This window comes from Diplotaxodon limnothrissa, linkage group LG23 (assembly GCF_057381915.1).
Source record: "Diplotaxodon limnothrissa isolate DT_005_m linkage group LG23, D_limnothrissa_male_GT1.1, whole genome shotgun sequence".
NCBI classification, from domain to species: domain Eukaryota; kingdom Metazoa; phylum Chordata; class Actinopteri; order Cichliformes; family Cichlidae; genus Diplotaxodon; species Diplotaxodon limnothrissa.
This window is the reverse complement of record NC_140617.1, coordinates 50,539,153-50,591,652: the sequence shown is the minus strand read 5'-3', so window position 1 is coordinate 50,591,652 and position 52,500 is coordinate 50,539,153. Positions and strand designations below refer to the sequence as shown.

The window sequence follows — 52,500 nt, the reverse complement described above, 5'->3', positions numbered from 1 at the left end:
TTTTTTACATACACAGGTAGAGGACTGGATGGCGCGGAAAGCAGTAGCTGATGGTGTTGAGCTGAGTGGTAACTTGAAGATAACCAGCCAGGAAGAACAAGTAAGTCATTCATTCTCAGCAGCGACTCTCTTCTTGCTCTATAGGCACCTTGTGAATTGATTTTATGAGATATTTAACATTGATTCCTTTTTTTCTCTGCAGTTGTTGGACTGCTATTTTAGGAACATCCGTCCAGTGTCCTTGGAAAATCAAATTGCTGGCAGCGATGACAGGGGCAAGTTCTTCCTAGGAGAATGTGGGGTCCCACTGTCCAACCCATCATTAGATGTAAAACGCCTGAGAGCGAGGTGAGTGCTTGACCTAACTGGATCAATAGCATATTAAGAAAGATTTGTTTCTTTGATCTGACAGAGAAACCCTAACCCTGGACTCATAACAGTCAGCCACATATGTTGCTGTATGTCAGAGATGTTCGCCCCTTGTATTTTGGTTTTTTCATCTCTCTTGGCTCTAATTAATTTGCATGCATTAAAAACCACAGATACCTGAGCACTGAACCTGGGGATGCTATGGCTGAGTCAGCATCAAGCTCAGTAGGACTACCGACACCAGGACAGGCCAGGTACACTTTTTTTTTAAAAATATCACACACTACCACAAGTCAACCTGTGTTACACGTTTCCACATTTAAAAACTTTTGATGGATTTGATGCATCCCCTCCTCTACACCTTTCATGTAGCACATCATCTACGCACCTGCCACTCCAAGAATGGGATGCCTTCCTCCAGGCCTTCCCGGTCACCCTGAATGGAGAGCCACCATCCAAACGGCAGTGTGTACAGGCTGGCTTTCCACAGCACAGACACCACTACAAGAAATGGAGGGATATTCAGCTGAAGAAAAGAGTTGGGTACATTCTCGGTAAGGCCTGGGCATGTCATGTTAATGGAGCTGCTTCTGTTGCATTGCTTTGTTTGTTTTGTATGTATTTCAGAATGAAAATACTTTAATAATCTCTAAGAAAATTATGTGGGTTACACTTGTGTAGAGACAATAGCAGTAACAGTCTGAACTAATTAAATAATACAATACATGTAAGTATAACCCACTCAATGTTGTACACCCAAATATACACAGATAGCTCAATTATAAATATAAGGAATATTTTAAGGTACAAATACGTGATTGACTAAAATGCATATGGTTGATTTTTCATTTTTAAGCCGCAATAATCACTTGCATTATTTCTTGTACGTCGCTTTGTGACCACTTCATTTAGGTCAGTCAGTTGGCAGAAGAGGAAACCCACCTCAGCCTGCACGTGTGCAGATGGCTTTGGACAAGGAGAAATGGCACACCAACAAGCCCACTGTCAATGCCATCTTGCAGGCCTGGGTTGTTCCGCAGCCCAGTATACAAGACAACCAGTCCCTCATGTCTTCGATTGCAGAGCAGAAGTGGAAGGGCCTGGCTTTGCAAGACTTCGGGGAACGGAAGGGCAAAGGTAAAATGCACACAACATTTAGACAAATTGCAAGTGAACGTTTCTAAGAGCCCTGTCATGACCGATGGTATCTTTCAACTTACAGGTGTGATCGCACTTATGCCTTTCCACAAAGGGGATATAGTGTGCGATTACCACGGGACATATATCACTGAAGCAGAAGGGAAACGGAGGCCCCAGTCGGGGTATCTGTTCTTCTTCAGGGACGAGTGTGACCGAGGGATGTGCATCGATGCCACTGCATTCCCCTGTGCCTGTCATCCCGACATTGACACCTATGGGAGGCGAATGAACCATTCCCGAAAAAATCCAAACATCAAGCCCCAGAAGTTTACAATGAACTTCCCTGCAGGACCTCAGGAGACAATACTTTTCATTGCCCTGAAGGACATCGCAGTTGGTGAGGAGGTGTTATGGGACTACGGGGTAACTCGGAAATCTTATGGTGGTGAAGGGGAAGACTTGGAGTGGCTGGACAGCTGACTTTCATTTTATCTGTTCTTTTCCTATTCTCTTTGCATGGGCTTTTTTATGTAGTGATTTTATTCTTAAAAAACACAGCTGTTTTTACATTGTCTTGCATGTAATTTAAATGTGGTTTGAGGGTTTTTTGTTTTGTTTTGTTTTGTTTTAATTTACGTATTGAAATAAAGTGTGATGTTTCCAAATTTCACTCTGCTTCATATTGTATTATTTACGTTCACTGTTTCGTGTTTTATTGTGAAAGTCTTGTGTTTCCATGTTCAGGTGTCTGGTTTTGCTTCCACTGTGGCTCCATTTTAATTTCTCATTTGTGTTCCCCGCGTCTTGATGCCTCCTGAAGAGCATGATGATTAACATAGCCAAGGTGATTATGAAACACGTCAGGTTTACAGATGAATAATAACAATAATAATAATAAATGTGAGATACTAGCTCTACATGAGTGTCTCCTGCAGTTAATATGTAATACACAGATGAAAGATGAGGTGAGATATCTAGGCATTATCTCTTGTCATTTGAAAGATTAACTACTAACAGAAAATAAGAATATCTCAATAATAGACTTAGAATTTTCTATCCTAAGCCAATTTTAAACAGGTGCCTGCAGATTCTTTGGGAGAATTTGGACAGTCTGTCTGACATCTGCATTGACTCATATTTGTTTAACAGCCCGGGTCTGCGCTCAGGTGTCGCACTTTGGATAAATAAGATAAATAAGGAGACCAAGGCCCTGTACAGGCTCTTGGTAAATGCATTGAGGAAATTAATGACTGGTTGTGCCACAATTTTCTCCAGCTAAACAAAAACAAAACTGAGGTAATAGTCTTTGGCGCCAAAGAAAAACGATTACAGGTCACCAGAGAACTTCAATCTATACATCTAAAAACCACAAACCAGGCGAGAAATTTGGGTGTAGTGATGGATGCAGACCTAAACTTGAAAAAGAAAAGAAAAACACATTAAGACAATAACAAAGTCAGCTTACTATCACCTCAAGAATATTTCAAGGATAAAAGATCTGATGTCTCAACAGGACCTGGAAAAACTAGTCCATGCATTCATCTTTAGTAGGCTTGATTACTGTAACAGCATCTTTACAGGTCTACCTAAAAAATCAGTCAGACAACTACAGCTCATTCAGAACTCTGCTGCTCGAGTCCTCACTAAGACCAAAAAAGTGGACCACATCAGTCCAGCTCTGAGGTCTTTACACTGGCTGCCTGTCCGTCAGAGGATAGACTTTAAAGTTCTGATGCTGATCTGTTTTGATTTTATATACTGTTTTGTTTGTTTGTTTGTTAATTAGTTAGTTTGTTTCTTTGCTTGTTTTAATCTATTTTAAATCATGCTTTTTATTTGTTTTTGTTTCTAATGTCTCTGTAAAGCACTTTGAATCACCTTGTTGTTGAATTGTGCTATACAAATAAATTTGCCTTGCCTTGCCTTGAGGAACTGCCCCGGTCTTTATTTATAATTCAGTGAGCGTTTGTTCCTTAGATTGGAATGTGGAGGTGTGTGTGTGTGTGACAGACAGACAGAGAGAGAGAGAGAGAGAGAGAGAGAGTGTGTGACACTTGCTGTGTATTTAAAAAACAAACGCTCAAACAAACCAAAGAGAAAAAGCTTACATGTTTTCAGTTTTCAGTTTTATTTGTCATATGCAAGTTAGCACAGGGTCAACATTGCAATGAAATGTGTTTGACGAGCAGCAGTCACTCAGCAGCTTGATACAGTAGGAGAAAATATAGGAAAATAAAATAATAAGAAAATAGAAAAATAGTAAGGAGCAAAATATTAGAGAGACATGGTAAAAGAGAAAAGATGACTAAATATATATGTATCTATAAATATATGTACACTAGTGATTAAATAAGAAAATCTTGAAAAGAAATATGACGGGAGGGCAGATGGGATATTGCACAGGAATGAGCAGCAGAAAATTACAGTATTGCACTTTTAAATATAAATATCAATGACAATAAAGTGGAGTGACCAGTGCGGATTAAACATTACATGTATTATGAAACAGATGGTTTGGCGACAGTGGTCCAGGTAAATGCTACATGGACACCTGATCAGAGGACAAGGGCTTAAAAGGTGTCTGTGTGTCTGTATGTTTATATAATTGTACATATGGAGGAAAAATTTCCTAAAACCATACTTGAAATCATAACTAATGCACTTTATAAAATAAATACCTAAAGGTTTTTCAGAAATTATTACATAGAATAACATTTGGGACGTTCAGTGGATGTCGTTCACTGGCTCATTCAGTCAGTGTCGTTGAGTGGGTGTCGTTCACTGGCTCATTCAATGAGTCGTTCAATGGCTCATTCAGTGAGTGTCGTTCAGTGGGTGTCGTTCACTGGCTCATGCAGTCAGTGTCTGTTAAGAAATATAGTCTAAAACACTTCTTCAGTAAAGACTCAGAGAAGAGAAACTTCTTGCTAGCAAAAGTGCAGTCTCCAGAACTGAGAATAAGACAAGGTACGACCTCTCTCATGCTCCTAGGATGTGGGGGTGAACATCCTAAAATGTTACAGACCTCCTAGGATGAGACATTCTTTCAATATGCCACCAACTATATACTTGTATATTTATTATTTATATATTTACCATATACTTCTACACACAAATGATTACATGCAGCATTCTACCATATGCAAACTTATATCATTAGCACTTAGACCCCCGGAGAGCAGTCATTTTGGTTTTCTACCTTAGACCCCTGCGGAGTCATCATTTTGCGTTTCTACCTTTAAAAGCCGGAGAGCAGTCAGTCAAATGCTGGAGTCGTTCATATGTATATTAGGTCGTTACCTAGGAATTCTGGAGGGAGGGGAGTGGGGGTGAGTGATTGAGGGGGTGGGGGAGTGGAGTGTTGCATGATGTCTTGGAAGCGGTTTCGTGCCATAGTTCCAATTATCTGTGGGTTTCCCAGGTTTGCTGACCAGCAGTCATTTACCGATGGAACCCTGTAAACCCCCTGCAAGATGACAATTGCAATAAATGCCATTAGTTCAGGGAGGTCCATGAACCAATGAACATGCTCCATGCACCACTCAGCAGGCCATTTGTAAATATGTGTACAAATGGTTGGTTTTTTGTACTGTTTTCATCAATAAATGTCAGCAACAAAGGACATACACCCATGTGTGTTGATTTCTCCCTAAGATGGCAAACTGAAACACTGAAACACTCCACTCCCCCACCCCCTCAATCACTCAGTGAGTGATTGAGGGGGTGGGGGAGCTGCTAAAAGCGGTGAGCTTCCTTTTGTGTTTCATCTTGATGCATTCTCAATCATCCAGGGAAACAAATCTCCAAAAGTCACCAACTTGGAGTGTTTCAGTTTGCCATCTTAGGGAGAAATCAACACACATGGGTGTATGTCCTTTGTTGCTGACATTTATTGATGAAAACAGTACAAAAAACCAACCATTTGTACACATATTTACAAATGGCCTGCTGAGTGGTACATGGAGCAAGTTTTGGGTGGCTTGCGACCTAAAATCCAAGTACACAGATGCAAAAAAAATCAGGCCACTGTGCGATGTGTTCACTGCTACAGGTACACATGTGGGAAATGCAGACGACAGATACCGTGGCAGTGCCAGGATTGTGAGTGATTGCTGAAAATGTTGAAATGTACTCACTCACTTTTTATCATTATTTGTAAATATGTGTACAAATGGTTGGTTTTTTGTACTGTTTTCATCAATAAATGTCAGCAACAAAGGACATACAAAGGACGTGTTGATTTCTCCCTAAGATGGCAAACTGAAACACTCCACTCCCCCACCCCCTCAATCACTCACCCCCACTCCCCTCCCTCCAGAATTCCTAGGTAACGACCTAATATACATATGAACGACTCCAGCATTTGACTGACTGCTCTCCGGCTTTTAAAGGTAGAAACGCAAAATGATGACTCCGCGGTCAATTTAGCCAATTTAGCTTCCACTTCCACCATTTGACTGCTCTCGGGTTTTATAGGTAGAAAGGTAGAAGCCTGGGGATGCTAGTGTTAAAAGATTATACTGACTACTAAGCACAATTTTCCTAATAACAGTGTTGTTGAGTGGGTGTCGTTCACTGGCTCATTCAGTCAGTGTCGTTGAGTGGGTTATTCAGTGAGTGTCGTTCAGGGGTTGTCGTTCACTGGCTCATTCACTGAACGACATTCATTTCCTATGGCGGCAACTTTTGACTGGACCCTATATAAGGGGAGGAGTGCTCAGCTCAGTCATTCATGCCCTGAAACTCAGAGGAGCAGTGTCTCTGGATTTATGACCACAGCGTCTTGGTTAACTAAGACACACAACTTTTCTTTTTTTATCTGCTGTCTTGAAAGACTGTATTTACAATACAGGTAATATTTTTGGCATATTCTTAACTGTTGCAAATTGCTCTTTCCTGTTCTTTACTTACTTGATTTTAATGTGTTTTACTTACATGATTACACTTTTTTTGTCTTTCCTGGTTTAACAGTTTTTCAGTTACATTGTTTCACTTCTTTTTTACTTACCTGATTATACTTTCTGTTCTTTCCAGAACACAACAGCCATGGAGGACGTTGGTGTCGAAAACATGAAGGGTTTGGCGGATGCTTTCGCCAGATCTAAAAGCGTTGAGGATTTCCTCCTGGACCCCAACATTTTCATTCCATTGCAGGCAACGACAGTTGAGGATCCAACGAGACGTGTTTGGAGTAAATTTGATTACGACGGAGTGGTGGTTGAACTAAAAAACTTGGAAGGCCTGCATATACCCTTTTCTAGGTTGAACATGGCACCCTTCAAAATGCACCAGCTGAAAAACTCCTGGCACACCATAAAGAAACACTTTGACCTTAGTAAGTTGTCTGTGGAGGGCTTAAAAGTGCTGCGAAAGGTAAGAGGCTTTGATTTTGCCTACCTGGACGGGGGATTCAAGTTAGAAGCTATAGTAATTCCCAAGTCCCTTGTGGTGGTGGACAGAGTCTGTAAAATGGCTGACTATTTACCAAGACACACGGTGGACCTTGTTAATGGCATCTTAACAAAATTTGTTGAGTTGCTCAAAGACCTTCCACTGGAAGACCTGAGCAGACCCACGCTGCAGAAGACCATCATTCACAACAAGGGGAGCATGAACGTATTGCCACAGGATCAAACGTTCGTACTCTCCAAACTGGATGAAGCGAAGAGGATGTTGCCGGAGCATCCAACATTGGAAGTCCGGTTCTTTGTCTATAAATTTGGACAAAAGACAAGGGACCCCTTTCATTTGTGGGAAGTAGCTGACCCTGACGAGGTTGTGCGATGTTCTCTGCACGTGGCCTGCAACCTCATACCACTGGACCCTCACACCACACTTTTCTGGTCAAGAGCAGGACTGGAAAGGATGTTTGGACCCAGAGCTAGGCTCTTCACGTCCATGTCCATGCACGAGTGTGTTAACGTGCAGACAGAACTTGACCAGCACCCACCGGACATCTTGCCAGCTTTGGCAGAGATTGCCACTAGGCCTAACGTCACCTTCTGGCAAGTTTATGTGGACAGCCCACACACTCATTATATGTCCACATTCCGGCACCCCATTAGTGGATTGATCGTCACTGGTGGCCTCGGCCACCCGAATTACGTTCAGGCGGTGGCCACCAGAGCTGAGGACTACTACATCCACATGATGGACTTGGCCAGGAAGGCAGCAGGTAATTATAACCTGAGAATAGAGATCGTGGAGGGGATAGAAGGGAAGGAACTGGCAGACTTTACAGACATTGTTTATGCATGCTCATTCTTCGACTTGAGTGCATTACATAAGTGCCTGACGGACTTCCCCCTCGTTGTACCCTTTAAACGGGAACAGGAACAGCCAAGCGTGAATGAAATACTGTCTCGCTGTCTAAAGTATATGGCTGACCAGCTCCGGCAACTTGGGGAGAAGCACACAGGCAAAGGCGGCTTTCTCCCAGTGTGGAAGGCATTCCAGCTGGAGCTTGCGCTGGAGGAGGCATTATACGGGCACCCCTTGTCCAACATGGACAGACAGTACTCTGCAGCACTCGGGACCAGCTCGCTGCACGAATTCAGTGCAACCAACATGCGGGGCTTCATGGGCCTGGGTGCAGCAACTGGTGCAGCTGTTGACGACTGCCCACCTCCTCTGGCACACTGGACAAGGGACACACTCCAGATGAAAAGAATCGAGAGGCTATTTGCTCTCACATTGACTCTCGAGTGCGAGCCTTCCGTGCTGGGACCTGAGCTTGTGAAACTCCTGCTGAAAGACCTCTTCAGGAGGAACGACGGCATCTTCATCTCAGAGCTGCAAGGGGAAAAATGCCCAGAGAATCTAAAGGGACACATTAATCTGGCTGCACTGACGGAGAACCTGGCCACCAGAGACTCCTTCCCGACCCCATTCACCTTTGCCCGGGCGAGGAAGCTTGTTGAAGGGGAAGGGAAGAATGTACAAGAATGCCTGAGAGCAGGATTCCTTGAGCTGAAGGTCAGGTGGTTCCCAGACATTAAGTACCGCGACATAAAGGGAACAAGGAGGGCTTCTTGGAACTTGATTGATTATGTAGAGATACATAATGAAGACAGGGAGCCTTCCATCGAGTCCCAGGCCATGGCCATAGTGGGAGATGTGGCCATGGAGATGGAGCGCCGTGGACTGTGCTACGCCAGGACCCTTGAAAGGTACAGAGAGCATGGAATGCCATGGCTGGCGCAAGTGATGAAGAGGATTCCGGGGAAGACTGAAAAACACACACGGAACAAGGTCTTGGTGCTGGTCAGCTCAGTGGGACTTATCATGAATAAGGATTTTGTGTCATATGAGAAAGTGAAGGACCTACTCCTGGAGCTGAAGATGACACAGGCAGAGCTCCAAAAGTACAGGATCCTTTCAACGTCAGTCTGTGAAAAGGTTTTCGGCTTCACTCTCTATAAGCTCCACTATGACATTCTTTATCGAATGGGGAACCCAAAACCCCATGCGGAGAAAAAGTTGCCTCCAGATCTCCCCCTGGAGATGGAGGAAGAGGATGCACCTGTACTTGAAGAGGATGAGGAACCTGACCTATTGCAGACGAGAGCTGTGTACATGCCCGCTCAAACCAGCAGACACTGGACACAGCAGGAAGAGGGATTTATCAACCTTGATCCAACAATCTCCACTGGCGTGGCGTACAAGGAGTATGTCGGACAATGCAAAGCAGCAAGACTACCTGCAAGGTCGTACAAGGGCTTTGGGAGAAAGCGAAGAGACCTTCTCAGGGATGCATAGGCATACAAGCTGATTTCCTGTTCTAATCATGTCCTTTCTTTATTTTGACTTTATGCTTAGAACTAGCACAGTAGGACATATTTGTTTATCTTTTGAATCCACTTTAAGACAAGTGTGAATTTGATTTCTGTTGTAGTTGATCTTGAAGAAGTGTGATCTCAGTTCATTTTGTGGTGTTCACAAGTTCCACTGTAAATAGAGGTATTTAAAATAAAAAAAAACCAAAAAAAAAAACCACCCCTCACATGGACTCTGCCTTGACGTGGCGTGAGGGCTTACGTGTCCCTCTGGGACACAACCAAAGAGTCCAGCAGCTGATCAGCGACCAGCTGAACCTCCAGGCCATAACAGTGAAGGACAGAGCAGTATACTTCCTGTCCCTCACCCTCCTGTCACTGCCTGGAGGTTCAGCTGGTCGCTGATCAGGTGTTTCTCTCCCTATCACTATCTCTCTCTCCAGGGCGGAACTGATTACGGGTTTACGCCCTCGGGCCAGCTCTCGGAGGAAGAAACACCTGTGCCTCGTCAGTGTGGATTGCATTTAAGCCAGGAAACAACGGTTGTTTTTCGCTGGATTTGTAAGAATCGCGTAAGTGAAATTCTAGCAAGTGTTTTTCCGTGTCGTTGTGTGTTTGAAACTAACAAGCGTTTCCTTATGCGCAGACCCTCTGGACTGTTTTCCCTGGTGTTCCCTGAGTGGCGAGTGTTCGAGTGGATTCCTGTGATTGTTTGGAGAGAAACGAGAGTTTTCCCCTGGATTTCCCCCCGGAGCCATGCCCGTTTCACCTTTTGTATATACACTTGTTGGACACTGTACGTTAATAAATTCTCTTGTGTGCATCCATCCCCGGAGTGCAGCGCGTGACTCCAAGTTGCACACCGTGACGCCTTCCCCACAAAGTTACCTGAATACATACCTGTTCACCAAGCACACACCTACCTACATACTTACCTGGTCGTAGCGAATACTCACCTGAATACTGTGCAAATGTTGAATAATGAAAATTAAAACAATTTGATCAACGTTTGTTGTTACTATTTATTAAATTTTATTTTCAGTTGTTCATGACGGGACAAACAGTGTTGGGGGAAAGAGAAAGATGAGAGAGATGAGAGAGAAAGATGAAGGAACAGAAAAACTGGGCAACAGGGACAGTGAGAAAGGACACAAAAGAAAAAAAAATCTCCCGTTTTTGGTTCACATTAACTTAAATAGATATTTTTTTGAAGAACATTTGATTTTTTGAAAGACAATTTAAAAAAGAGGAAAAGAAAAAAAGACTGGACGCCATGGAAAACGGCTGGACTGTGGTGCACTATGGCCGCCGGCGCCAACGTGACCGCCAAGTGTTCTGGGACGGGTACGGGTACGCTCCTTTTCCTCTCGGAGAAGGGATTATCTTCCACAACCTAACCCTAACAGTGTACAGTGACTGATCAGGCAGTACAGTTTTAGGAACCTTTTTAACTGAGGCAGGATGGCATTTTGGTTTTTAATCAGAATCTACCCTTCAGCCAGAATTCATTTAAAGAGCTGTGGGAACAGCTACCTGTGACTGAATCTCTGTCCGTCAGTTTGGACACTACCTCAACCGTGAACAGCAATACAACGGGTCATGATGAAACCTGGAGGCCAGATGACACCATGGAGATGTTTCAGATCATCAATGAGCAGCAATTAGCTGAAAACTTTGGTGAAAATCTCTTTGAGCTGCCAAATGACATTTTGCAAAAAGACGGCATTACACCTGCAGCCTCCACTGTTCCGGTTACGACAGATTACCCTGGCGAATGTGGGTTTCAGCTGAGATTCCAAAAGTCTGGAACAGCAAAATCAGTGACTTCAACTTGGTGGGGAAAATGCAAAGCAAACGTGTGGTCGCAAATTTTGAAGCCACCCTGATAACCTTCTCCCACCAACGATGTGGAGATCCAAGCCTTTTAGATCCAGTTAAAATCAAGACACTTAAAACGATGATAAATGCAAAGACTGGTAACAGCGCAAAGAACCATAAAGCAAGAGAATTTTTAAAAAACTATGAGAAATAAACTAGGCTCTGCCCATGACTCAATCTTTGCCTCTCTTCCTACCTCATCTCCTCTAACTCCATCTGCTGTCCATCTGAGAAAAAGGCACAATTTGCTATTGCATTAGTCTATTATTTAAATTGTCCACATTTAACAATTCTTCACCTAATCCACAATAAAGTAATGATAAAAACTGTTATGGAACCTAGAAATTGTATTTGTTATTGTTTTTATACTTGGATCTGTTGTGCCAAAGTAGGTATCCCCGACAGAATTTGTTTCCCCTGTGCTGGGAGCACGCAGGAAGTACTGATGTTTTCATTTTGTGAAAAATTAGTATCGTTACATTACCATACAACAGAAAATTATATATATATATGGAAAAGCCGACGTAGGACAGTTTTCCAGTTTCATTGTACTACTGTACTATGTATGACTGTGCAATGACATTAAAGAGTTATCTCATCTCACGGGGTATCAGATGGGATTATTTTAATAAAACATTAACATTTTGGCTGATAACTATTTTTATTCTCCTGTAACTTTACTCTAAAAAGAGCTAAATCCTCTAAAGTTTCAGGAGTAATGCGTCATAATAAGAAGTGTTTGTGAATGAAAAATCAGCAATGTGGGATACTGTTTGTCCGTGATTTACACAGGGGGAACAAATTGTGGCAGGATCAGCCTGATATTATTTGTATCGCACTATAACTTCGTTGTATAAAGAGCTAACATCTCAAAAATGTCAGGAGTAGTTAGTCATTATGAGAAGTGTTTGTAAAATTTGCCACCGACATCCATGTGATCAACAACAGACACACGTCATTGCCCTTCGTGGTCTAAACCAATCAGAGATAGTCAGGGGCGGGACCTCTGGAAATGTCCTTGGTCCAGCTGAAAGTGCAGGTGGATAGAGAAAGGTGAGTAGCTTGAATGAAGCGATACCGATTCATTAAATCCTGAATTGAATGAATATAAATGTATTTTACCAGAAACGCCAGAGTCTCAGGCTAAAGCTCACAAAACTATTTCAACAACAACCAGCGAATGAGAGCAGGAAACGGTAAACACAGAGCGGACCGGCGCATCAGAATTAGCTTAGCCGCCGTCGGGGCTGAAAGCCAAAAGCTCACTAATTCTGATTCGTCGTGTCTGAATCGTCTTTACGTCTTTTTTGCGCAAGATTCTGGGCTGCAGGTTTTGTCTCTCTTCAACCAAAATTCACTAGGCCAGCAGCAAAAGAAGAACCAAACTATGCTTCACATTTGATAAATATCGTCGTTAATTCCCTATTACTTTTGCTGTTTTGCTTCCAACACGATAAAAACCACAGTTCATGCACAGCTCTCGCTCTGTACTTCAAGAAAAGTTTCCCATCTCAAACATGTGTTTTCTGCATTACTCATTCGCTTATTACCCATCAGTCTACCGTTGTTTACAGCGCTGGCGGCCGCTGTCTTTTCTTTTCTTTGTACTTAAATGACCTCGGACAAGAAAGAATAATTTCTGCTGTTTAATACTGAAGAAATGTAAACTTTTTCAAATTGGGTATAATTGCAGAATATTTTTAAGGTTATCTGCTATAAAATCCATGCCAGGAAAATCTCCTTTATGTTTTTTATTTTATTTTATTCTCAGTTACTTTGACACAACGGCATGTGCTGTGATGGTCACATCTCTGATAAAGTTTAGTGTCAGTACTGATAAATGATCAGAATTATAAGATCTCTCACTTTCTGAGTAAAAATTGCACCAAATCGAATCTGGACCTTGTGAAGCGGAATCAAGTGGATTATAGAAATCAGTGATGATACACAGGCCTTGTGAATATCCTAGGACCGACAGAAGTGGATATAACTGACCGTGGGCAATGAGAAAAGATGAAAAGAACGATTGATAACTTTTTTGTCAAGTTAAGGCCTGATCGATCTGAAATTCATAGCCAGTGCTCTGACAGGGAGCCATCAATCTTTGAACGCTGATTTGGGTGCGCCCAACTTTTTTTTTTTTTAATGGTGTGCATAAGAAAAAAAGTTTTGCGCACTCAGAGAGAGACAGTGACACTTGCTGTGGATTTGAAAAAAAAAAACACACAGAAAAACCAAAGAGAAGGACAAACCTCAACTCAAAAATCTTTAAAACGCCTTCATTCTTCTCATATGATTAATGAGAAGGAAAACGGGACACCACTGTCTTATAATTCCCCAGGAACAAACTCCTCTTTCTCTCATTTCAGACCTGTTTCAAATCATAAGCAGACACAACCAAAAACCGGCTCACCTAATCAAACCAAATCCCAACTTTAAGCCACTATCCAGTCCTGTCCCCCTTCTCTCCTCATACCAGTACCCACAGTTCAGACCCCACCTCAGGCCCCTTACTGCCTGAGGTGGGGTCTGAAGTATTTTCCAGCCTTATAAAGAAAGGGAAGACTGAAGTGGCAGACTGTCATGCAAAAAGCGAGCATCTCCTCCTTGCACTGCTTACAGTCAAATGACAAAATATGTGAACTCTTTTTAAACAGGAAAAAGGAAGAAATTGTACACCAGAGGGGGCAAGAAGGAGAAAACTTGAATATAAACTCAAAAGAAAAACCGCTGTTCCTTCCCTCCCCCAGAAGGCAGTAGAATATCATCATGTTAAATGCCACTTTTGGGGGGGGGGGTAAAATTACTTGACAAATATGTTTCTCTTTTTTGTTATTTCGTCCCTCTTTGTTACAGCTACAGGAGGACAATAAACAGAAGAAGGAGAGCGGCACCAAAGAGGCGAAAAAACGAAAGAGCGCACCACCTCCTGACACCACATCCACAAAGAAGTCCAAATGTACCTCCAGTGCTGAGGGGGACGACAAGGAGGTTTTTCTCCTCCCTGTTCGTGGGCGTGAGCGTTACGAGATGTTGAAGAAGATCAATGACGGTTTGGAGCTGCTTGACAAGGACAGCAAAAGCAAGTCAAAGGTCTCAGTGAAGCATGAGGTTCCCGTGCCCTCCAGTGGAAAGAGGCTGCTCCAGAGAGGAGAGAGGAGTGACAGCGACTAAGATGCCCATCACCTCAATTTCGAAAACAAATGTCACCTTTTTGTCTAAGCCTTTAGGATTATTTCAGGTTTTAAATGCCCATTTAAAAACCAAAATGCCATCCTGCCTCAGTTAAAACGGTTCCTGAAACTGTACTGCCTGATTAGTCACTGCACTGACATACTGTTGTGTTCAGTTATGTTTTTCTTTTCTTTTTAAAAAAAACAAAAAAAACAACAACCCTATGTTCCTAATTGGGTTAGAGCCGTTCAGCATGGTTTGAGTGAGATTAAGAATGATCCTTGTCATAACGAGTCACTGCCGTTTATTTAAATAAAGTTCAAAGCTAGGCTTGCAAAACTTGAATGGAATTTGCCTCTGATGTTGCTGTATTACTGTGCTACAGTCCTGTCGCACCATGTCATTTTTTAAAAAAAGAAATGTATATATTTTGCATGATTGTCTGGGAAATGCAACCACCTCTGCGCAACCTTGATTCATATGCAATATGTAATCATGTTTGTGTAACATGAAAGAAAAAAGAGAAAAAATGATGATAAATGCAAAGACTGGTAACAGCGCTAAGAACCATAAAGCAAGAGAATTTTTAAAAAACTGTGAGAAATAAACTACACTGTAAAAAAAATAACCCTATTCAAATTAAAAAAAATGATGTCCAATTGTCACATCCAAAATATTTGGCTTTATAGAATCCAAATTGAGTCACTTGATATGACCTGATACTTTTATGTTGATATAAACAATATTACTAGACTTGACTGAAACTTTAAATTTTGCATTGATCCAAATTGATTTTTTTTACATAGAACCATATTTTAATTATTGAACCAAGCTAATATATTGAAATTTAACCAACCTAATGTATTCACATCGAACCAAATTAACATGAACTAATATGTTTGTGTTGAAGCCAGGTAATTGATTTACATATATTCAAACTATATTTTTTACATTTCATTTCAGTTCAAAAATGCTCTGCATTTCCTATAAAAAACAAGACAGTTGGCCAACCAATTATTTCAAAATTATTTATTGTTCCAAACCATTTTAACTATAATCAATAGAGAGGATTAGTAATATACAGATTTAGTGCTACGGCAGAAATGATTAGAGAAATGTTTGTTTTATAAAACCTGCAATCTTTTGAAAACCAGTATAAAACCTGCAATCTTTTGAAAACCAGTATAAAACCTGCAACCTGTCTAAAACTGGCATAAAACCATTATAAAAACTATTTTTAAACCAATTTGCAAGTACTCAAAAATGTTTATATGTGCACTGTGCCTGTACAATGTAAAAAAAAAAAAAAAATCTACACATGTATCAATGAAATCAACTTAAATCTCCCTTTCAAATGGGTGTTCTTATAAATTTTGAATGTAGAATACCACTGCAGGCCAACCAAGCAAAATAACCAAGCACACATGCACATGCATGTGCACATACACATGCACACATGCATGCAAACACACTACTGTGCAGTGTTAAGTTCACAATTAAGTTTGCGAATCTTAGAGGTCATCTTGTTAAAGTCAAGCTCCATCATAATCTTTTGAAGAGCCTCAAAGGTGAACCTGAATCCTCGTGGATATTCCATATTAAGAGCATAACAGAGTCCAAAGACCATTGCCTCTCCAGCTGCCACAGAAGGCAACTCATTCAGGACTTCCACACCATCAATGATTATCCCGATGTCTCGAGGCTGATGTAGGAGGCTTGAGTTGTCCCTGAAGATGAAGAGTGCCATGGTTGTACTCTGCAGCTCTTCCTCAGCTTCATCTTTCTGGGATATCTTGAGGTAAAATATGGAACAAAATGTACAAGTGAAGAATTGAAGTCTGGCACACCTGATAAATCTTTGACCATAATAAACTACTATTTTGATAGTTGTTTGGTCACAGACTATTAGAACAATTATTTGACTAATCAGATTGTGAATTGCATAATCATTAAATTATATCAATGGTGGAACATTTTCATAAATGTTCCACAAAGCCCAAGAAAAAAAAAGAAAACAATACAGAACCCTAAGATATTAACTTGATGAGTTGATTAATCGTTGCTGTCCTACATTAATCACTGCATTTAATAGCAGAGTTGTCAAATTTACATCAAGAGACTGCATCTCATGTAGAGACAGAACAGATATGGACATACCATGTATTCTTTTATCAAGTCCTCAACACATCAGCAAGGTGAATGAGAGGATAATGAGGGAGAGTCTAGATTATTATGAAATGTTTAAAAAGGATGTGCAGTGTAAATGCAAAATGATACCTGTTCAGATTAAATGAAAATGTATGCTTCAGCCATGGAATGGATGGAGCGATCTGTGGTTCTGAAAGCATACAGAAAAAAAAGAATAATGTTACTTCTCTATAAAACACATTACATAGAAAAACCAAGAAATACGTAACATGACATACCAAACAGTCTACAGACCAGCCATTAGCGACTAAGTTTGGCATAGGGTCAATTTTTTGCTGTTAAAATTAAAATTTCTTCAGAAAATGCACATTTTTCCGAGCTGCGCCTGAAAGTCAATTGAAGGAATTAGTCTTATGTCATTGATCTTATATGCTGGCTTGTTATTTCTGTCTCTAAATCATGCACATTAATAATTATCTTTTGCCCTCGGTGTACACACACATAACACACAGATATTTATATGAAGAGAGACAAACGTGCGCGCACAAACACAAGCTTGTGTCTAGAAACCGCGAGCTCACCAGAAAAATTCAAACGAAGCGGAGCACGGAGTTATACTATGAATGTTATGAACTATGAACTTATGCTAGCTAGCTTTATCCACCACCGATGCATCGTGGTAACGCTAGCTAGTTAGGCAAAAAGCCGTTTTTTACCAGTATACTAACTTGTATTCCCGACTGTGATGGTCGGTTTCTGGTAACCAGTTCTAACGTTGCGCAGGATAGCTAGCTAGCTTATAGCTAGCAGCTACAATCATGCAAAAATTAGGGGTGGCTGTCGACCCAGCTTAAATGGGGTTATTTTCTGCGATTTTGGCAATACAAATTATAAAAGCTTTTGTAACACACTTGGCTTTACTTACGTTTATTTTCAGATGAAATTAATCAAAGATGTGACATGATGTTTCCAGCAGCCATGCAGAATAAAAATGGGTCCCGGTCTATTTCTGGTGGGCGTGTTCAAGTGCAAATCACTTTGACTCAAATTAAAGATATTATCTGTTCAACATGAAAAGAAATATATGTTTTGAGAGAAATCAAAAACTTTGCGTTGCGATGTTCACAATCCTGTACTGACACTATGGGCACATTTTTAGAAATCTATTTAATTCCACAGAAAGGTTAGCCACTTTAGTGTTTCACTTGTGACCTATTTATAGCTCACTGAAGATGCAACAATGTTCGGAGATAGAGAGAAAAAAAAAGAACTTTGGTGCAGGTGCAGGTGCAGTCTTTATGTAGCTTTCTGGTGACCTTAAAAGAACCTTTACGAAGCCCGTTGACAGGCCTTTAATCGAATGATCGGTTGGTTGATTGATAACAGAAAAAAAGGACACATAAGATGGACATAAAGGACTGAAAACACCAAGAGCAAAATATTGCATCGCACTCATTTATGTAGTTTATTTTTAGATTAGATAATTTTGCAAAATAACGCAGCAAAATAAATAATAAGAGCCGGGATGTGCAGACTATTTAGCACTGAAAAAACTCCGTCCATGTGAACAGAATCAGGTGTTACCTTACCTGTTGATTAAATATCAAGACTATTTAGCAATAAGCTTACTTTAAAGGCTCGTAATAGGTGAACTGTCTTGGTATAGTTGAGTCACGCAGAGTTCATGGTCCATGTTGTGTTACTTGTTGTTTGTGTGTGTGTGTGTGTGTCACCCGATGACCCCTGGCGCCGGAGCGTCTAGACTACATTAGAGATGTGTCACAGCAAAGAGCCGCACCTGCGCTCAAAGAGAGCACATACATAGAGGTGAGATGAGGATAAATGGATAGATGCGGTCCTTTTTCGAAGCTGAGCGCACAGTTGTATTTCCTGCACAATCACACACGAAGTGAGGCTGTGTTTATGCCGGTTATACCATGAATATACACCCTGCAGGCACCACTTGTTTGTCAAACTGTTTATGAAGCAAAAGTCACATTTCTGTTTATTCACAAAGCAAAAAGAAGGGGGGAAAAGAGGCGTAGGAGGGGGTGGAGCGTGCGCACTAGCATACCGGCGACGGCTGTTTCCTTTCACTAAAAGGAAAAAAATAATAAAATGTGTACTTCACGTTACGGTTAAAACTGGGGGTTTTTTTGTGTTTTTTTAATTTTTATTTTATAGAAACAATTTTTGCTCATAACCAATTGACAGGGGATTTCTTAAAATCACCCCGCAGTTCTTCAGCTGAGACACCTGAGTTAGAAAACACAAACACTGCAGCTGTCTTTGTACAAACTTGTACAAACTCTGTTTTGACCTTGTATACTGTATTTCCCCAGCCCCTCTATTTTGAAACTAAAACTATTGAACCTTAATTCAATTTCTCACTTCACATAATCGTTTCACTTTTGCCTTGAAGTGTTACTTTTAATTTAATTTAATTATTTTTTTATGACGCATGTTCTCTGGTGAGTTCAGGTACATCTGTAACTTCAAGTGGAAGAGTTGCATGTGAGTTAAAAATTTTCTATAATACCAAAAAAAAAAAAAAAAAAAAAAAAAAAAAGACAAAATACTGACGTTTTTGTCGAATAATCTGTCTGACATGAGGGATAATATAGCATTTGCATTTTAACTAAAAGACTCGCGCACTGACACTATGGGCACATTTTTAGAAATCTATTTAATTCCACAGAAAGGTTAGCCACTTTAGTGTTTCACTTGTGACCTATGAAGTACCCCCGAAATTGTATCATATTAAACAACAACAACAACAATAACAACAACAATAAACACTCGAGGACTTTAAAGAGTTTAATTTTTACCGAGGTTTGAGAGCTCTCACCCCGGCTCGGGGCTCCACAGATGTGCTGGATGAGAGCTCCTTGCTGCAGACTGCAGCGGAGTGTTTGACAGTCAAACTTGAAACAGTCTTTGGAACTGAAACGGTCTCTGCCAACACGAACACATACCCCAAACAGTTCGGTAAATATGTACAGTTTCTCGCAGCTTCAGTTTTCAGCAGCTACCAGAACTTGCCTACCGTCTGCATCCTCCCAGCAGCCTCGCACTTCATCTGCGGGCAGTACTTGCGTGTGTGAGCGCTGTCACCGGTGGCTTCGCAGATCGGGCAAGTGTAGTTCCGGAGGACGGGGCAGAAAACTATCCCGTCGTCTGATTTGAGCTTGTGAGATAGGTACACCCTCGGAGTCTCCCCGTTCTGCTTGCATAAGCGGCAGTAGTCCGAGGATGAGGCGCTGCTGCTGGTGTCCGACGCGCTGCTGGTCGGACTGGACTGTGATGAGTTTTTGGAGGATTTCTTCCCCCGAGTGGAAGTGTGGACCTTACTCCAAGGGGGCGCTTGTCCCTTCTTTGGACGCTCGGTGTCTCGGTTATCAACCTCACGGTTGCTGCACAGTTTCTCGAACACTTGGCTCAGATTCATGTAGTCGTGCCACATGTTAAAGCTGTCCCCACCAGTGAGGATCGAGTTCTGGACCTCCAGTTGTCTCGGCATTGTGGTCATTTTTTGGCAGAAGTAAAACTGAGAGTGTGTTTGGAGCGCCTCATATTTATAGCTCACTGAAGAAGGTTTTAAAATGCAACAATGTTCGGAGATAGAGAGAAAAAAAAAAAGAACTTTGGTGCAGGTGCAGGTGCAGTCTTTATGTAGCTTTCTGGTGACCTTAAAAGAACCTTTACGAAGCCCGTTGACAGGCCTTTAATCGAATGATCGGTTGGTTGATTGATAACAGAAAAAAAGGACACATAAGATGGACATAAAGGACTGAAAACACCAAGAGCAAAATATTGCATCGCACTCATTTATGTAGTTTATTTTTAGATTAGATAATTTTGCAAAATAACGCAGCAAAATAAATAATAAGAGCCGGGATGTGCAGACTATTTAGCACTGAAAAAACTCCGTCCATGTGAACAGAATCAGGTGTTACCTTACCTGTTGATTAAATATCAAGACTATTTAGCAATAAGCTTACTTTAAAGGCTCGTAATAGGTGAACTGTCTTGGTATAGTTGAGTCACGCAGAGTTCATGGTCCATGTTGTGTTACTTGTTGTTTGTGTGTGTGTGTGTGTGTCACCCGATGACCCCTGGCGCCGGAGCGTCTAGACTACATTAGAGATGTGTCACAGCAAAGAGCCGCACCTGCGCTCAAAGAGAGCACATACATAGAGGTGAGATGAGGATAAATGGATAGATGCGGTCCTTTTTCGAAGCTGAGCGCACAGTTGTATTTCCTGCACAATCACACACGAAGTGAGGCTGTGTTTATGCCGGTTATACCATGAATATACACCCTGCAGGCACCACTTGTTTGTCAAACTGTTTATGAAGCAAAAGTCACATTTCTGTTTATTCACAAAGCAAAAAGAAGGGGGGAAAAGAGGCGTAGGAGGGGGTGGAGCGTGCGCACTAGCATACCGGCGACGGCTGTTTCCTTTCACTAAAAGGAAAAAAATAATAAAATGTGTACTTCACGTTACGGTTAAAACTGGGGTTTTTTTTGTGTTTTTTTAATTTTCATTTTATAGAAAAAATTTTTGCTCATAACCAATTGACAGGGGATTTCTTAAAATCACCCCGCAGTTCTTCAGCTGAGACACCTGAGTTAGAAAACACAAACACTGCAGCTGTCTTTAACTCGCGAGGGCAGTCATGGACGCAAGACCTGCGTCTCATCACTGTGTGCGTGCTTTATTTATACTTCTCTGTGTGTCTGTGTGTGTGTGTGTGTGTGTGTGTGTGTACAAATACAACAGAGTTATTCTAAGAATTCAGAGCTGAGGTTCCCCTTTTTCTAAATCTGCATGTTCTTACAGTAAGAGGAAGCTGTAAGTTGTTTATCATACAAGAGTTTCATGTCAAAAGTCACGTAGACATTTGCTTAGTGATAAATATTGTGTAAAGTGATAAATATTTTTTTGAAAACAAATTCTTTGAAGAAGTGTCCCTCACATCTTCCCACCTGCTTTCACTGCATAACAGCCCACCCTAGTGAGACAAGACCGAGTAAAAGAGCCTGAAAGGAGTTCAGAAGTGCCCTCAAGCACCAATTTTGCCCGCAAGCACCGCAAGATCCTTTGTTTTTCACAAAGATAACTGCTAGACTCCACGTACAGTGGTGAAGATGAAAATTTGCCACAGACCACAGCCACAGTCACGGTGTGACAAATAAAGCCAATAATTATTTCCCAGTTTGTTTGTTTTGTCATCAAATTGAGAAAATGTGTGTTTAATGAACTATTTGTACAATATAACATATATCAATAGGAGTACAAAAGGTCACAAAGGTCAAATAGTATTCTCAAGTGTAAGCTCAGTAATGGTCAAAATATTGCGTTTTTGTGACTGAAACTCATTCATGCATTTGTGTCATCACGCTTAGATTACTGTAATTCCCTGTTTACTAGCTTGGATAAATCATCTCTCTCTCGCCTCCAGACAATACAAAACGCAGCAGCCAGACTACTAACTCGCTCTACCAAGCGTGTTCACATCACTCCCATCTTATATTCTTTACATTGGCTCCCAATAGAGTTTAGAATTCGCTTTAAAATTCTTGTTTAAACATACAGAGCACTAAACGGCTCCAGATTACTTATCCAAGCTTCTTTTAAAATACACTGCTGCTTGTCATCTCCGCTCACAGACTCAGAGTCTCTTAGTTGTTCCCCGTACACGACTGAAGACAAAAGGGGACAGAGCCTTTCAGTCTGTTGCACCAAGGCTGTGGAACAGTTTACCACTACCACTACGTTTGCTTGACTCTGTGGATTCTTTTAAAAAACAGTTAAAAACTCTTCTGTTCAAACAAGCCTTTTGTTGATCTACATTTTATATTTTTTACACTAATTACATTTGATCTTTTACATTGTATATAATGTCTATTGATTTTATTGTTTATTTTAATATTTGTGTACAGCGCTTTGTGAATGTCTGTCTGTGAAAAGCGCTTAATAAATTAAGTTTACTTACTTACTTACTTACTTACTTACTGAGCCTGCAGTTCAGAAATTTAACCATTAGATGGAGTCATTGCCAAAGCAATGTCACTTTGAATTGGAGCATCACTGGGCTGACACTCACATTACAGAGGCAGACCAAAACACACACGATTAAAATAATGTATATAAACGTGGAGAGAGATAGAGGAGAAAAAAGCAACAAACTCCACATACAACATCCAAGTTGGAAAAAGCTGGGGAGTAGTCAGTGGTATCACATGTCCCCCCAAAGTCTGTTTTCAAGCATATCTAAATAGGCTTGTGACAGGGCCATTCTGTGTCATTCTGATCAATCCTGCAGTGCTGACTCAGTTGGCAGATGTGTGGTTGTTCTCACTATGCTACTCCCACAGGCCTCCCCTCTCCTCTTCCTCGTTGCCATTCCCTGATGAGTTGCATCCACAGGAATCTTGATCAGAGCGCCAGGGATTGGTCTTTTGAAGCTCTCAGGGTCCCCCTGTGATTTTACTTAGTTCTTCTTTCCCTGCTCTTCCTTTGGTTAATATGTTGAGGTTTGACACATCTCCAGCCCTTCTTGTTTTTGTGGTTGAAGTAGTCCAGGGAGGCACAGAGTCCTCGTGGAAACTTTTGATGTCCATCTCAGAGTGATGACATTGTACAAAGCTTTCCTTTCGTCTTGTTTTCTATAGGGTCATGCTGCTTATGCACAATGCAACCACCAAAAGGCAGCACTTGGCTGGATCTATATAAATTGCTAGAAAAACAGCAATAGTGCTCACCTCTACATGCTTCATGTTGTAAGTTGACAGTCCATGTTGATGCTGAATAGTGGCCTTAATGTGTAGATTATATAATTACTTAACTGAAATGTCCACTACAGGTTTATGTAGTTAGAGTTGGCAATCTTTCTTACAGAACATTTACTATGACTGATGTTAGTAGTCCTGTGTTTGTCCGTTATATGTCGTATGTAGCACCAGGGTCTCAGAGGAACGCTGTCTCACTTCACTCTGTACTGTAACACTATACATGGTTGAAATTAAAATAAAAGCCACTTGAATTGCCTTGTTACCTGAGATTACAGTTTACAGTTAAGCAACATATTCATTTGTAATTTATGGACCTTTTTTTTTATACAGTAGTGATCATGTTTTGAATGTTGATTCCAAGACAGCTTTTGTCTGTTTGGCTTTTTGTAATTTTAATTGTCTTTCCAATTTGCCAGAACACTTCTCCACAATCACTGTCCACATATACATACATACGTTCATAAGAACACAACTCTGAAGCCAAGCTGAGGTACGGGAGTCACTGAATGGCTGGTTTATTTTATTGAACGTTGAAAACATTTTTGTAAAGTTGTCCTCAAATGACAAGTCATCTTCTCTGCTGGAATAGGAGACATCCTGGAAGAGGTGATACGCCAGTCTGACATCTTCCACCCAAATGTCATCTCCAAACTACTTGGACTTGTCTGTGAGTAGATACACCACAAACTATAATATGACATCCACAGCAGGCATTTAACTAAAATTTAACTTGATCTGTTCGCACAAGAGCACTAAGTAAATATCAGATAATGTTTCTTACCGTTCTGCAGCATTACTGTATTCTTCCTATCCTTGGACAGAGTGTGATCAGGTTTGTATCCACAGCCCTGCCTTGCCATCTTCTGGCAATTTTCATCAAACCTCTTTTTGTGGTGTGGGCGAACAAAGTGGTAGAGGCCTGTGACACAAGGCAGCAATAGCAATCAACTACAAACTGTTTTAGCAATATTCCACTAACACACTGTTATATTGGTGCGAAATTATGACTTTGACATTGTTATTAGTATTGTGTAAATGTCTGATAATGAATACAGATATATTCAGTTTTTTAAAAGTAACATTGGTTGAGGGGTTCCTAAGCTATTGTGAAAAACTGGGCAAACTACAAAGAACGCAATGATCCTATCCACAGTACATAGTTTCATTACGTATACATATTATGGTAGAGAAATCAATTTAAGAAAAGACTGGAAATTCATATTGACCAACTATGATCTGCACTGTATCCAAACATGCCAGTTCATCCAAGTTGAGGTGGGCAAGCCATGGTCAACATGTATGAAGGCTGAAATTAAATATGGTGATGTTGATGGGACAATTTAGGAAATCACTGACTGCAAGAGATTTTTACCCAGTTATTAAAAACAATCCATGTTAACAATTATCCTGGTTTGTAGTGCCGACGTGGGAAATTTTTCTATTTTGTTTTACTATTGTGATAGGTATGAATGTGCAATTACAATAAAGAGTTCTCTCTCTATCTTGAATTAAAGCTCATTTCATCTTTACCATTTGGACAAAACACAACTTTTACAATTTTGTACTGTGCATGACCAAGTTGAAAATCAAAATCCCTGCTTGTTTCAATAAGTCAATGCATTCTGCACATATTTCAACTATTTTGCTGGCGTGAGATTTTAAATAAACAAATTAATATTAAAAAAATAATAATTTAAAATATTTCATTCAATTCGAAAGAGTTGAAAAAAAGATAATGACTTTAATGGATTTGTAAATAAGTGAATTGGTTAGACACATTTTACCTAGAGAGTAATATGAACTACTCGTAAATCTAGAAAACGTGTTCCGAGTTCAGACCTGTGCAAAGCAGGTATACTTCATAGATGTAGGTGAGAGAGCGTACTCTCATGCCTCCAGTGAGTATATTGTCATTCTTAAAGTCTCAGTGTTAACCAAGTGAGGTATTTTTGCAGCTATTAATTTATGACAGCAGAAGATTTACCATGTAGGAGATTCTGAGTATTAGTGTCTTTGCCTAAAAATGCGGTTTCAGTCAGCAGGTGATTCAGGTCATCAGTCTTTTTGTAGGTGTGCAGCGCCCGTATGATGCGGTGACAGCAGACCTCACTCAGGGACTTCTTCATGTCCGCCAGGAATGTCTTAGCCCTGCTGGGTTTACGTTCTTGAGACAAATCCTCAGGGACACCCAGCTTCTTCAATGACATTAGAAGAAACAAAATCTGAGCAGCATAAACTTTTTTACCACTATTTTACAAGTACAGAAATCAATCAAAAACTAAGTATACTTCCAGCTCTCAAGACTGTCTTCCACGTGCTTACATCTCTCACTACAATTCACAATGTTGTCTGAGAACATCACAGTCCATGGAGACTACTGCCTGACCTCATCTGTCAACCATTAGTACTGCAAACAAAAGTGGCCCAGATCAGATCCCCATCTGTCATTCCTACTGCACACCTACTCATGTATCTGGCTCTTACTCTGACTTATTTCTGCAGTACCATATTTCCTTTCTTGGCATGCTACCATGTGAGGTCCAAAAAGACACAATGCGAATACTTCTGACCTTCTCTATATACCAGATTAGGCTTAACATTATGAACCCTAACAGCTGAAGTGAAGAAGATTGATTCTCTCTTCATCATGGTACCTGTCTTGGTTTATATTAATTTCCAGTTTGCAATGGTCAGTATCTATCAAAAGTGGTTCAAGAAAGAAAGTGTGTGAACCAGCGACAGGGTCATGGGTGGCCAAGGCTCACTAATGAGTAAAAACTGGCCTATGTGTACTAATCAAAAAAAGCGACTGTGGCTAAAACTGCTAAAAAAGTCTTGGTTGATTCTGATAGAAATCTGTCAGAATACAGAGTGGATCACATATAAGTATGGGGCTACATAGCTTCAGACCAGTCAGGGTGATCATGCTAAGCCCTGTCCACTGCCAATAATAGGTAATTAGAATTGAATTATTTTTTTGGGTCATATTAATGACCCTCTCAAATGCCTTTTTGTGTGGCATGGTGCAGCTAGAGAACCATAAACAGATGCAGCATGTGAGCACACTTTCAATGGAGCCACAGTAGAAGATGATCATTACTTGGATGTTACTTTGAGATGTAAATTTTGCATAAACATTGTTGCAGATCATGCACACCCTTTCATGGAAATAGTATTCCATGATGGCTAAGCAAGATAATGTAAAATACGTTCAAAAATGTTTTGAGGAACACAACTCTGGCTGCAAACATATTGGTGCCAGATAACCCAGACGACCTTCAGAGGTCTTTTGGACTGTTTCGGAAAGTAAGGACAACCAACACAATATTAGGAAAATGGTTATAACGTTATACCATACTGGCATACTTCTCTGTTAACACTCAATGCAAAAAACAAATCTAGTTTTCGTGCCTTAGCATACCTGAAACAGATTGGTATATATGCACCAAGAATATATATCTTCCTTAGCTGCTGGTATATCTCATCTACTTTATCCTGCTGTAGTTACTATAGTTCTGCACATCCTAAATAACTGTACCAATATCCTTCTTCTCTGAGCGATACTCTCACTTTCCAAGACTATGTTAAACAATCTGGTTAAATTTTCACTGCTCTCCCTCCTATACATCTCCATACCTCCACAGGTATGTCATTTGTACCAACTGCCTTTCCAATTTTCATCCTCTTCAAAATCTATAGTAATCCCCCCTCACACATACACACAGACACACACACACACAATTACTCACACACTTTGTCTGTTACTCATGATGTGAATTAGTACTTCTTACACTGTGACAATGTCAGAAAATGATCTACCTTTTGCTCTCGCATGTCCTCTTCAATGGTATTGCTGGCTTGCTCCAAAGCATCCAGCAAGTTGAGTGGTCTCCTGTTATTGTGCAGCACCTCATACTGATTAAGGAAATTGGCCATGTCATTGGCTCCATTCTTCTCATCTGATCACAAAAAAATAATCAAGGACTCACATTGGGGCAGCTGTACATTTTAAAACTAATATTTGCATTTCTGTAGGTTTCGGTTTAACTGGCTTTTAGTCACTTCAATTTATACCATTTATTATTGAACTCATTGTTTCTAATGTAGTTTTTCTCCATTTAAACTCAATGAATTGTAAAGACATTCTAGTGAAATATATCTGGTATAGCAAAAGCACACCTTGATCTTTAATATGCTAAAACGAAACATAGCAAAACATCAAACCACATCCATTGTACTAACTGAGTCTCCTCCTCTTCAAGCTGGGAAGGTATGTGTCCAACACCTTGGCCTTCTGGGTGTGAGAAGTTTGCAAGTAGCGGCGAGAAGTGGAACTGGAGGACTGAGTGTCTCGTGAACACTCAGTCTCGTGGTTGTGTGCTGGAGCCTTCTTCCCAACCACAGGCCTCTTAAATGTTTAATGCACACACTGTCAGGAGAAGCTGACCAACTGACCTGCAAACAACTTTCATAAAAGCGTCTACACATTTTACTGCACATGCAATGATATGATATGTTAGCCGATATTTATTATTAAAAGAATCCGACAACAAAGGTTGGCACGGTGTTACAAAAACCCATAACTCTAACTTTATTATAAAAAAACTGGCAGAAAAAACTAGAAATCAAAGTTCATTAAAAGTATATTTTGGCGAGATAAATAGTGCCATAGACATTAATGAAAATACTCAAGGTAAATATTCACATTTTTAACTACTCTGGATTTTTTTTGTTTTAAATCACAACTCAAGTTTCCTATCTTTTCAGAGCTTAAAAAACCTACCCACAAATCCGGATTACCAACAGTACTATTAGCTGGTTCCTTAACAAAACTGAATAATGAAAGAATTTGCAGCATTGTATGAACTGTGCAGGTGCGACTACCCACCATTTTTTGTGCAGTCCTGAAGAACTGAGAGACATCACGGACGACATTGCCAAAGGTGTCATAGAGGCGCACATAAGACCTCACCCATGATGGAAGCATGGCCCGGGTATCAGCATTTTTAAATCTGTTGGGAAACTTTTCATTTTAGTTTAAGAATACTTTTTTACATTTTCAATTAATAAGGTGAACTAAGCACTTAATTGAGAATTTTTTAAATGTGAAGCTTCGGAGACACTGTCTGGTATAGTGGAGAATGTTCCCTCTTGTATGATGTTACTTAATTAAGTAAACGTGGTCTATATCTGACCTCTGATCACACAAGAAGATCGCTCCATAGTCTTCCTTGTGACGAATCACTCTACCAATGGCCTGATTCACAGCTCTGAAAGCCTGCTGTCTGTACCAGTCTTGCCCTGATAAGTACTGTTCACACACATACACACACACACACACACACACACACACACACACACACAGAAATCCAACTACCGTTATACGACCAAGCAATCCTTTAGTGTACCTCAATAGTTAATTTTGTTGATTTTCTTTCACCTTTTGCCCTACAGAATTCTTTTGATTCATCTCATCCAAAAATTGCATTTTCAGGACAACGCGAGGGTCTTTTTTTGGAGGGAAAGGAAGGCCAGTAATGATGACACCCCGACCAAACATGTCTGCAAAATCCAGACCCTCGCTCGCCTAAGACAAGAAGATATAATTACATAGCAGCTTTGAGAGAAAGTTTTTGTGTAACCCTACATTAAAATGAAAGAGAATCCTAACTCCATATCTACGTTTTCTTAAATGTTTATCCAATTAGTCACAGCCATCATAGAAAAAGAGGTAGGTTGCAAAATGGAAAAACAGCATAAAACGGTTAACAAAGAGAGATATTCATGTCACAAAAATGAACAGTCATTCCCAAAACATTGTATGGTAATACACTTGTAAACAAAAGAAAAAAAATTGCCTGATGTTGACACAAGAGGACAAGGGTACCAAAGATATGACATGTCCTTTGAATATCATATACAATTGTGATCAGAAGTTTATGAACACTCATCATGGGTATGAATGTCATGATTATTTTGGGCTTCTAATGATTTCTTTCAACTGCTCTTTTTCCAGGTTGAAATGGTTTTACAGCATTCATCTATTATGACTTGAACATTATTGGATGCACTACTTTAAATTAATTGAGATTTTATATTAATCGCACAGGGTCAAAGGCATATAATAAACTCAAATATCAACAGACATCCACTTAAATCTTTCATAAGGTCTTTGTCTTTCAAATTGATGAGGTCAAGGCCATTAAACTCATCAGTGATTGTGATTTATTACAGCTGGAAGTTTCTCTTTGCAAGCATAAAAAGGACAAATATTCAGAACAACATGAAAGTCCAAGGAACTCAGTTTATGTAAATTGGGAAGGTCTCTTGGAACCATTCTGAACTGCAATTCCAAGATCATTAGTTCAAACAACTTCAATTAAATACAAGATATTCAAATGACTCACTACTTTACCATGCTCTGAAGGGGGGGACTCTAGGATATCAACAACTACAACATTTGCAGGTGTCCACATAGATAAGCCAAATGATTTCTGGAGAACAGTTTTTTGGACCGAGAAAAACAATGATCGAGTTGTTGTCCACAATTACAAGGTGTGTTTGGACGAGTAAAAGTGAGGGCTTAACACCTAACAACACTGCACCAACTATCAAGTATGGTACAGATGGATGATTTGTACGAACATTCATGATCATGATGATTGTATGTAAACTTCTGATCACAACTGTATACCCACACTATACAGCAAAAGTTGGAGCTGAAACATGACAACAGAAAACATTGTAGGACTTTTGCAGAGTCCATGGACAGCCTCCTCACCTTCCCTCGACACACACCAAAGAAGGCTCCTCCTTTGGATCGGGGATCATTGACTTTGGTGTAATAACCATCAATGACCTAGGAATAGACAGAAAGAAGCTCAATTTCTTTCAAATCTTTAGATTTTTATAACTATAAAAAGCTTAGGATATTTCTTCAGATGTGAAATGTTTAAAGAGGGGTTCACAGCCGAGTGATAAGACACCTAAAATATAAATAAATACTAACTTCATTAAAGGTGCCCTTCTCTGTAGGTTCAACAAACATGGGCTTTAACTTCTCAATGCGGTTTGCATGTCCAGTAGCCTGGTGATAACACATATACACACGCAGGAAATTACTTTATACAGTAACATCTTAGATTGTTATAAATGATTAAATTGACTGTGGAGTACCTCACTTAAAAAGAAAGAAAGAAAGAAATGAGTTCATACTGGTTAAAAGGCTTTTTACTTTTAATTATTACATTTATATTTTGATATCTTTACTATTTTTTAAAATATGCACACTGTACCCTTACGCACCCTGATGGCTCCCCGCCCCACCAGCTTATCGTTGTGGAGGGGTTTGTATGTCCCAGGTATCCCAGAGGCTAAATTGTGAGGGGGCTATTTGCCCCGTGGTAGGGTCACCCATGGCAAACTGGTCCTGGTTGAGGGGCCACACAAAGAGCGATTTAAAAGGCCCCTGGTAATAGAACGTCAAAGGAACAGTTCCTACTACCCGGGACAGGGTTACCAGGGAGAATGCTGGACAGACCACGTGAACGTAAGGGTATAGTTAGAAGTCCACAAAACTTTGAGAAGTTTTGTGGACTTTGAGAAGGGTGTCTGGCCCATTGCTCCGGGCCATTCGATCCGTATACGACTGTTGCAAAAGCTCGTCTGCATGGCCCATCATCCACTGGAAACAATAGCAGAGTTGTCTGTATATTAAATTTCCATTAAATGTATTTCTAATTTGCTAGACAATACAAAATATAATTCATGGAGAAAGAGAACACAAAACATAAAAGTGACTAGAAAAGCTAAAAAAAAAAAAAAAAAAAACCCAAACCCTTATGGTTTTCCACAGGTGATTCTGCTGAATTACACTTACCCTCCAGAATTCCAATGTTTTTTCCATTGAAGGAAAGGAAGGGAAAAATACTAAGAGTCCATGAGGAACCAGACGACTCAGGTTGGCTGAGAAAAGAACACAGGTTACAAAACTGTATCACAATCAAAACCAAGGTAACAATTAAGTTTAAAATCCAGGCATCTGTGAAAATAGAATTTATGAAATTTAACAGAGTTAAAAGTTAGCAGAGAGTTAGCTTGCTAGTTTCCACCTAAACATAGTACGCCATGTTCTGATCGAGAGATTTCTAAAAAAAAAACATTACAACATACAGCCGAAGGATGGACGCTAACTTTTTTTTTTTAAAATGGGCTTGTTCAGATTGAATAGAACAAGATAAAAGCCTTAAAATGTGTTAAAAACACAACAGCCTCAATAAATGCAGAGTAGTTTGGGCCCGGAAACTGGGTTCAGGTACGTCATCACTTAATGAAAAAGATAATAAGCAATATGAAATAACCATGAAGATCAGAGCATTAAGTTAACAGTGTTGCTGATGTCAGTAAGAAAAAAAAATCTCCTTAGAAACAGCAAAACCAAACAATTTCAATACTGTATATTGTGATCTTACCAACAGTGTTGCCTAAAGATGCCATGTTTTCAGGAACAAACCTGTGACAGAAATTTAAAGTTTGAGTTTAGCAATCAAGTAAAAACTTCACAGTCAGAACCAATGTAGGTATATATTAGTTCTGTCAGCGTTCACACGTTAATCTGGCGTTAACAGGCTTAAACGCGTTAAGGCAGTCCTCACAATTAACATGAAAAATATTTTAACGCACTCAATCCATCTGGAGTGCAGAATATAAAACAGTATGATTGGTGGGGTGTTCTTTCTAATACTTATCTTGCAATACAAAGTGCATAGAAAAGACTGTTTTCTTGAATTAGTATTATATAAAAATTAACTAAAGTCTTACATACACATAAAAGGATTTAACTTGACTTTATAATAAATCAAAACATGAGAAAAAAATATCGTTACACAACGATAATTGACTCCAGAAGTCAGAAAAACTAGCAAATAAATGAGCAAATTATAAGTTTTGCCATGCACCTTAATTTGTATTTAGGCATATGGCAAAACATATTTCATTTCAAACAACTGCAAATTTCCAAAGTGACCTGTTAGAAAGTAATCATATGCTAAAAAAAGAATACTGACCTTCGATCAAACGCTGAACTTAAGGGCACTCCATCTGGGCCTTGTGCAATGACGCCCACAAAGATCTGGTCGCGCTCAATCACATGGCTGTTCTCCAGACATACTGGGAATTCTCTGTAAGAGGAGGAGCAGAAACTCACTGTGATCAAGTTTTAGGTTTACCCCGCTGTCCATGCAGCAAACAAAAGTTTAGTAGTAATGCTACTTCATATGATACTTCATGATGAATTTCTATTCAGTGAAGGACAGAAAAATTGGAGGTTACAACATTTTCAAAAAGCATTACACTTACAGAAAACCATATATGTTAGATGTATTAGACAGAATTTTTTGAAAATGTAAAGATAAAATGCCGCAAATTCATCGGCATGTGTCATACTGACTAACTCCACTCTCAAGAATCCTGCCCATATTTACAAGCTGCTACACTCGTCACTTTAAATAACATCAAGGTCAATTGGCATTCTCTTTCGAGGATGCCAATGTTCACATTTTGGACAGAGAGGACAGATGGTTTGAAAGAGGAGTGAAAGAAGCCATCTATGTCCACTGTGAGCGACCATCTTTGAACAGAGGCGGGGTTTACGACACCAACTCTCTGCCATCTATAATCCAGTTTTGAGATCCTTCCCAGACGCCTTAACGCCCACTCACATCCTGGGCCATCTGACCTCAGGAATTCGCATGATAAGGTGGGGCCAGGTTTCACAATGAACACACCCGAAACTCTGGCTGATTGGGACCCACACCCAGTTTCCCACCTTGGCTCAGGCGACTAGAGGATCATCAGGGGGTCCTTTTGTCCCTCTGTGGGGGGAAACTCCCACTAGGTTTATATCTGGGACTCTCCACCATTTGACCTTAGAACTGAAGAAGCTTCTCGGATGAGAGGTGAAACGTCTTCAAGCAACTTAAAGAAGTCCAGACGCTTTCCTTTGCAAGCTCCTTTGACCATCAAGGTCAATTTAACTCTTTCAACTGTAACTTGTAAATTTAAATTGTTATTGATCCTTTTACTTTAGTCATAAAGTGTGTATTTGTTTCTTACTCTTCTTATATTTATTGTTAGTCATTTGCACTGCATGGAATTGGAGCCTCATCGTCTTGTCTCGCTATATACTACACTGTATATAGCAGAGATGACAATGCCTTTGGATGCTAACAAATTGTTAGAGGATTACATAGATCTGTGTATTGTCAGAATCATTCTGATTTATTCATAGACCATGTCAAACAAGTTCTCCTGGCTATAAAATGAATCATTAACTTTTATGTTGAGCATCGTTCAATTGCTAGAAAAATCAAATAATGAACAGAAGATTTAAATTATGAGATAGTGAACAGTTTCTACATCAAACAGCAGTTCACTGTAGAAAGGGTTTAATTCTTCTGTTCAATGTTCAGACTAAACAGGTATAAAGGTGATTGTTTTTTTTTATTTTTTTTTATTTTAAAGTAGTTGCTACTCAAGCTGGTGTGGGAAAAATGTAATTGTGCAGCAGGGCAGTCAGAGTGACAGCTAACTTACATTCTCATCTCAGATGTGAAAGAAGACAGGGGCGATAGGGTACCACTTGTCAGAATGATGCAGCGAATGCCTTGATTCACCAGATCTTGCATACTGAAGGCCGGAGAGAAGCACCAGTAACTCAGAATATTTCCTGCAATTTCCAGAGAAACACATCACATTTACCTGTAGTACGAATCTTTCATACACTAATAACGATTGAAACTATAACTTTTAACAGGGTTCACACTCTAGCGGAAATATATAAATGGTATTAATAAAATTCATTCTGTCAATGTGGATCCATGTAACACAACAATGCATCAGGTTGTGCACCGTTACCTTGCTTTTTTGATGAACCTGAAGCCCACATATCAACACTATGTTTTTTTGAGTGAATGCTGGTGTCCCGATGGATATGAACCTGAGCCGAACAAATGACAGAAGCTCATAATTAGTTATTTAATTTCCAAGATTTCTTTTTAAATTTAATATACCGGAACAATGGTGATAGTTGTGGCAAAGATATGCTACTTTTAGCTGGTTCCAATATGAACACGAATTGTATCCCCCCCCCCCCCAAAAAAAAAAAAAAAAAAAAAAAATTCCATTGACTTAATGAACACACCTTGAAATGAGCCGTGTTGGTTTCCATCTGGTGTAGTTTCTCCTTTTCTGACGGTTCACCACAAAATACCAGCTAAAATAACAAAACAAAGGGGAACCTTCAAACATGCCACAAGGTGATTAAATAACTACTCTTTATACAACGAAGAGTAATGAATTCTATAATTTTATTGACTGTCCTCAATCAAATCTGTTAGGCCACACAAATAATATGGGACCAATGCATATTAATTTTCACTCAAAAAGACAAAAATCCCCCCCCCCAAAAAAAGTTTAATATTGACCAAATTCTTTAATAGCCATACAAAGTGTACCTGTATGATATCAGAAAGCTTCTGGAGTCCACTAGTATTGAGAAATATTCCTGGCTCTGAGGAGAAACATGCATCAAACAGGTCATTTGTTAATTAGTTGCACTGATCGGTATAATAAAACTAGCCAATGTTACAAATGATAAATGATGTGATAATGTGTCTAAGCCAAAATATGATGCCTTACGTTGTGCCAGGTATCCAATGATGTGCTCCAGAGCTTCATAGACTGCTGTCTTGCTGCTGAAGGTCAGATTAGCTTTTTCGAACACCTCATAGATGAAGCTAAGACACAACATAGAGACATGCAGTGCTTATTAGGTTTATTATAACAGTTAAGATTCAGAATCATTCTCTCAGCAGCTTTAAGTGAGAACCCGCACTACGGTTAAGGTACTAACTACAGAGACATTCTATGACCACACTTTATTTGTTCTACCATGCTGTCACCTACATTCCAGGTTTGGTAATGCCTTGATCACTTGGATCATAGGCATCAATGGCAGCTTCCAGATCCAGTAGTATCTCTGTTAAAGCAGAAAATAAGTTTTGAAAATTAACTCTTGTCACAAACCAACAGGACGACTGACTCCGCAATACTTTAATAAATACTTACGTTTGATTTTTGCAATGGTGGACAAACCTAATTTGAAACCTAAAACAAAAAAAGAAAATATTAAAAGACGTGCAGCTGACAATCCTTTACTTGCTTTACAAAACAACAAAAAATTATTACTATTAATAATTTAATAAGGCCAAGGCTAAACTAAGGCTAATAAAGTTAGTGAAGACTTAAAAGGTAGAAGTAAATCCAAACTTATACAAGTATACAAGTAGCCCAAAATGCCATGAAATTTATACATAACTATACTATATTCCATGGAAAACTCTTTTAGAAACATGTATATAACCTGAGAAATTGAGACAAGTAGGTTTTCTTACCAGAAGCGGAGGTTTCTCCATGAAAGTCTACATTCACAGAGTCTCTGTGGCTGATTTCTTTAGACTGCTCCACAAGCAGCCTGTCCACAGCATTAATGGCTGAGGCTACATCGTAGGGAGTGAGATCAAATGATGTTGATTCTTCACATGTCTTTTCCTGCAAATAAAAGAAGTAAAATTTCCCGGAGGGATTAATAAAGTTTTATCTAATCTAATATAATATAAACATTGCTACCCCAAATTGAAAGGTCTGCAAACGTTCTCTTCATGTTTGAAAATGGAATATGTATCAGCCTATAAATAATAGTGATCGCACCACATTGTGTTTTATTTATTACAAATTGTTTGTAAAGCTTAAGTAACTGGAAATTTTAATACATTTCACTTCAACTATTATGGCATGATGATGACATTAGTACTTTAGTATGCCCAAGAGTACATTTCATACAGGAGTTTGAATTTATGTTTTTTAGGTTCTTTAATTAATAAAAGAAAATATTTGTTCATGTTTAAATACTGTACACTGAGCATTTTGTGAAATTGTAGATCTACTGTAATCAATCACTTGTAATGCACAGTAATGACATGGGATTTATTAAAAAATGCATTTTTTTGTGAAGCTATGCTGTTCAATATCTGGCTTGCAAAAGGATAGTTCATTAATGTGAATTTGTGCATGTACTTGTATTTCTCTACACTAAAACAAAAGGAAAATCTGGAAGCATTTGTTTTAATATGTGCTTAGGGTTTGAGCAGCCCAGCGGTCTTTATTTAGGCTCTATGTGGCATACAAGTTAAAATGAATTTGAAAGCCTTAGTAGTGGGTCACTTCTGGTCTTCGAAGCTTTAATTTAGTTTACTTAGTGAATACATTTAACAAAGGAAAGATATAACCATACCACATTGTGAGCCTCGTCAAAGATAACCACAGCTCCATTCAGGTCGATACTGAGTGCCTTACGGCTCTGTGGAATGGAAAGACGGAGAGAGCGAGAGAGTGGCAGTTGAATATTAGGATTCATGGAAATTGGAAATGACAGTGCCAATCATAACACTAAAGTCTCTTTCAATGCTCAATTATGGTCACATATATCATCCTGAGATGTAATGAGGATGGATGACTGAGCTCACCTTTGGATCTAGCAGGTAGTTGTATGGCATAAAAATGACATCTGCTTCTTGTTTCAGTGAACGAGAGAGGTAGTAAGGACAGACTCTGTGGAAAAATGTGCAAATCCGAAATCAAATACATGAACTTCAAACAAAAACAGACCCATCCTGATAGCTGGGTCTAAGTGTAGCCAGGCCTATATAACATCTTACATCCTGCTACTGTGTGTTGGATAGTCTCCGGGGAGCCATTGCACACTCTGCAGTTTCGGTCCTGTGCGCTATGGTTGACTCCTGGCTTTATTGAAGTGGTGCTTAGGGCCTATTGTTGTGGTGCCACAATCAGAGCCTCTGTGCTGTCCTTTAAGCCAGCCTTTGCAAGTTGCCATGTCAATGGTGCGTGTGCTAGAGGGATTGTGCATGACAATTCCTTATCATGTATTTGAGTCACCCAAGCAGCTCATCTCGGGTGGCCCATCTTGCTAGTGTCTTCATGGATGCTGAGGGTTTCATCCTGAACTCACTAATCACCTTGCCTCTTTCTATTGGTTGGGGTGCTGGAGTTTGGGTGAAGATCTCTATAAACTGTGAGGACACCGTATGTCCTGATATCAGTAGCCTATATAAGGTGTCAGTGGCCATTTTATTATTTCGGCTATGGTACACCCAGGTACTTTTAGATTGTTGATTTGACCACTCTTATTTATTTTTGTTTTCGACCTCTGATGGATTTCTTTGGGTTTTTTCAGCATTATGATGTTTCTCCTTCAATTGTATTGATATGACTTTGGTCCTTGTATTGAAAGTTTTAGTGAACTGATACAAAATACAAATTCAACACTTTGATCAACTCTAGATCTTTTTTCTGCTTAATTTGTCATGAAATGATGAAAGACCAGTCCTTACCTGGCCATGAAACTGTCTATCAGTCAGTTATCCAACTACTTTTAAACTGCTAAAAATAGAGGACGATGCATTAAAAATGGCTGCAATTCCTAAACGGTTAACACCAAATATCTGTTAAGCCCCATTCATTTTGCAAGTCACTTAACCCACTCCACCCACTATAATGAAATGCCTCTATTTTGTAACATATTTATTGGGTCACCTCACTGTTCCAATCAAGAGTTCAGCTTAACTTTAAGTTGTGACCCATCTATAGATTACCTACAGGGGTTTCACACTGGCTACAGTTTTAAAGGGTTTTGCTGGACAGCGCTAAATAGCATCTTATACTGAAGTAAAGAGGATACTACTAATCAAGTGACTGATTAATAAAATACTATTTGATTCATTAGCTACTATTAAGACAATACTTTGGTGTCACACAGAGACATACCCACCTGCCAATGCTGATTATTTCTTACCAAAGTAAGAAAGTGCAGAACAGAGACTTATTAGTGAAACAGAAATTTACAAAAAAAAAGAACACATCAATTACACACCTCTGCTTGTTGCCAAATTGGACCAAATCCTCCACATCAAGGATAGAACTAACAAAGTCTCTATCAGTGCTCTTTTCTAGAAGAAAAAAAGAAGATCAAGCTTAAGATTGAGTATTTATAAGATAAATTGCTATAAATCACTGATGGAATAGAATAGAATAGATTAAACCTTTATATTCCCAGAAATTAGAAATTTGGGATGGTTACACAGCTCTTATAGCAAGACAGATATAAACACAAGTAGTCCTTTATACACAAGAAACCAAATTCATATGTGCAGATAAAAATTTACAGAGAGATGTATAAAAATGACACGTGTCAAGTTTCCTGTTTTCTATCAAATGGGGGATTTTTATATAAGTTATAGAACGGCGTCATAACAAGTTATTATAATTTGCTATCCTCGAAGTAACAAATGCATGGACCACATTCTCAACATAACAATTTTCATTCAAATTTTTACAGCCACTAAAAGCAGGCAGTAGACATTTCATTAATATCCACATTTTGGACATTCCTGGACTTCAAACTTCCTCACAGTAGTACGTGAGGCCAAGGTTGTGCGATACATAGAAAGTTATTAGTGTTGAATAATATAATATTTGAATGATATATGTAGTCTGTACAACACAAACAAAAAAGGTAAATTACATGCTTTTCTAGACTATTATGCTACACGGATATAGTCACTCTGTTAGACCATTACCTTCAAGTTTTTTGTAGTAGACACATGACCTGGTGGAAACTTTTCCTCTGCACATATGAACCTGAAAAACAAAAAAATTGATTCCACAATAAGACAAAAATCACTAACTATCTACCCATAACCCGTTACTTATCATTTTTTTTCCACCAGCTAGCTCATTGGCTCATTTTTAATAGTACACATACAGACATTAGAAAGGATAGCGTCACATATGTCTTTTATGCTTTATTCCACACACAGTTAGGTATTGCAAGTTATATGTAGACTGGCACACCCAGGCACCATAAATCACTGGAGAAGAGGAGACCCGTCTCTGACCTTTGGGACTGAGAGGGCCTGCGGGGGGAGGCCTTGGAAGGTGAATCTTCATGTGACTGTTACGTGAAAAACACGGTTGAGACACTCTTGTTGCAGATGTAATAACTATTTTTTGACATGCTGGTGAGGTCTTGTAAGATGCCCAAACCACCTCAACTGGCTCGTTTGAATGTGGAGGAGTAGCCTACTTTAAACTCTGAGAAAATTTACCCTGGATAGGTTTCCCTGTTTGACACTGAACAAGTATAACAAGTTGGTAGAGGCACTATTGGCACGCAGTAGAAAGACAACTACTAGCAAATGGCCTGAGCCCACCAAAATTAGAAAATTGTCATGATGTAATGTTGTAAATATTTAAAATGTAGAAGCAGTAGACACCTATTGCAGCATAACTAAGGGAGGATTCAGGGTCACTTGATCCAGCCCTCACTATACGCTTTAGAAAAGAGGAAGGTTTTAAGCATGATCATAGTCTCCGTCTCCTGAATCCAAACTGGAAGCTGGTTCCACAGAAGAGGGGCCTGAAAACTGAAGGCTCTGCCTCCCATTCTACTTTTAAATACTGTAGGAACAACAAGTAGGCCTGCAGAGCGAGAGCGAAGTGCTCTAATAGGGTGATATGGTACTACAAGGTCATTAAGATAAGATGGGGCCTGATTATTTAAGACCTTGTATGTGAGGAGCAGGATTTGGAATTCATGTAAAGGGGCTGGTGTGGTGGCCGTTGGTTTCATTGAGCTGCTTCCACAAAAATGAGGAATTCATCTTGCTCTCAGATATAATAAAGCTCCACCGTCTTGAACTAGAGCGGGCGATAGTAGTGCTTGTGTTCCTGAGATCTAATGCACACTGAAGGCACCACACCAACCAGAACCTGCAGCAGGTGGAGAACTGATTTTATAATGCTACTGTTGGCGGCTGACCAGAACAAGGATGAAGTTACTGTTTCGAGTGGAAGTCCAATAGAATACAGTTGGCACAACTGATTTTTGTTCTTTGTGAATGTAGTCAAACTTTAAGTAGATTTTCCTCCTTTTTTTCAGCAGTGAGCTTGAAGAAATTCACTGTTTTGTGTTTAAAACAATTCATTAGACATAGCAGTTAAAACATCCCATTATATTTATATCTCTAATATTGCCTTTATAACTTACTTTGACGTGGTTGCTCTTCTGACACATGACGTCCTGGTTAATACACAACTGCTCTCTTGAGCCCATCACACACACCTTTGGGCTGAATCGAAAGAGACATGGGAGAACTGGTTTACCACAAATAGCCAAAAAAACCAGAACAGACAAAAGGTGCTGCACTCAGTAAGACTTCAAAATGATTATAGCTTATGTAATAACCCTTTAAAGCACCAGTAGTATTTGGTTAATTGGGACTTGTGTGTTGCTTTTTGAGATCTTTTAGCCTGTTAAACTTTGTCAGATACATTCTGTTATTAGGTTTCAGTTATCAGGCCTGAGTGTTTTTTTGTGAAACTGAACTCATTACACAACAAAACAAAATAAAAACGGTAGCTATTGTACCATTCCAGGATCAAATTCAGCTATACTAAAATGTATACTGTAAACCTGGTAATTAAAATTTGTATCTCCCTAGTATATACTAACAGTAGGGGTTTGGTGTCCTCATTACACCATGATCACAAAACCTATTAGAAATGTTGTTTTATATTGTGAATAGCTGTCATTCAGACAATCATGCATGATCAAAAAGTTAGAAATGCTTACCTGTATGAAGTGTTCTTTAACTCATTAATAACCTGTGTAAGCTGAGAATGTGTCCTCGTTGCATATATGATCTTGGGGACATCAGTGTAGTAGGCTTGACAACAATAAGAAAAGACAATTAGGGCTTTATACGTTGCTGAAAAAAATTAACTGAACACTTTTTAACATAGTATACCATCAAGTCAAACTTCTGGGATATTGGGCCTCATTTACTAACAGTGTATATGCGCAAATCTGTCTTTGAAGAAATTTGAGAATTTATGCAATGATCCAAAAGAACACAGACAATACAGTTTGAACAGATTAAACAGCTGAGCAATAAATATGCAAAAGTTGCAACATGATGTATATTCTAAACTTCTATATCAGCCTTCTGTCCAGATTGACATTTCTACAACAGCTGTTTTCCCAAAGCGAGAGACTGAGCACCTGCCACAGCTATTAGCTGTGCTACCACCTCATGGAGCCCCTGAACACCAAGCTGAGCAGCCTCCTACATCTCAACCATTCTTTGTACGATTTGAATGCATAGCTGAAACATGGGGATGACAACCCATCTTGACAGGGAATGGAAGAAGGACATCCTACCAAATATTGACTTACAACCTTGTTAGAGTAGTACAAATGCTGTCTTGAAATATGTAGAATATTTCCATGTATGTTTGGAAACATTACATGTTTGAGTGAATCGTTAAATCCTATTTTCCTAACAAAATATAAAGTGGTTTGAGTGCTCAAAACGAGTAGAAAAGCACTATAGAAGAAGCAGTCAATTTACCATTTATCAAAATATAAAGAAATCAGTGCTAGCTCATTTTCTATTGCATAGCGATGTAAGCACACAGCATGTCTTCGTAGCTTATATCCTTTGCGTTTTTGTATATGTATCTGTTATTCTTCTTTGACAAGTAAAATTACAAATGACTCTTGATTTGCAGATGATACAAACATACATGGTTTGTCACCGTCAGCTGTCCCCCAGGAAGACATAGGTGTGTTTGGAAACATCTCCTGGCCCAGCCTCTCTGCCATCATACAGGTAGACATGGTGTCCTTGAAGTTCTCCCTCCAGGCCAGGGTGGCACACAGCAGGCACAAAGTCTTACCTGTGCCTGTTGGGCTCTCCAGAACCCCATTGACTTTCTGAAATAACCAGACAGGTAAAGATATACATCAAATAAAATAAAATAAAAAACAAACGGAGAAAACCCAAAAACACAAATTGTGATGGTAACAACATTAAAATATTAGAGACTTCCAGGTATTAGACTACGCTTTTATGAGCAAAGATTTGGCATTGTGGAGAAAGATCTCCCTTTTAGCAGAAAGAAATATCTAGCAGATCAGGTTCATAAAAGGGCAGATATCTGCACAGATCAGTTAAAAGGTAAGGTGAAAAATAAATAAATAAATAAAACAGCACAGCGTGTGTCAAGATCCATTAGGTGACAATTGTGTACAAGTTTGATCAAACTCTGACCAGCACTGTAGAAGTAGAAATTCTTGTGACTTGTGGCTGATATGTGGATATACACCTTGCAATTGCATAAACTGATCAGACCTTTGGCCAGATGTGTAGTGTGGTGAGAAGTAGAAAAAAACTATCAGAGAGAGTACACAACCACATGTTTAGTGCAAAACTGTCTCGGGAGCCTAACATAAGGATGGTTCAGGTTCAGTAAGCTTTCACTGCCAGAGCAAATATTTTATGATTGAAAAACATTGTAATCATTCATACACATGAAAAGGCAGATTTTTAAATCAGTTCTTGATTAAACATCGGGGGTATTTGAGCTGTTTGTCAGCTGTCAAGAGCCAGGGTAAACCCAAGACAAGTCAGCAGAGTGCTATTTATTGTATTACATAGAAACTGTAAAGAAATTCTAAGGACAGGTCAATGACATGAAGCCTCTTTTGTCATATGTTTTTTTCCCCATTATTATCATTATATTATGTGAAGCTACATTTTGGACAAGCAGACGTCAGACGGCTTGTCTTTCGGCAAATGGTAAGCATGGTGGCTTCATGGGGCTTTGGAGCGTGATGTCACGGGAGGGGGTGTGACTGCCGAAGTGCCATTTTAGCAGGCCAAACAAAGGGCTGAAGGAGCGAAAGCATCAGCAATGGCTCGCACTTAATGTGTTGTTGGTTGTTAAATCGCACGATCGGGAAGGGAATAAGCTGGAAAATCGGCTCTATTTTTATTATTTCCCCACCTGGAAGCATCATGAGGGAGCTCGTGTATCAGATGTTACCAAAAGAAGTCATCTAGCCTGGATAGCAGCTGTGAGACGAGCTGATACTTGCAAGAAATGTGTCAACTCCAAAGCCCAGCAGCCATGACTACTCGGTATTGCCCCCATTTCCATCAACAGACATACACATGACAGTCGATTCTTACCTCCTGAAGACATTCGATTACTTTGTTCATGTATGCCTTCTGAGATTCATACGGAGAAAAGGGGAAATTCACTGTCACTCCCCTAAGAGTCAGCGAAGGCATCCTGTCCTCTGACGATTTGTAGAAAGCAGTTCCCAATCGCGCCCAGTTTTGTCAACGCCTACGTAAGGACGATCGCTATTGGCTGTCCAAGAAGTCGCGAGATAACTAATCCCATAATTTACTTAATTGGTCCTGCCTGAGCATTTGTAACAGACACTGTAGGAAAGGGAAATAACATTGTGGAAGACACATAAAGTGAGTTAAAAAAACAACCTAAAAGCGTTTAGAATACATTTTGCAGCGGAAGTATGGCGTCCCGCTTGCCCTTCACAATAAGAGCATTATAGCGGATTATAATGGGGGACGCTTTTATTTTGTATAACTACCGGAAGTAGTTCCTGTGTACTGACGCTAGCTGGGTAGCTAGCGCCGCGTCGCTTAAAAAGCAGCCGGGCTTGTCTTAAACTTAAGAGGCTGACACTCGCTAAACCACCCGATCGCTCGCCAAGCGACTGTTTCACACTGGACTTATTTTTCGTTAATATGGGCCGATAATTCCTTTATTCTAGTGGTATGCCGGGAGTGGTGCGGCCTATTCGGATTAACGTAATGATGACACTATCAACGGCGCGCGTCAGTCCGCCCCTCCTCCAGTTTGAAATTGACCTTAGAAGACACCGTAGCGTATGCTGGACCCGCATGCATCTGTCCACCTCTCCTACGTTTTGAAATTGAGATTTGAACGTCATTTTCTGAAGTATTCGGAACAACAGTGTAAGGTTTGACAAGGTAAGTGTATCTCTCTCTCTCCGGTTTAAAATTTAGCTTTGAAAGTGATTTTTTAATGTGTCTGGGTGATTCTTTGTCGTGGTCATGTTCGGCAGATGCTAACGCTAGTTAGCGGGTATTCAGCCGAGGTCTACAAAATGATGGTATCTACAAATGAGGTATCTACAAAATGATGGTGTGGTTAGCACTTGGACCAGAGGTATCGTTTGTAATTAAAACTTGTAAGAAGCGAAGTGATTTTTTTCTTTGTATGTGTATCTTGGCGATCGCGATTTTTTTCATGTGACTGGGTGATTCTTTGTCTGTCGTGGTCATGTTCGGCACCTAAAGCTATTTAGTGGATATTAAGCGTCTCCCGGTTTGAAAGTGATTTATTTATGCGTATGTCTCTCTGCCTGGATTGGAATTTATGCGTGTTTGGGTGATTTCTTTGTCTCGTGGTGAAGCTGGATGCTAAAGCTAGTTAGCGGGTATTCAGCCGCGGTCTACAAAATGATGGTATCTACAAATGAGGTATTTTAATGAATATTTTAATGCAAGTTTCCTGTTTTATTGTGAAGGTCCGCGTCGTATGTGAGTGTGATCAGTTTACGTTTCCCCTGTCCCGTCAGCCCAGATTCCTCCCAGCTGTGTTGCCCTCCTGTCTCTCAACCCCTGATTACTGGTGTGTGTATTTAAGCCCTGTGTGTTCTCCTGCCTGTTGCCGGTTCGTCTGTGTTCCTCCGTGTCAGTCTGTGTAACTCCGTGTCAGTCTGTTACCCTGTGTTCCACGGAGTCCTGTTCCTCGTCTGCGTCTCTCTGCTATTCATCATCCGTTGTCATATGCTCCCAGGTCTGTTATTTTAGTTCTCCCAGTTTAGGTGTCTTTAGTTGTTTGTTATGCCCCACTGTTTGTTTGCTTCTACACCTCTGTAAATAAAACCACCGGTATCTCATCCACTGCCTGCATCTTGGGTCCTCCTTCTAAATCCACACGGCTCGCCTCGGCAGCCGTGACAGGTTGAACATGTAAAACTTGCATGTGCCATTCTCCTCATTTTTAAACTTTAAAACTTGTTTTAAAACTTTTTTTTCTTTAAGTTTTTTTGGGGGGGTGGGATGGAAGCAAAGTTTGTGTGTGGATGTATTGTTGTTGTTCTTTGTTTGTTTTCTCATACTATCAAAATAAACTAAATTGATATGCAGTTTTTCTCTCTCACTTTCTGCCTCTCACTCTTTGTATTTACAGTGCAAACAAGATGGAGAGAAACATTGTCTACTGCCTGCTTTGTAAAAAGCCGCAACAGTCCATTCGCACACACCTGAGCAGAGTGTGCCTGAAAGACTGCACACCACAGGAATGTGAGGAAGAAGCTTCCAGAGCCATTGCTTCACAGAAGCTGTTTTCTAATGAAGGTAGAGTCTGGAACTTCTCAGAGCTCCAGGAGTACTGCAAGGATGAAGAATCTTGCATTAAACTCTGCACTCGCCTTCAAACACGTGGATTTATCATCACGAACAGTCCCCAAGCGTTTTCGACAGTTGTGCCAACAGCGAGGTATGATGACCTTATTGCCACTTCCACATATTGGATGACACATACAAACTTTCAATAATGTCTTACCTCTGTCACATTTGCAATAGGTCTGATAAGAAGGAAATTCTTGCCGTGGCCAAGAAGGATATTGAATATTTCCACGCAAGACTTTCAGGCGGTGATTGCATCCCCACATATGCAATGACTACCTTCAGACAGTACTGCGAGGCCATCCTGATTTTACAACATGGACTGACAGGAAATGCTGTTCAAGAACTTTGTGTAAGTGCGCCACCAACAACCAAAGTGCACGATAAGTGAAATGACAGCTGATGTAAGTCTGTATTTCTTTAAGCTCCAACACCTTTTTTTTTACATACACAGGTAGAGGACTGGATGGCGCGGAAAGCAGTAGCTGATGGTGTTGAGCTGAGTGGTAACTTGAAGATAACCAGCCAGGAAGAACAAGTAAGTCATTCATTCTCAGCAGCGACTCTCTTCTTGCTCTATAGGCACCTTGTGAATTGATTTTATGAGATATTTAACATTGATTCCTTTTTTTCTCTGCAGTTGTTGGACTGCTATTTTAGGAACATCCGTCCAGTGTCCTTGCAAAATCAAATTGCTGGCAGCGATGACAGGGGCAAGTTCTTCCTAGGAGAATGTGGGGTCCCACTGTCCAACCCATCATTAGATGTAAAACGCCTGAGAGCGAGGTGAGTGCTTGACCTAACTGGATCAATAGCATATTAAGAAAGATTTGTTTCTTTGATCTGACAGAGAAACCCTAACCCTGGACTCATAACAGTCAGCCACATATGTTGCTGTATGTCAGAGATGTTCGCCCCTTGTATTTTGGTTTTTTCATCTCTCTTGGCTCTAATTAATTTGCATGCATTAAAAACCACAGATACCTGAGCACTGAACCTGGGGATGCTATGGCTGAGTCAGCATCAAGCTCAGTAGAAGCCTCTTCTGTTCCATTGCTTTGTTTGTTTTGTATGTATTTCAGAATGAAAATACTTTTACCCACCTCAGCCTGCACGTGTGCAGATGGCTTTGGACAAGGAGAAATGGCACACCAACAAGCCCACTGTCAATGCCATCTTGCAGGCCTGGGTTGCTCCGCAGCCCAGTATGCAAGACAACCAGTCCCTCATGACACTTAAAAAGTTAACGGCTACAACAACGGGGAAAAATTGTTTAAAAAGAAGCCTTGCGGTGGATCCGATTCCTCCCACCCAAATGTTATTTAGGTGAAAATAAAACTGCCACCGGACACGTTTGCTTGAGGAATCCATCAGACCAGACCACCTCCATTTTATGAACCCACAGAACCCTCCCCATCCAGCTCTCCCCTCCTCACCCCTCCTCCTCTCCCATCCTCTGTGTGGAAAAAACCATGTTTCAGAACTGTCGGATGTTTATGGACGGGGAATCCAAAGAGTTGCCTTGGTATGTGCAAATACCTTTTACGTAGCCCATCTCAAATTACGTTAAAAAAAATAAAGAAGGCAATTTCAGAATACCTGTCTCCAGCTATCCCTCCTAGGTCAACAAAGGCACCCATCTTCCACCATGAGCAACAGGAAGGCCTAACCCAGAAGAAGCCTAACATGAAAAAACAACATGATCTGTTACCTTGTACAGACTGGTGGAGATCGGAGATTTTAACGAGGAGTGGCCAGAGACAAACGGTATGTAAAATCCACCCTGAATGAAAGAGCTGAACCTCGGAGGAATAGAGTACAATCGGATGATCCACACTTTTTTTTATTAAAGTTTGCAAAATTTACAGACTTATTAAAGCGGTTGATCATCAGAAAAATGTTTCAGAAGACCGTTATCATCAATCTCTGAATAAAAATAACCACAAATTTAGTAACTTTGATTAAACCAGCTATCTCAATAGAAGGACACAGACTCTAATTGAGGAGATGCTAAAAACTCAGCTCAGAGATCAATTTTTATCCTTCATGACTATTATAACCAAAGCATAGAGTATGAGTTTAAAATTTGTTTTCAGTTTTCTAGAGAGGCCCCTTTGAGATGGCAGCATCCTGGGAGAAACGGAACCTGGGCCGCCGTCTCCAGCCCAAGTCGTTGGACCAGAACCAGGCGGTGGTTATAGCCGAGCTAGCAGACTGGAATCCAGCTACCACACCAGCAGTGACACACCCAGTAAACCAGAACAACAGCCACAGGTGAGCAGGGAAACGACACAGCTGAATAACCGTGTCAACCCCTCACTGAAACAATACAGCTTTGAGTTACACTCACAAACCTACACAGATTGAAACCTTGTGTGCAGACCTGCCTCCAAACAAGAATAACAGAGGACTCCTCCTCTTATTGTCTTCCTTCCTCACCATCCTCACCAGAACGACAGGTCTGCACTCCAACGAGAGACCCCAACACACAGAGGAAACTGCAGGATTGGAATCTTCATGTGAAGAAAATATCTGTGATCATCGGTGACTCCTATGTGCACAGACTCCTCCGTCCTATAAAGCAGAGGGGTACAGATCGACAGATTTCCATGAGCGAAATGTTGCCACCCGGTGAGGCCCAGTTGGAGAAAGCACCCTGTGGAAAATCTGGTTTTATAACTTTGGACTGAATACCAGTGATGGAGCTGAAAATGGGACTAAAGGCAGAGCAGTCAGCAATCTTTCTAAGGCCCTTATCTGTAAAGAACAAGCCACAATGTTGGATCTTAACAACTTTATTACAGGTTTAGATGAACAGATTCCTGCACTTCCTACTGTGATATTCGGCACAGAAGGACAACATTCACTCGACTAGTAGAGCAGCAATGTGTATGTTAGAACAGTGGAACCAGTGTGTAAATGAGCCATCCCCATAAGCCTTGAAAAGTGGGAGGAGTGATTCACCTTTCTTAAGTTCCAATGCTCAGTAGGTCCTTTGGACAGAAATAAGTTCTTCTTCTTTCAATAATTGTTTATTCTGTTCATTATAGAATCAGCTAGGCTCCAGTGGTCAGGAGAAGCTTCTGCTATATGAAGCTGTTACAGTGCTTTTTGTTACACTGAACGAGAGTAGTTTTTCTTGTTGCTTGTTTGATCTACTTCCATTTAAAAGATTATAATTACTGAAGTGAATGTGTTTTCAGATAGTTTACAGTGCCACTGAAGCTCCACTCAACCAAGTGTGCCTCAACAGTCTGAAATGAAAAGATTTTTCTTGCTTTTTTATAAAACAATATAATATAATATAATATAAAACAATAATTTTGGATGTTTCTTTCGGCTCTTGAGGTGCCCTCATTGAGTGGGGTTTGCCCAGTATCCTCGAGGGTATGTGAGGAGCCTTCCATAGTTGGGTTGTTTGGTTTTTACCCCAGCAGCCATTCATCTCCATCTCAACAGTTCATGACCAACATGCCGTGGCTGCCCCCTGTACCTGTTGAGTACCTGTACCCTCATCCACTGGAGCCTGGACCTCCAGCTGATTGCAGCCACTTCAGTGCAAGGAGGAGATGCTTGCTTTTTGTGTGACTGTCTGTCACCCTTCCCTTTCTACCCTAACCCATTTTCCACTCCAGCTTCTACCCGACCCGGTTCAGACCCCTCCTCAGTCAGGGAGGGGTCTGAACAGACTGTCGCAGGATTCTCATTAATACAGGAAAGAAGGGATTTGAAGACGAGATGAGGACTTTTAGCAATTCCCTCCCCCAACCAAATCCTAACCTTAACCCACCATCCAGTCCTGTGCCCCTTCTCTCCTCATACCGGTACCCACAGTTCAGACCCCACCTCAGGCCCCTTACTGCCTGAGGAGGGGTCTGAAGTATTTTCCAGCCTTATAAAGAAAGGGAAGGCTGAAGTGGCAGACTGTCATGCAAAAAGCGAGCATCTCCTCCTTGCACTGCTTACAGTCAAATGACAAAATATATGAACTCTTTTTAAACAGGAAAAAGGAAGAAATTGTACACCAGAGGGGGCAAGAAGGAGAAAACTTGAATATAAACTCAAAAGAAAAACCGCTGTTCCTTCCCTCCCCCAGAAGGCAGTAGAATATCATCATGTTAAATGCCACTTTGGGGGGGGGGGGGTAAAATTACTTGACAAATATGTTTCTCTTTTTTGTTATTTCGTCCCTCTTTGTTACAGCTACAGGAGGACAATAAACAGAAGAAGGAGAGCGGCACCAAAGAGGCGAAAAAACGAAAGGGCGCACCACCTCCTCCCCCAGAAGGCAATAGAATATCATCATGTTAAATGCCACTTTTTTTGGGGGGGGGGGGCTTTTTTTCCCATTCAGATTGCATGGTTTAACATGCTATGCTTTGTTGAAGTTCTTTGTGTTTCAATAAACTCCCTGTATTTACACAGTACTGCATTGACTTATATTTTCCCAGTAACAGCGGATTACCATGGAGCGTACAGTTTTCAGTTGAGGTTGTAGAAGTCTGGCAAAGCAAAAATAAAAATAATAATAAAAAAAGCTGTTTAGATCCACAGCTCAAAAAACTCCTACGAGGGCAGGAGGATGCCACCTTTACACAACATGACAGTCAACCTCTACCACAGACGCGGAGTCAGGACCCGCTGTTCACTTTCAGTCCAAAAGTCTGGAACAGCAAAATCAGTGACTTCAACTTGGTGGGGAAAATGTGTCACGGTCCCCGTGTCTCTCTGGTTCGCTCACGCTGGCTACAGGTTTTGTTGTTCTTGTTGTTCGTTTTTGTTTTCTTTGTCTCTCCTCCTCCTCTCTGCCTGGGTGGAGATCCTTACGGGCTCTCGCTCTTGGCCCACGCACCTGTGTGATTGTGTCCACCTGCTGCTGATCTGGCTGATTTCCCCAGCTAATATTCAAGGAAGTGGCACAGAGCAGCTCACCGCTGGAACGTTGAACCTCCTGAGTTCGTTCATTATGAGAAGTGTTTGTAAAATTTGCCACAGACGTCCATGTGATCAACAACAGACACGTGATTCCCCTTCGTGGTCTAAACCAATCAGTAAATGTCCGTGGTCCAGCTGGAAGTGGAGGTGGATATAGACAGGTGAGTAGCTTGAATGAAGCGATATCGATTCATTAAATCCTGAATTGAATGAATATAAATGTGTTTTACCAGAAACGCCAGAATCTCAGGTTAAAGCTCACAAAACTATTTCAACAACAACCAGCAAATGAGAGCAGGAAACGCATTCCACACGAAGACGTAAACAGAGCGGACCGACGCATCAGAATTAGCTTAGTCGGCGTGGGGGCTAATATCATCCTTAATTCCTTCTTACTTTTGCTGTTTTGCTTCCAACACGATAAAACCCACAGTTCACGCACAGCGAGCTGTGCGTGAACTGTGAGAGAAACTTCAAGAAAAGTTTCCCATCTCAAACATGTGTTTTCTGCATTACTCATTCGCTTATTACCCATCAGTCTACCGTTGTTTACAGCGCTGGCGGCCGCTGTCTTTTCTTTCCTTTGTACTTAAATGACGTCGGATAAGAAAGCTTAATTTCTGCTGTTTAATACTGAAGAAATGTAAACTTTTTCAAATTAGGTATAATTGCAGAATATTTTTAAGGTTATCTGCTATAAAATCCATGCCAGGAAAATCTCCTTTATGTTTTTTATTTTATTTTATTCTCAGTTACTTTGACACAACGGCATGTGCTGTGATGGTCACATCTCTGATAAAGTTTAGTGTCAGTACTGATAAATGATCAGAATTATAAGATCTCTCACTTTCTGAGTAAAAATTGCACCAAATCGAATCTGGACCTTGTGAATCGGAATCAAGTGGATTATAGAAATCAGTGATGATACACAGGCCTTGTGAATATCCTAGGACCGACAGAAGTGGATATAACTGACCGTGGGCAATGAGAAAAGATGAAAAGAACGATTGATAACTTTTTTGTCAAGTTAAGGCCTGATCGATCTGAAATTCATAGCCAGTGCTCTGACAGGGAGCCATCAATCTTTGAACGCTGATTTGGGTGCGCCCAACTTTTTTTAATAGTGTGCATAAGAAAAAGCCAGAAGAGGGAGCACCTCTGGTTCAATCCCAGTTGCAAAGCAGCTGACCACCTTCTCTGTGTGTGTATGTGTCTCTCTCTCTTTTACACAAAAAACACATGTCAATGCGCTTGCAAAAACTTTAATATGCAAAGCACAGGACGTCCCGGCTGGTCGCCCTCCGGTGGACCACAGATGCAATTGCAGCAGAGGGAGCCCCTCTTGTTAAATCCCAGTTGCACTGCAGACCTCACAGTGTGTGTGTGTGTGTGTGTGTGTGTGTGTGTGTGTGTGTGTGTGTGTTGACAGAGACAGAGAGAGAGGGAGAGATACAAAGGAATGTAATTCAAATTTTGCACTTCAGACCTTACTGTGTGTGTGTGTGTGTGTGTGTGTGACAGAGAGAGAGAGAGAGACAGAGAGAGAGACACTTGCTGTGGATTTAAAAATTTTAAAAAACACACAGAAAACCCAAAGAGAAAAAGAGGCACACAAGTCGATTTGTACCGCATTGAGTTGCAAAGCAGCTGACCAGCTTGTGTGTGTGTGTGTGTGTGTGTGTGTGTGTGTGTTGACAGAGAGAGAGAGAGAGAGAGAGAGAGAGAGAGAGAGACAGAGTGAGAGAGAGGGAGAGATACAAAGGAATGTAATTCAAATTTTGCACTTCAGACCTTACAGTGTGTGTGTGTGTGTGTGTGTGTGTGTGTGTGACAGAGA

The 52,500-nt window shown here is 40.3% G+C and overlaps 5 protein-coding genes and 1 long non-coding RNA gene across 6 annotated transcripts in view; 4 read left to right on the top strand and 2 right to left on the bottom strand.

Annotated features, from left to right (window-relative positions):
• The window catches only part of LOC146609038 (uncharacterized), a 2,635-nt gene extending 646 nt beyond the window's left edge, over positions 1–1,989 (top strand). Inside the window, exons 3-8 of the mRNA XM_085348572.1 lie at positions 17–100; positions 203–348; positions 543–623; positions 742–923; positions 1,282–1,506; positions 1,592–1,989. Coding sequence (XP_085204698.1) covers positions 17–100; positions 203–348; positions 543–623; positions 742–923; positions 1,282–1,506; positions 1,592–1,989 — 1,116 coding nt within the window. The remainder of the gene's footprint in view (positions 1–16; positions 101–202; positions 349–542; positions 624–741; positions 924–1,281; positions 1,507–1,591) is intronic.
• An 8,568-nt stretch (positions 1,990–10,557) lies between these two features.
• Positions 10,558–14,725, top strand: LOC146609037 (cellular tumor antigen p53-like). The gene is made up of 3 exons (XM_085348706.1): positions 10,558–10,634; positions 10,843–11,118; positions 13,988–14,725. Exons 1-3 carry the CDS (start codon positions 10,558–10,560, stop codon positions 14,334–14,336), a joined length of 702 nt encoding a protein of 233 aa, XP_085204832.1. The 3' UTR covers positions 14,337–14,725.
• A 4,618-nt stretch (positions 14,726–19,343) lies between these two features.
• On the bottom strand, positions 19,344–20,013 carry LOC146609036 (nanos homolog 2-like). Its single transcript, XM_085348435.1, has one exon. The coding sequence runs from the start codon at positions 20,011–20,013 to the stop codon at positions 19,513–19,515; it is 501 nt and encodes a 166-aa protein (XP_085204561.1). The 3' UTR covers positions 19,344–19,512.
• A 1,040-nt stretch (positions 20,014–21,053) lies between these two features.
• On the bottom strand, positions 21,054–43,553 carry LOC146609035 (regulator of telomere elongation helicase 1-like). The gene is made up of 29 exons (XM_085348705.1): positions 43,452–43,553; positions 42,004–42,193; positions 41,051–41,144; positions 40,466–40,547; positions 38,997–39,057; positions 38,291–38,366; positions 36,867–36,951; positions 36,635–36,700; positions 35,736–35,892; positions 35,410–35,448; positions 35,248–35,320; positions 34,981–35,078; positions 34,797–34,852; positions 34,484–34,555; positions 34,198–34,279; positions 33,877–34,009; positions 32,349–32,462; positions 31,755–31,795; positions 31,163–31,248; positions 30,293–30,370; positions 30,065–30,142; positions 28,724–28,870; positions 28,479–28,594; positions 28,172–28,295; positions 27,526–27,691; positions 27,103–27,242; positions 25,268–25,478; positions 24,065–24,202; positions 21,054–21,112 (listed from the first exon to the last, which is right to left on the bottom strand). The coding sequence occupies exons 1-29, from the start codon at positions 43,551–43,553 to the stop codon at positions 21,054–21,056; spliced, it is 2,964 nt and encodes a 987-aa protein (XP_085204831.1).
• A 1,967-nt stretch (positions 43,554–45,520) lies between these two features.
• On the top strand, positions 45,521–47,022 carry LOC146609034 (uncharacterized). Its single transcript, XM_085348413.1, has 5 exons — positions 45,521–45,819; positions 45,906–46,080; positions 46,183–46,266; positions 46,369–46,514; positions 46,709–47,022. Exons 1-5 carry the CDS (start codon positions 45,521–45,523, stop codon positions 46,965–46,967), a joined length of 963 nt encoding a protein of 320 aa, XP_085204539.1. The 3' UTR covers positions 46,968–47,022.
• Positions 47,023–47,070: 48 nt separating this feature from the next.
• Positions 47,071–47,876, top strand: LOC146609033 (uncharacterized). The gene is made up of 3 exons (XR_014905130.1): positions 47,071–47,253; positions 47,338–47,495; positions 47,825–47,876. It is a non-coding gene; the product is annotated as an uncharacterized LOC146609033 (long non-coding RNA).
• The last annotated feature ends 4,624 nt before the right edge of the window (positions 47,877–52,500 follow it).

Coding starts and splice junctions, on each gene's coding strand:
- LOC146609037 (XM_085348706.1), top strand. CDS start 10,558: ATGGAAAACGGCTGGACTGTGGTGCACTATGGCCGCCGGCGCCAACGT. Junction 10,635..10,842: donor GTGTTCTGGGACGGGTACGG/GTACGCTCCTTT, acceptor TCTGTCCGTCAG/TTTGGACACTACCTCAACCG. Junction 11,119..13,987: donor AAATCAGTGACTTCAACTTG/GTGGGGAAAATG, acceptor AATATGTTTCTC/TTTTTTGTTATTTCGTCCCT.
- LOC146609036 (XM_085348435.1), bottom strand. CDS start 20,013: ATGACCACAATGCCGAGACAACTGGAGGTCCAGAACTCGATCCTCACT.
- LOC146609035 (XM_085348705.1), bottom strand. CDS start 43,553: ATGCCTTCGCTGACTCTTAGGGGAGTGACAGTGAATTTCCCCTTTTCT. Junction 35,449..35,735: donor TGGAGAAACCTCCGCTTCTG/GTAAGAAAACCT, acceptor TTTTTGTTTTAG/GTTTCAAATTAGGTTTGTCC. Junction 21,113..24,064: donor TACAGTAATGCTGCAGAACG/GTAAGAAACATT, acceptor TTTCTAACTCAG/GTGTCTCAGCTGAAGAACTG.
- LOC146609034 (XM_085348413.1), top strand. CDS start 45,521: ATGGAGAGAAACATTGTCTACTGCCTGCTTTGTAAAAAGCCGCAACAG. Junction 46,081..46,182: donor ATGCTGTTCAAGAACTTTGT/GTAAGTGCGCCA, acceptor TTACATACACAG/GTAGAGGACTGGATGGCGCG. Junction 46,267..46,368: donor TAACCAGCCAGGAAGAACAA/GTAAGTCATTCA, acceptor TTTTCTCTGCAG/TTGTTGGACTGCTATTTTAG.